The sequence below is a fragment of the Haliotis cracherodii genome, unplaced genomic scaffold (genome assembly GCF_022045235.1).
Source record: "Haliotis cracherodii isolate W230 unplaced genomic scaffold, xgHalCrac1.p SCAF_3, whole genome shotgun sequence".
Lineage (NCBI taxonomy): Eukaryota > Metazoa > Mollusca > Gastropoda > Lepetellida > Haliotidae > Haliotis > Haliotis cracherodii.
In genome coordinates, this window is record NW_027266286.1 from 4,723,190 (window position 1) to 4,795,278 (window position 72,089).

Here is a 72,089-nt window from a genome sequence, read left to right on the forward strand (position 1 = left end):
CCCCAACCCACACCTCAAACCCCAACCCACACCTCAAACCCCAACCCACACCTCAAACCCCAACCCACACCTCAAGCCCCAACCCACACCTCACACCCCAACCCACACCTCAAGCCCCAACCCACACCTCACACCCCAACCCCCAACCCACACCTCACACCCCAACCCACACCTCACACCCCAACCCACACCTCACACCCCAACCCACACCTCAAACCCCAACCCACACCTCAAACCCCAACCCACACCTCACACCCCAACCCACACCTCAAGCCCCAACCCACACCTCACACCCCAACCCACACCTCACACCCCAACCCACACCTCACACCCCAACCCACACCTCACACCCCAACCCACACCTCACACCCCAACCCACACCTCACACCCCAACCCACACCTCAAACCCCAACCCACACCTCAAACCCCAACCCACACCTCAAACCCCAACCCACACCTCAAGCCCCAACCCACACCTCACACCCCAACCCACACCTCACACCCCAACCCTCACCTCACACCCCAACCCACACCTCACACCCCAACCCTCACCTCACACCCCAACCCTCACCTCAAACCCCGACCCACATCTCACACCCCAACCCACATCTCACACCCCAACCCACACCTCACACCCCAACCCACACCTCAAGCCCCAACCCTCATGCCCCAACCCACATCTCACACCCCAACCCACAACTCAAGCCCAAACCCACACCTCACACCAAAACCCACACCTCAAACCTCGACCCACACCTCACACCCCAACCCACACCTCACACCCCAACCCACACCTCACACCCCAACCCACACCTCACACCCCAACCCACACCTCACACCTCGACCCACACCTCACACCCCAACCCACACCTCCCACCCCAACCCACACCTCACACCCCAACCCACACCTCAAACCCCAACCCACACCTCAAGCCCCAACCCACACCTCACACCCCAACCCACACCTCACACCCCAACCCACACCTCACACCCCAACCCACACCTCACACCCCAACCCACACCTCACACCCCAACCCACACCTCAAACCCCAACCCACACCTCAAACCCCAACCCACACCTCACACCCCAACCCACACCTCAAGCCCCAACCCACACCTCACACCCCAACCCACACCTCACACCCCAACCCACACCTCACACCCCAACCCACACCTCACACCCCAACCCACACCTCACACCCCAACCCACACCTCACACCCCAACCCACACCTCAAACCCCAACCCACACCTCAAACCCCAACCCACACCTCAAACCCCAACCCACACCTCAAGCCCCAACCCACACCTCACACCCCAACCCACACCTCAAGCCCCAACCCACACCTCACACCCCAACCCCCAACCCACACCTCACACCCCAACCCACACCTCACACCCCAACCCACACCTCACACCCCAACCCACACCTCAAACCCCAACCCACACCTCAAACCCCAACCCACACCTCACACCCCAACCCACACCTCAAGCCCCAACCCACACCTCACACCCCAACCCACACCTCACACCCCAACCCACACCTCACACCCCAACCCACACCTCACACCCCAACCCACACCTCACACCCCAACCCACACCTCACACCCCAACCCACACCTCAAACCCCAACCCACACCTCAAACCCCAACCCACACCTCAAACCCCAACCCACACCTCAAGCCCCAACCCACACCTCACACCCCAACCCACACCTCACACCCCAACCCTCACCTCACACCCCAACCCACACCTCACACCCCAACCCTCACCTCACACCCCAACCCTCACCTCAAACCCCGACCCACATCTCACACCCCAACCCACATCTCACACCCCAACCCACACCTCACACCCCAACCCACACCTCAAGCCCCAACCCTCATGCCCCAACCCACATCTCACACCCCAACCCACAACTCAAGCCCAAACCCACACCTCACACCAAAACCCACACCTCAAGCCCCAACCCACACCTCACACCCCAACCCACACCTCACGCCCCAACCCTCAAACCACCAACCCCTTCCCCTGCATCTTAAACCATCAACCCCACCTCCTACATCTTATACCACCAACCCCGACCCCTAAATCTCAAACTACCAACCCCAACCCCTACATAACAGACCACCAACCCCCCTTGCCCCCCTTCAAGGGTCCCTACACCCCACCAAGCCACCCTCATTGGCACATATGTTCTAAGGGTTCCTACACCCCACCCAGCCACCCTCATTGGGCACATATGTTCTAAGGGTTCCTACACCCCATCCAGCCACCCTCATTGGGCACCTGTGTTCTAAGGGTCCTTACACCCCAACCAGCCACCCTCATTGGCACATGTGTTCTAAGGGACCCTACACCCCACCCAGCCACCCTCATTGGGCACATGTGTTCTAAGGGACCTTACACCCCAACCAGCCACCCTCATTGGCACATGTGTTCTAAGGGACCCTACACCCCACCCAGCCACCCTCATTGGGCACATGTGTTCTAAGGGACCCTACACCCCATCCAGCCACCCTCATTGGGCACATGTGTTCTAAGGGTCCCTACACACCACCCAGCCACCCTCATTGGCACATGTGTTCTAAGGGTTCCTACACCCCACCCAGCCACCCTCATTGGGCACATGTGTTCTAAGGGTCCCTACACCCAACCCAGCCACCCTCATTGGCACATATGTTCTAAGGGTCCCTACACCCCACCCAGCCACCCTCATTGGCACATGTGTTCTAAGGGTTCCTACACCCCACCCAGCCACCCTCATTGGGCACATGTGTTCTAAGGGTCCCTACACCCAACCCAGCCACCCTCATTGGGCACATGTGTTCTAAGGGTCCCTACACCCCACCCAGCCACCCTCATAGGCACATGTGTTCTAAGGGTCCCTACATCCAACCCAGCCACCCTCATAGGCACATGTGTTCTAAGGGTCCCTACACCCCACCCAGCCACCCTCATTGGGCACATGTGTTCTAAGGGTCCCTACACCCAACCCAGCCACCCTCATAGGCACATATGTTCTAAGGGTCCCTACACCCCACCCAGCCACCCTCATAGGCACATGTGTTCTAAGGGTCCCTACACCCAACCCAGCCACCCTCATTGGCACATATGTTCTAAGGGTCCCTACACCCCACCCAGCCACCCTCATTGGCACATGTGTTCTAAGGTTCCCTACACCCCACCCAGCCACCCTCATTGGGCACATATGTTCTAAGGGTCCCTACACCCCACCCAGCCACCCTCATTGGGCACATGTGTTCTAAGGGACCGTAACCCCACCCAGCCACCCTCATTGGCACATGTGTTCTAAGGGTCCCCACACCCCACCCAGCCACCCTCATTGGCACATGTGTTCTAAGGTCCCTACACACCAGCCAGCCACCCTCATTGGGCACATGTGTTCTAAGGGTCCCATGTGCAAGTTTAGTGCTACAGGAGCAGTGCCAGTGCCCACACAATGGTCCTGTGTAGTTTTGTCTTTGCATCATCAGCACAAACACAGGTTCAACTTTGTATCAAAGCCACTTCCTCCACACGATACCCTTGACGTTGTCACAGCCGCTGTAATTCTCACAGGCCCTGCAATCCCATTGTTTACATTTTATTAGTAGCACCTTGACAATAGAATGGCCGAGTCACCGTGGACGTCATTGGTAATTGAGCTCTCATTGCACATGAATGCAAATTCTCACCTTGAACAAAGAACCGTTACTCTATAAATCTCATCCCAAGCCTGAGTGTGGGGTTTATCCAGCTGACTGGGGTTTGATGTAGTCACTAGATTGCACGCAGACATGTGTTCAGGGCAGTTCTATTGTTAAGAATATATTCATCATACTCTGCCTGGGAGATTGGTTGATCAACTTGCACAACATGGCCTTCAACTCTGCTTCTAGTGCTTTCATTAGTCCCAAGCAACATAAAATCCTACTAACTAGTTTCATAGGTAATTACATAGTGCAAGACGAGATGTTGATACTAATTAAATTTAAGTTGCTCAAGGCTGCTAAGTCTGTTCTTCAGGACATATGGGTGGCCCAGTCGTTTAAGGCGTTGCGATTCGCTGTGCAGATCAGAAACCTATGATTGTGGGTTCGAATCCTGACTCACCCCAAATATGTTTCTAGGTTGTAAGCACCATATCCATGCTCATTGGTTTGACAGAAGTGGTAAACGTCTGAGACTTGCATCTCTTCGGGCTTTCCTCCCACAATAAGCTGACACGCCGTGCTATAACTGGAATACTGTTAAAAGCGGCGTTTAACCCAACTCACTCACTCACTCTTCAGGACATATTTACACTATGAACATCCAAATCATCATGTCCCTCTGACCAATCTTTATGGCATAGCTCTCTGTCCAGTTCTAGAAAAACAATTTCTACACTATATATAATACTACTATAACAGCCGAACCTTTTTATTTTTTTAATTATTAACAGAATTTAGAGTAGCTCTTTCTTGATTGCATTGTAGCTCACCCAGGCAGATATGTAGGTATTTTAGGAAAAAATAGACTTTGTAGAATTTGCAAAAATGGTTGTATAGAAGATGAATATCACGATTTATGTGTATGGCCAGTGTAACAATGTAACACAGAAAGCCTAGGATTTTTAAACGTTTATCGACTTGTGTAGATGTATTTGACATCTAAACACACTTGATGAGATTTTCTATTTATCACATAATGGGTACAGACATAACAGAGACATTTTACAAGTGAAGGCAACAATCAAACATGATTTTTCAATATTTTAAAATCTGTAAACATAGTAGTTACTAGAGAAGGCCTAGTTAAAAGGAGGGCGGTCGGGTAGCCTAGAGTTTAATGTGTCGCTCGTCACGCCGAAGACTCGGGTTCGATTCCCGGCATGGGTACAATGTGTGAAGCCCCTTTCTGGTGTCCCCCGCCGTGATATTGCTGGAATATTGCTAAAAGCGGCGTAAAACAATACTCACTCACTCACTTGTTAAAAGGGCTATGCTGCACAGACTGACGCCCATTAACCAGGTGAGAAATTGAAATTAATGCGGTATATGAAACCGAGGCGTTGTCTTTGTTTAAGATTAACTTCTAGATGCTCTTTTTTATTATATTTCATAACTATAATTTAACAACTTTTTTTCTGTAAAATATGTTCATTTCAGAGACTAGATGTTAGTCTAGTAAACATCCAAGGTTTGAGTTAGTGGATAAACAAAGCAGGGTTTTAATAACTTGAATCAAACTTGCATGGCCTGGCAATATGCATCTCGAAGTAGTTGCCCCTTTAAGCAAGTAAAGACGACAGACGCTCAAGCTGCTGGTAGTCATTGCACACAGGGAGATGTCGAACATGCTTCATACATCACGGAGTATGTTTGCATGTTTGCTAAATGTTTACCTGACAAATATGTTCTGTTGTTTGCGGAGATGTCACAAGTTCAATGTTATCAGCAGGTTTTCAACATTCACACGTTTAGTTCCTGTTCTTGGGTATTTCTAAAACATTCCCATGTTATTTTTTATTTGGGTAAAACCTCCCATTTGAGCTTTAAATTTATGAAACAGCCAACCAAAGTATGCAAGAGTGAGTGAGTGAGTTGGGTTCAGTGTCACATTTAATAGCAGTATTTTAGTAACATCACAGTGCATCAGCATCAAGTGTGAGTGAGTGAGTGAGTTGGGTTTCGTTTCACATTAAATAGCAGTATTTTAGTAACATCACAGTGCATCAGCATCAAGTGTGAGTGAGTGAGTGAGTTGGGTTTCGTTTCACATTAAATAGCAGTATTTTAGTAACATCACAGTGCCTCAGCATCAGGAGTGAGTGAGTGAGTGAGTTGGGTTTCGTGTCACATTAAACAGCAGTATTTTAGTAACATCACAGTGCCTCAGCATCAAGAGTGAGTGAGTGAGTGAGTTGGGTTTCGTGTCACATTAAATAGCAGTATTTTAGTAACATCACAGTGCCTCAGCATCAAGAGTGAGTGAGTGAGTGAGTTGGGTTCAGTGTCACATTTAATAGCAGTATTTTAGTAACATCACAGTGCATCAGCATCAAGTGTGAGTGAGTGAGTGAGTTGGGTTTCGTTTCACATTAAATAGCAGTATTTTAGTAACATCACAGTGCATCAGCATCAAGTGTGAGTGAGTGAGTGAGTTGGGTTTCGTTTCACATTAAATAGCAGTATTTTAGTAACATCACAGTGCCTCAGCATCAGGAGTGAGTGAGTGAGTGAGTTGGGTTCAGTGTCACATTTAATAGCAGTATTTTAGTAACATCACAGTGCATCAGCATCAAGTGTGAGTGAGTGAGTGAGTTGGGTTTCGTTTCACATTAAATAGCAGTATTTTAGTAACATCACAGTGCATCAGCATCAAGTGTGAGTGAGTGAGTGAGTTGGGTTTCGTTTCACATTAAATAGCAGTATTTTAGTAACATCACAGTGCCTCAGCATCAGGAGTGAGTGAGTGAGTGAGTTGGGTTTCGTGTCACATTAAACAGCAGTATTTTAGTAACATCACAGTGCCTCAGCATCAAGAGTGAGTGAGTGAGTGAGTTGGGTTTCGTGTCACATTAAATAGCAGTATTTTAGTAACATCACAGTGCCTCAGCATCAAGAGTGAGTGAGTGAGTGAGTTGGGTTTCATGTCACATTAAATAGGAGTATTTTAGTAACATCTCAGTGCATCAGCACCAAGAGTGAAGAAACCTACAATGATGCAGGTTCTCTTGAAAGAAAGGTCTTAATCAATTACAAACAGAAATATGTTAATGATAGACCTTCTCAATAAAACATACATTGTTTTGTAAAAAGGAACATAATATTGTAGAATTAAGTCCAGGCTTCTCAGTAAAATATGAAAAAAAAATGGTTTGGCATAAAAAACGTTTTCCTCTTTAAAGTATCCTTACCAGAATTTTTAAGAGATCTTGAAAGTTTATGGCCTTGCCTGACTTCCAGGAATGGCAAGCTAGCCTCCCAGCAAATGGCACTTGATATCTCTCTCTATCTTGTGGAGACAAAGTTCCATGAAATGGAATACTTTGAACTTGGAGGTTGAGAGAGTTGATAAGTTTGATCATCAATTACCCCTAATATCATGATATGTTCCTGTTATTTATAGATCTGATGGATCCCCCAGTGCCATGAGGCTGTGATTCCCAGCAAGGGGGCACGGTGCCGTGACCTTTCTCTCCAGTTTTATCACTTTTACTCTATTTTCTGTTGATTAATTTTCAAGCTGGAACACAATTTGAGATGGTCAGAATCTGGAAAGAATGATTCTGATGAAATGGATATCCAATTATAATATGAAGGGTTTAAATGATTGAATATACTAAAAAAAGATACTTTTGGATTGTAGGAATGCACCACAGCAAACTGAAATAATTGTTATGAAAAATTTACTTTCTCATGTTTGTATCTCTGTAATGAAAACCTGTTTATCCTTGAGGTTTGGTGTGATCACCTCTCATTTCAGAATGGTAAAATGGCCTACTTGATGGACTCTCTGTGACACAGGGCATTGTCCACTTCAGTTCTCTGTGACACAGGTCATTGTACACTTCAGCTCTCTGTGACACAGGGCATTGTACACTTCAGCTCTCTGTGACACAGGGCATTGTACACTTCAGTTCTCTGTGACACAGGGCATTGTACACTTCAGCTCTCTGTGACACAGGTCATTGTGCCCTTCAACTCTCTGTGACACAGGTCATTGTACCCTTCAGCTCTCTGTGACACAGGGCATTGGCCACTTCAGTTCTCTGTGACACAGGGCATTGTACACTTCAGCTCTCTGTGACACAGGGCATTGTACACTTCAGCTCTCTGTGACACAGGTCATTGTACACTTCAGTTCTCTGTGACACAGGTCATTGTACCCTTCAGCTCTCTGTGACACAGGTCATTGTACACTTCAGTTCTCTGTGACACAGGGCATGTATCCTTCAGCTCTCTGTGATACAGGGCATGTATCCTTCTGCTCTCTGTGATACAGGGCATTGTTGCCTTATTAGAGAGTACCTATTTACTCAAACACCATTACCATTTGGTACCATTCTGTACTTTCTGTTTTATCAAGCGCTGTACTTTGTTTTATCAAGTTCTGTACTTTCTGTTTTATCAAGCTCTGTACTTTTGTTTTGTCAAGCTTTGTACTTTCTGTTTTATCAAGCTCTGTACTTTGTTTCATCAAACGCTGTACTTTGTTTTACCAAGCGCTGTACTTTGTTTTATCAAGTTCTGTACTTTTGTTTTGTCAAGCTTTGTACTTTCTGTTTTATCAAGCGCTGTACTTTGTTTTATCAAGCTCTGTACTTTGTTTTATCAAGTTCTGTACTTTCTGTTTTATCAAGCTCTGTACTTTTGTTTTGTCAAGCTTTGTACTTTCTGTTTTATCAAGCGCTGTACTTTGTTTCATCAAACGCTGTACTTTGTTTTACCAAGCGCTGTACTTTGTTTTATCAAGCGCTGTACTTTGTTTTACCAAGCGCTGTACTTTGTTTTATCAAGCGCTGTACTTTGTTTTATCAAGCGCTGTACTTTGTTTTACCAAGCGCTGTACTTTGTTTTATCAAGCGCTGTACTTTGTTTTATCAAGCGCTGTACTTTGTTTTATCAAGCGCTGTACTTTGTTTTATGAAGCGCTGTACTTTGTTTTATCAAGCGCTGTACTTTGTTTTATGAAGTTCTGTACTTTGTTTTATCAAGTGCTGTACTTTGTTTTACCAAGCGCTGTACTTTGTTTTATCAAGCTCTGTACTTTGTTTTACTAAGCGCTGTACTTTGTTTCATCAAACGCTGTACTTTGTTTTACCAAGCATTGTACTTTGTTTTATCAAGCGCTGTACTTTGTTTTACCAAGCTCTGTACTTTGTTTTATCAAGCTCTGTACTTTGTTTCATCAAACGCTGTACTTTGTTTTACCAAGCGCTGTACTTTGTTTTATCAAGCGCTGTACTTTGTTTTATCAAGTGCTGTACTTTGTTTTATCAAGTGCTGTACTTTGTTTTATCAAGTGCTGTACTTTGTTTTACCAAGCGCTGTACTTTGTTTTATCAAGCTCTGTACTTTGTTTTACCAAGCGCTGTACTTTGTTTCATCAAACGTTGTACGTTGTTTTACCAAGCATTGTACTTTGTTTTATCAAGCTCTGTACTTTGTTTCATCAAACGCTGTACTTTGTTTTACCAAGCGCTGTACTTTGTTTTATCAAGCGCTGTACTTTGTTTTATCAAGTGCTGTACTTTGTTTTATCAAGCGTTGTACTTTGTTTTACCAAGCGCTGTACTTTGTTTTATCAAGCGCTGTACTTTGTTTTACCAAGCATTGTACTTTGTTTTACTAAGCGCTGTACTTTGTTTCATCAAACGCTGTACTTTGTTTTACCAAACGCTGTACTTTGTTTTACCAAGCATTGTACTTTGTTTTACCAAGCGCTGTACTTTGTTTTATCAAGCGCTGTACTTTGTTTCATCAAACGCTGTACTTTGTTTTACCAAGCGCTGTACTTTGTTTTATCAAGCTCTGTACTTTGTTTTACTAAGCGCTGTACTTTGTTTCATCAAACGCTGTACTTTGTTTTACCAAGCATTGTACTTTGTTTTATCAAGCTCTGTACTTTGTTTCATCAAACGCTGTACTTTGTTTTACCAAGCGCTGTACTTTGTTTTATCACGGACCTATATAACCTGGATAGGAAACGCAACAGATAGCCTCAGGTCATCTACGCCGCGCTACCGGCGATTGTTTTTCCACCTCTGCGGGGGGTCATCGCCAAGGCTCATGGGTAGATTCACTGACCAGCTCTTCAATTTTTGTCCGCTTATCGCTTCAAAAAATCCGAATTTCCCGTGTATTTCGCTTATATACAGACTTGAAAGGTAAGTGGATATTTTGTTTATATATTGTGTAATGGTATTCGGGACGAAATAAGACTTCTGAAAGTAATTATTTTTGTTTCAACTGTCTTTAGATATGTGCACACCGGTCCATTGTTTTCGTCTTGCATCCAAGATGGCAGACAAGTGAAATCGTGATATTTGGCTGTTTTATTTCGCTATCTCCTTCGTTATCATCCAATAAAGTCCTTAGTTACAAGGGTGTGCTGAACATATGCTATCTGTACAGCAGTTATGTGTAAGAACATCTTTGATAATGTTATTTCACAACGAATTACGAGTCCATGAAAATCGATGTTTATGCAAGAAAACTCGGAAATTTTTACACACACGCACAATTTGGGCGTGCTAAAACTTTTATTCTGATAGATATTTTTTTCCCCAAAAAAACCCAACTAATACCTTATATACCAATAAGCAACTATGCGGTTTTGTAATTACGAAACATTTGTTAAATACTCTGTAATTAATGTTACAAAAATAGCTATAATTTAGCTTAAAATATAAGGAAATCTACTATAAATTCCCACTTGAAACATACATTTCATGTCAAATAATGTTTCACATGGGTAGGTGTTGGAGAAAAATAATGATTCATAGCATATTCTATTTTCAGCCCATATTTCATGTTCCTAATTTCTGAAGTGTAATTCACTAACTTGTAAAATAATTATATCCAAGACTTTTTCTGCAGTAATATGATCTGTATGTTTTTATATTATAATTATAGGTTTCAACTGTCAATAAATAATGCTACATGTCCACATGAGTACATTCTTGTTGATTTAACATGAAGAATGATAAAACAGGTGCATTATGTTCCATTTACAGATGCCACGCCGAAAGAAAATGCCAGGTATTGGCCAGAAAAAGAAGCACTATAAAAGAAAATCTTCAAAGGTGACAACTTCATTGGACAGAGACCACAGCCATGCTCAAGTGAACCATCATAGAACAGATGATCAAGTAATTGTGGAAAGGTTTGTTATTTTCTAGGTATATTACATGCCTTTTGCAAAGTATAGAAAATATATCAAGTTGATTTAAGGACATTTTATTGATTGTTGTTAAATTTAATCATTTACATTAGTTGTAAAGTATGTGAGGTGAAATGGAGTTACATGCCACATTCCAGGGTATTGCACTTGTATGGCAATGTTTTTATGTGGCTGCTTGTAATAGCCTAGAGTAAAGCCAATTGATATAATTTTTTGTCACATTTAAATAATTTGTATTAATTTTATGTGCCAATCCAATTGAGATGATATATTATTCTAAATATCTTGTTCCAGTTCACAAGATGAGTTTGGTGCTAAATGGAGTGAAGCCTGGGATGCCTTCTACCTTGGACATGGATCAGGCACTCGCAACAACACTTCCACTGAAGAACCAGAAGAAGTTGATTCAGACTGCAGTTCTGCTAATAGGTTCTATGTCATTTTACATAAAGTTTTCTGCTATAAATCACATGTGGACTTAGACAAGTTTGTCGAGAAACTATGGAGGGATAGAAGGTTTGAGTTATTTCAATTTTTGAAGAATGACATCAAGAGCCATACTGATGCATTGTCCGACTTCACAATTTCAAGGATAACTGATGATAACATCCAGCTTGTCCAACATTATCATGGAGAGTCTCCAACAGTCAAATTGTGTATGAACATAAGATCATCATTAGTTCCCTCTCTGCTTGTACACAAGATTGTGATTGACAGAGAACATGATATATGGACGGGTCTTCCCAAAATTGTGATGTCATTTGGAGACCTTCAGAAGTTCTTTGATAGACTCAAACTTTGGGATGTTTGTGTTGGAAATCATGAGGAAGAGTTCACCAGTACAATGCCAAAATGGAGTACTTCCTACACAAAGACGAACCAAGTTCTTGCATACCATGAAGCCGATTTCTGTGCGAAGCGAGATGATATTGAGTACCACTCTACCATTCGATCAACCAAGTGTTCCATGTTGACTGTTAGAAAAAGGTGTAGCCATTGCAGTTTGTATAGAAACACACTTCGAAAGAAAGTTTCACGTTCAAAACAGCAAGAATCATCATTTTCTGAGAAGAAAACCACACCCCATAAACACATGTCCAAGGACATGATGATATCTAAGATTAAGGTGATGAAAGATAAAACACAGCACCTGCAAACTGAACTTGACAAGATTCGACGCAGCATATGGAAGAGCATATCTGTGGAAGGACAGAAACTTAATGAAACTGACAATGTTGAACTTTTGGGATTGCTGAAGAAACATACAGTTGATGTTGAAAAGGCCTTCCCCGATGAGAACTCGCTACAGAGGCTTTTCTGGGATCAGCAGTTGAAATGTGTAAGTTTGACAGACAGAAGGCAAATGAAATGGCACCCAATGATCATTAAGTGGTGCCTTTATATTCGAAGCAAAAGCCAAAAAGCATACGATGCCACCAGAGATGCTGGATTTATCTCCCTACCAAGCAGTCGAACACTGTTTGACTATTCACACTGGTTACCTGCTGAATGTGGCTTTAACTATGCCTCTGTGTCACATCTCAGGAATGAAGCAGCCCAGCTGGGAATGTTTCAGGAAGAATGGATGAGTTATGTTGGAATTCTTCAAGATGAGGTGAAAGTGTCTGAGGGGTTAGTTTACGACAGAGTAACTGGTGAGCTTGTTGGGTATGTTGAACTTGAGAAAACTGGCAATGACTTGTTGCATATGGAGAATTTAATTGCGAACACTAAGAAGAAACTAGCATCTTCCATTCTTGTCATAATGGTTAGAGGGATTACTTCTTCCCTGAAGTACCCAGTTGCCTGTTTTGCCACAAGTGGGATAACTGCTGATCTTTTGTATCCTGCTATATGGAAGGCTGTCCGATTTTTGGAAATTGAATGTAGATTAAAAATTCTGTTTGTAACATGTGACGGTGCATCTCCTAATAGAAAATTCTTCAATCTGCATCACTGTGAGGAACTTCAAAACACATACTGGACCTGGAACCCCTACTCATATCCTAGACGGAAGCTTTACTTCATTTCAGATGTCCCTCACCTCCTCAAAACCACCCGAAATTGTTTTGCCAATTCTGGAAGCCACAGCAAGTCACGTGACATGTGGAAAGATGGACAGGACATCAGGTGGTCACACATTGTTAGGTTGTATGAAGAATATGTGGAACCATCAATTTATGCTCATGCTCACAAATTAACGCGGGAGCATATTGATCTCACGCCTTTTGCTAAAATGAAGGTGAATCTGGCAGCTCAGGTATTGAGCAAAACTGTTGCGGATGCACTTGAACATTTGTATGATGATTCTGTGAGTGAGACTGTGAATTTTATCAGACAGATGAACAAATTTTTTGATTGTTTAAATACAAGGAACTTGAATGAGGCAGACAGGAAAAGAAATACTAATTTACGAGAATATGTCGATCGAAATGATGAGAGACTGACATATCTGACAACTGAATTTCTTGGTTATTTCGATGCATGGGAAAGAGCTGTTTTGAACAGACAAGGGCCTCTCACGAAGAGTCAGAGATCTAGAATGATGTTGAGCAAGCAGACACTACATGGATTACGCATCACGGTTCAATCTATTGTGGAATGTGTTAGGTTCCTACTAGATGAGGGTGCAAACTTTGTACTAACTCACAGATTCAACCAGGATCCACTTGAAGAACATTTCTCTCATTATAGACAAAAGGGAGGGGCCAACAGCAATCCTACTGTGTATGATGTGAAACATACCATGTCACAACTTCGTGTCATTGGTTCAACTGCCTTAGCACCAATTACAGGCAACATTACAAACAAGAGAGGACATAATGACATTCGAGTGGTTCACACCCCACTAACTAAGAGACAGAGGAGAAACTGAACATTGACATTTGTGGTGTTTATTTAGTGATGAGGGGCGGTCGGGTAGCCTTGTGGTTCAAGCGTTCGCTCGTCACACCAAAGACCGGGTTTGATTCCCGACATAGGTACATTGAGTGTACCCCATTTCTGGTGTCCCCCACTGTGATATTGCTGGATTATTGCTAAAAGCGGCGAAAAACCATAGTCACTCACTCACTCACTATTTAGTGAAGCCTGTGAAGATCCAGACTAGAAACTAGAATTGATCTTAAGCAAACCATGCTTCTTGTTAGTGGCGACTGCAGACCAGCTGTTCAGACTTGGGAACTTTATTAATGCATGTCATAAAATTTATGCTCATGATGTCTATCACTGGATTGTCTAATGCTGACTTGATTGTTTTTTTACTACCGTCATTTAGCCAAAATATTGCTGAGCACGGCTTTAAACAACAAACGAACAAATCTTGTGTTTTGAGACTAACAAAATAAAAAGTCAAAATAAGATCATTTGTATGTATTTTCTTCAAGATTATTTCTTGCAGTTTGAAAAAAGCACCCACAAAATAATGAGATAAAATGTACAGCTAATTAAGCACTAAAATATGTACAGTTATGTTATTCACTGATATTAGAACAATTTTTATATTACATGTACGAACAAATCAGCTGGCACAAAATCCAAACATATTAAGCAGTTAATGTTCCCTCAGGCGTTTTCTAAGGGAATTTGACTTTTTCCCTTTTTTTGCACGTTTGGGTGTGCTGGCATTTCTTTTTTGTGTTTGCCTGCGAATGTGCTGGACAACAGCTCTTCCTCGCAGTTTCAGGAACAAGTCCGCAATACTTTCCAAAATGGAGAGCTTTTCTTCTTCACTACTTGTGACGAGCTTGTCCCAGTAAAACAGGACTGTTGTATCTTTAAGAATGCTGTCCTTAAGGCGGTCAACACACAGGGAATTTGCATTTAAGTTTGATGTGTCGACTTGATGCCGACAAATTATCTCCATTTTTCTCACAAGAAAGATAAAATTGTCCCCACTAACTTTAAGTCCTCCTCTGTTGACAGTCTCAGTCCAAACGCGAAATTTTGTCATAAATGCAGATGAAGTATCCTGTGATGTTATGCATAAATGCCTCAGGGTTTTGGCTACTTTTGACTCTATTCCTGAGTGCTTTGTAATGGCCCTAATTAAAAATCCACAGATATAAAATAGAGTCTCATTTTCCGCCGAGGTCAGATCTTTAGCTTCGTGTTCTGCATCACTCTGTATACTTGATATAAACTTCGTACACACAGCATCTACCAGTTCATCCAACAAGCACTGACTTAACATGTGGACATTCCAGTCACTCTCTTGTGTGTGTAATTTTATTACATCATGCAATTGATCACAGAACTTGGTGTCAGTTCTTACTCTGTGGAACTGTGCCCACATCTGCTCTCTGCTCGCCACAAAGGAGCTGCTTTTTCCCAATCCAGAAAACAATGTTACAAATGTAGGTGTCAGGTGGTCAGTTATTTGAGCTAGGCATGACTCTGAACCAGAAAGTAAACTAGCAATGTCACACATTTTCCCCTCACATGCCAGATCCGACTTGTGAATTTCATTATGAGCTATTGCGTTTAAAGAATTGCGGACAGACTCCAGCATACATCCTTGCAATTGCTCAGTGCTGAAGAAAACTTGATTTGAGGAACTTGTCAGCGTAGGAGGTGTGGTCGGTATGGTCTGCTGTGTCTCACTGGTAAGCTTGTAGTCAGGAGCTGGAATTAGTAATAATATCCCTTATGATATGAAATCAAAAGAACCTTTCACCAAGTATATTAGTTTAAGGTTGAATGTATGGTGTTAACATGTAAATGTAAACATGTATCAAGGCATTTATCCAGTATGTTTACGAAGTGCCTGTGGCAGTCAAATTGTGGAAGATAACCGTTATTCTGTTCAAAATAAGGATTTCCATATTTTTTTAATTCATAGTTATTTTACAATTGTATTTTGAGATTGAATTGAATCCAATGATATAAAACTAAGCATTAACACATCACGATGAATAAATAAAAAGTAATTGAAAAAGCATACTAACTCAGGCTTCTTAAATGATTAGATTTTTATCTGATACAAGTATTCTGTTCATATGTAATGATTGCAACATTGAAAGTGTATACACATGATACAAGAGTCCCAAAATGTTAGTTCAATTATTATTCTACGGCAGTCAAATTAATGTATCCATGGTCAATGTGTTAAGATTAGATTAAATGTATACAAATTAAGATAGATACACACATGATAAAATACAAATAGGGTTACTTATTTCTGAAATTATATTAGTCTGGAGGACAAAATTGCAATATGTAAATTGAAGAATCTATTTATTCCACACATTATAACATCTTGGAGTATCTGCTTTCCTCTTATAATTATATGCCTATATTTTACCATTATTCATATATATACCCATGGTGGTAATTAGCCAAATTGTGCCCTGGGGCTTTTATGTAAGAATATATATGTAAATAAAATATGAATATATGTTTGAACAGAAAACTTTACTGTTTTGTGATTTTCATTACCTCGTAAATCGGATCTTCCGTGTGCTTTGATCACATGGCCACGGAATCCAGAAATTGAACCGTAGTCTTTGCTGCACAAAGGACATCTGTACAAAGCTGCAAAAGTCTTGCCAGGTCTCCTGTTTTCGCCAGTCTTTTGCACCTTTGAATGGCAGTCATCGGACGTTGAATCCGAGTTTCTATCCACTTCATACTCTGTGTACTCGCCTAGAAGTACGGACAAATCCATATCGGAGTCATCCCAGTTGACGAAATCGGACATGTTGTAGTTGTTACGAGAGAATCTGAACGCTTGAATATGTATCCGTATTAGGTTAGGAATGACGATAATGTTGCAAGGCATTGTATATATATGGTCTGATATCTCGATCATCTTAATTACCGTTTCCGTGTTTAATTGATAAAAATCTGATGCACATGGGACATATGTGTTTTGACAGCTATCGATCGCCACACATGCTTGTAAGCCGGATGTTTTGGTAACCAGGGGAAGTCAAGTTAAGCCCTACTACGCATGCGCCATAAGCTGTCCACATGTGGTTGGCATCGCGTCTGCGGGATACCGATAACATGGGGCTCGGATTTCAATTCGCGGATGCGCGGCAGAGATAGTTTCAGGAATTCTGTATCGTTTCCTATCCAGGTTATACAAGTCCGTGGTTTTATCAAGCGCTGTACTTTGTTTTACCAAGCGCTGTACTTTGTTTTATCAAGCGCTGTACTTTGTTTTACCAAGCGCTGTACTTTGTTTTATCAAGCGCTGTACTTTGTTTTACCAAGCGCTGTACTTTGTTTTACCAAGCGCTGTACTTTGTTTTATCAAGCGCTGTACTTTGTTTTACCAAGCTCTGATCCAGTACATTGCCTTCAGCTTACCAACCCAGGTTCAAGCTATTAGGGACAGGTAACTCGGGTACTCAGGTCGGGTGGGTACTGAGCAGGACCTGGGTACCCACAGGACTACCCGGACCCGAGGTTAGTCACGGGATACATTGTTTAATGACAAAACGTATCTAAAACTCAATGGTCACACTGCAAGTCACTGATGTTCCCATTTCTTTCTGACTATGCATGCATTCCTTCTGACTTTTATATGTTTGAAAAAGATAAAATTTCATGCAGTCAACTTCAGTGTATGCATGACCAGTTCGTTTTACACGTGTATCTAAATACATTTTGCCAGGGCTACAGTCAAACTTTACCCAATCGGACAGTTTGTAGCTATCTCTTGATACCAGGTACCCGGGTAGGGTCGGGTAATAGAGGGGTGGGTACCTGGGTAGTAAATTTTGACTCGTCCCAGCCCTACAAGCTATTTTACAGCTATTTCCCTCGGCATTTATCATAACAGCAAATCAGCTAGAAGCACCAGCTATAGGTCTATTCCTGGCTACTGTTCTTACACTGTTCTTACACTGTAGGCAATAATAATCTGTGAATTGACTCTGATGACTTGATAACACGGGGCTATTCACAGTGGGGTGTAGCCTTTGTTGACTTTAGTTATGCAGTTGTCACATAGTACTAGTGTGCATACAATTACACTATTATCGCTATCAAACTGCTTGCCTTTAACTTTGATCTGCAGGTTTTTATAATGGCGGTATACATACAAAATCCATTACAAATCTGATGTTTTTTTCTTATTCTGCTAACAGTAAAATGGGTTTACTAGAAGAATGTGTGTATTATGAAGTCTTTTGATTGGCATTTTGAAGTTGAGGGGTCAAGAGGTAGCCCTGAACTGTTATTTACAAAGAATATAGAAGGTGTTATCCACAGATAGGGGGCATGTATTGATGTATATAACATGTTAACCTGGAAGAGTCAGTGAGTGAGTATGGTTTTACGCCGCTTTTAGCAATATTCCAGCAATATCACGACGAAGACCCGGGTTCGATTCCCCACATTGGCACAATGTCTGAAGCCCATTTTCTGGTGTCTCCTACCGTGGTATTGCTGGAATATTGCTAAAAGCGGCGTAAAACCATACTCACTCACTCACTGATAAACAATTGCACACAGGAAATATTCAGTTAACCTGTTAAAGAAAGAAAACAAAATCTGAAATAAATTTTATTTTCCGTAAACCAAAATTATATCAAATATAATAAACCATATCGATTGTATTGTGATATTTAAGCACCTTCCTTTTGTCAGTACGCTTGCATCTGGGCCGTCATGTTTTGCAATATATTCTTCAATTACTAGTACTGGTCAAAATGTATCAAAGGTCCAATAAAAGACTTCAAAACAATATCCATATATAGTTCCAAGAACAGCACATTGTCCTGAAAAGGTTGATTACTAGGTAACTGGTTTGTAATGTTTAGACCAGGTCATTTCTTCTTTAAGGATTTTCTGGGTCAGTCTGTCAAAGGGGAGGAGGCAAAAGATTACTTACTTCCATCTGATCAAGACTGACCTCATTGAGTGACCTCTGTGCATCTTTGATGACGTCTCCTTGCCTTGTAATTTACAGAAATTATTTGAGCCCTTATTGTGTCATATATGGTAATTGGCGTCCAAGATTAACTGTTGAAGTGAGGCTTGAGCAGAGAGGCAGTGTAATTTTAATTCAGATCTCTGAAAACTCACTTTGTCTGTAAAGCAATATTACCCTAATTACACAGTGACAATAAGTTCAGTCAGACATGATTATGGACAGCTCGACCTTGACTGACAATGTGCACCAGGTCGTGGAGCATAGTCTATTAAATTTGTTCTGAGAATACGAGATAATTTGCCATCTGCAGCTTCTCCATCTAACTGTCACGGCACAAATAGGCATCATGAAGACAGATAGATTTTGTGTTACAATTTCGGAATTGTTTTCATACATATCATGAAAAAATCAATGGTCAAGGTCACAAGACATGGTAGTACATTAAAACTGATTGTGGATATGGTTGTGACGTTTGATATGACTGCTACCATAATCGACGTAATAAGCGCCTAGAGCGCTCTCAAAATTAGAAACATGGGGGCTCTTAATTATTAGAATATTATTTTGGTGAAAAAAAAACAGAGTTGAAAGATAAATTTCATTGTTTATGCTGACAGCCTGAAATGTTTATATACGACAGATATATTTTTCCCGAATTTCACTGCCCATATTTAAGGTGCATATAACACACGAGTGTGTATTATACATGAATAAATCAGTCTTGTGTACATGGATCAATCAGAAGGGGGGGGGCTAATTGGGATTGTTCACTAGCCAATATATTAGCAAATATCGCTGTGGGTGCTTATTAGAGTGGGGCGCTTATTACGTCGAATGCAGTATTTGTATCATCTGAAGTTTTGGAAGCGAATATGGCCCAAGGTATTTTTTTATCGAATAGAATACCCTTGATAATCGAGGATGAGAATGTTTGAGTTAAAGGTGTTTCACTTAATATATGCCATCTTCCTGAGGCAAGGGAATTAACTGACTATAAAAGTCCAGTTTCTACCCTTGCCGAGCAAGGCTGGAATTATGATGTCCAGTCAAAATCATGTAACAAAATCGACATCCGGTTCCTAAACTGCTGTGCAGATTTCGGTCGATTACAGGATTTTCAAAACGTGTGCTGTCATCGTCGTCAACAGATATTTTCCAAATCTTTTTATGTTTTTAAACAAGGTGCTGATGTGATTTGGTGCACTTTGCTAGGTAGGACACATTGTTAAGAAACAACATAGTTCTTGATTATCGGTCAGATTATCTTGACTGGCGCCACCATTTGGTTTGAAGCAAACACAGGTGATATGAGAGGTGCAATCTCATTGGTCAATAGGAGGGACATAGAAGCAGCATCATTCGATCAAGCCCAGAAATTCCAGCCTAAATTGGCAAGGGTGGAAAGTTGGTATTAAGGCAGTTTTGAACATCATTTCAGTTGTAATAGCAGGTACAATTAGGTTCCGGCATCATGTAAGTGACGTAGATCTGAACACTTCCCACTCACCTGGAATCATAATCAAGGAGAATCGTGGTTTCAAAGCCCTATGAAAAGATTCTGTCAAAGCCAAGCTCCTTCCCAGGGTGTGACACCTTCATTACAGACTCGGTAACATCGCTGCCAACAGTCAAAACTCCCCACTGTGACAGGTGGCCCTAACCATGCTTGGATTCAAATCCACAACAAAAGATTGAAGCTAATGAAGGGACACAACTCTGCACAGCAAAGTACAGTGACAGAGATTATAGTGTCACCCTAAACTAGACTACTATTGAAAATATTGATATACTCAGATGTGGTTTATTGTTACTTGATTTACAGGTTCTTTATACCAAGTAATGTGGTCTGTAAGTGGAAAAACATGTTTGAATACATGAATGTATGACTTCTATTGATGTCTTGCAGTTTAACCTTTTGTATGCTATAGTTATGGTTGCAACCGAGAGTGACCTCCCTTTCATACATAGATTTGGATAGATGCAGAACAAGAAACATGTTTGATCATTGACCATTTTGCATATCTATATTTTATTTTGCAAATTTTGGGGTCAATCCCTCAGTTTGCATTTAGACAAATGATATAGACATACCCATCATTTAAATTGTTTTTTAGGGTCAATGCCTCAGTTTGCATTCAGACAAATAACATAGACATACCCATCATTTAAATTGTTTTTTAGGGTATTTATACAACAGATACAACCGCTCTCTCCCCCTCTACAATAATATAGACATACCCATCATTTAAATTGTTTTTTAGGGTATTTACACATAAGTATCACCTACAACATTAACTTGTGCTGCTGTGATGAAGACAATATTGTCGGATGGGAATGAATTGCTCATTATGTTCTGCCTGTCATCACCTGATATTCAAGATTCTTTATGTCAGTTCTGGAGGCCTCGTGGCCCAGAGTACAATACATATATGATATATGGTGGTGGTGGAGATTTCGTCCACCCACTGTCAGGCTGTTCTCGGGGTAGTTTACATTCATATCTTATCCAAGGTCACAGCAGCATACACAAATGACATTTTATTGATATATGATATATCACAGTTGAATGTCGATTGTCAAGCCTGGAACACAGAAACTAGTGATCAATAGTGTGAGCAATGCTCCACCCCTTAAAATGGCACAGACTGCCCTCCTCCTCTGTCTGACCCCTCTACCCATTTCCACATCGACCGCTCTCTCCCCCTCTGCCCCATTTCCCCCACCACCCCTCTCTCCCCCTCCGTCTTCTTCCCCTTTCTCCCCTCCACCCCTCTCTCCCCCTCCACCCCTCTCTCCCCCTCCACCCCTCTCTCCCCCTCCGTCTTCTCCCCCTTTCTCCCCTCCCCTCCTCTCTCCCCTCCACCCCTCTCTTCCCCTCCACCCCTCTCTCCCCCTCCGTCTTCTCCCCCTTTCTCCCCTCCCCTCCTCTCTCCCCTCCACCCCCTCTTCCCCTCCACCCCTCTCTCCCCCTCCATCTTCTTCCCCTTTCTCCCCTCCCCTCCTCTCTCCCCCTCCGCACCTCTCTCTCCATCCCCTCCACCCCTCTCTCCCCCTCCGTCTTCTCCCCCTTTCTCCCCTCCCCTCCTCTCTCCCCCTTCGCATCTCTCTCCCCATCCCCTCCACCACTCTCTCCCCCTCCATCTTCTCCCCCTTTCTCCCCTCCCCTCCTCTCTCCCCTCCACCCCCTCTTCCCCTCCACCCCTCTCTCCCCCTCCGTCTTCTCCCCCTTTCTCCCCTCCCCTCCTCTCTCCCCCTTCGCATCTCTCTCCCCATCCCCTCCACCCCTCTCTCCCCCTCCATCTTCTTCCCCTTTCTCCCCTCCCCTCCTCTCTCCCCCTTCACACCTCTCTCCCCATCCCCTCCACCCCTCTCTCCCCCTCCATCTTCTTCCCCTTTCTCCCCTCCCCTTCTCTCTCCCCTCCACCCCCTCTTCCCCTCCACCCCTCTCTCCCCCTCCGTCTTCTCCCCCTTTCTCCCCTCCCCTCCTCTCTCCCCCTTCGCATCTCTCTCCCCATCCCCTCCACCCCTCTCTCCCCCTCCATCTTCTTCCCCTTTCTCCCCTCCCCTCCTCTCTCCCCCTTCACACCTCTCTCCCCATCCCCTCCACCCCTCTCTCCCCCTCCATCTTCTCCCCCTTTCTCCCCTCCCCTCCTCTCTCCCCTCCACCCCCTCTTCCCCTCCACCCCTCTCTCCCCCTCCGTCTTCTCCCCCTTTCTCCCCTCCCCTCCTCTCTCCCCCTTCGCATCTCTCTCCCCATCCCCTCCACCCCTCTCTCCCCCTCCATCTTCTTCCCCTTTCTCCCCTCCCCTCCTCTCTCCCCCTTCACACCTCTCTCCCCATCCCCTCCACCCCTCTCTCCCCCTCCATCTTCTTCCCCTTTCTCCCCTCCCCTTCTCTCTCTCCCTTTGCACCTCTCTCTCTCCATCCTCTCCCCTCCTCTTTCTCCCTTTGCACCTCTCTCTCTCCATCCTCTCCCATCCTCTCTCTCCCTTCACACCTCTCTCTCCCCATCCCCTCCAGCCCTCTCTCCCCTCCATCTTCTTCCCCTTTCTCCCCTCCCCTCCTCTCTCCCCCTTCGCACCTCTCTCCCCATCCCCTCCAGCCCTCTCTCCCCTCCATCTTCTTCCCCTTTCTCCCCTCCCCTCCTCTCTCTCCCTTCGCACCTCTCTCCCCATCCCCTCCACCCCTCTGCCCCATTTCCCTTTACTCCTCTCTCCTCTTTCTCCCCTCCCCTCCTCTCTCTGCCTCCTCTCTCCTTCACCCCTCTCTCCCCCTGCTCACCCCACTCCCCCCTTCAATCTTCCTCACCCCCTGCATCCTTCTGTTCCTGCAAACAGAATCAATCTGCAACTGTCCAGGAGTCACAACGGTGACCCCCTGCCCCGCCCCCCTCCACCAACGCTACACATGTACTCGTCTTACAATACACCTACACAGTGTTTGTCTCCACACAGCTGTGTTCTGCACCTTACCCCCCTGAGTAACACCTGCATTGTGATATTTGTTTGCGCTCACCCCCAAAGATTACTCACCACCTTACCCTCGAGGTCTCTCACCCCTCCCTCAATCCACATGTACAGTTGGTCCATATTCTTTCCTCAGGAGTGTCTATATTCTTACAGATTTCACCTACTTTCAAATACCTACCAGATCAGAATTGACTACAGAGCCTTCTCCAACCCCCTCCCCAACCCCGTAACACTTGATCACAGAGCCATCTCCCACCCCTCTCCCCACCACCCGAACACTTGATCACAGAGTTCTCAACCCCCACCCCCCACCCCCTAAATATTGATCACAGAGCTATCAATCAACCTCCAACCCCTAAGCCCCATACAACTGATAAAATGATAAAATATGAAACACAACCACTATAGCCTTCACCAGAGATCACAGAGCTATCATTTCCTACCTGCCCGCCCCCCACCTCTTCACAAGTGATCACAGTGCTAACTAATTACTTCCCACCCCCTCACAAGCACCTGCTAGCATGCAGCCCCTCACCAGCAATATGGTGTCCATGTAGGCACAGCTTAATTCAATGTCTGATTATTGCTGTGAGGGATCCCTCGTCCCACAGCTCCAATGGTAACAGCACCTGGAGAGCTGGTGATTGATGATAATGACCAAGGTATAAAGAAACTATATTTGATTTGTAATGGAAGTGTGATTGTAATCAAGTTATCAGTCCACCCTATTGTATATTGTTCAGTATTATCAGTGTATTCATGCCAGCTCACGTGTCAGTCCGAATCATGGGAAAATAAGTACTGATTGATGAGATTATTCTCTCCATCAGCACAAGAAGGCTCCATGCAGTGGGACGTATTACGAGGCAGATGGCTATTCCAACACAGCCAAAACGTGTGATGATTCGTAGAATTGATTGATAGCCTGCCAACAGAATCAAATGACCCTGTCTTCAATCATGACAAAATTCATCTTTTATTTGAACGCGGTATTTCATGGAATTGCTATTTCTGGAATATGGATCAAACATTGTGACCACAATGACCACCACACACGATGTGGCACTAGATCAACCCATGAACATACATAGTCATGAAAATCTTCTACCATGTTAATGTCAACATTTAGCATTTCAGTGATGGTGACAGCTCCACTGGAGCAACAACAGGCAGTATGAGAACTCAGTAATGAAACATGGAGGTTGTTGGCAGTATGGACGTATCTACAAGCTCATTACACAGTCCTGTAGCTCAAGGGGGAGGCCTTCCATGTGTGCAAGAAAAAATGTAAAAACAACAACGTTTGTTTGTTGTTTGACGCATCAGTCAACAACTATTGAACTTTATCACCCGTAAGGTTAGAAATAACCAAGTTCATTAAAATTGTATGTCTGCTAGTGTAAATATCACTTCACACGCACCAGTGTATTGTTTCCGTCATGTGGATGACATTGTTGACGTCCTTTGAATCTTATTGTGCCGTAAGCTCGGAATGACGTCACACTAGAAGCTTTGTAGCTGAAGATTGTTGACATCATTTGACAATTGTTGTTTTCTAAGACGGCTGTCATGATAAGTGCATTTTTCTAAAGGGGAGCTCAAAAGAATTAAGAAATAATGGGTAGTAAAGAAATTATTATACTCGCATGTGTGTCACACTGATTTTACAAAACTCGTGTAAGAAATCATGTATTACCCTCGCTCTCGCTCGGGAAATATAAAAATTCCGACATTTGTTTCATAAAATCAGTATGACACACATGTGAGTATAATAGTCTGTATATCAAATCACCCTATAAATATGCTTGGACCAGACAAACCAGTGATTGATATCATGAGCATGTTAAAAAAAACATTGTTGACATGCAATTGATGAAGTCAGATGTGAGGATGTGGAGGAATTTCTGTTTGACATATTTTTAGAATGTTCAAAGCATCATGAATTTCATTTCAATATCATTCAAGGTAGAGGTGAGGTGAGGTGAAATTGGGTTTAACGTCGTGTCCAAGATTATTGCACTTATATAGCGATGTGCATGCACGTGTGTGTGGCTGCTTGTACTAGTCCGGTCTGATGCCGATTTATAGTGCTAGCTCACTGAGATACCATGCCCCAGTTTAACATGAATACCCCACTCAGACACAGTATACTGACTCCGAGCCGACCAGTCCTTGTTTTAGCCCCTTAATGCCGAGCGCCAGACAGGGTAACTACAAGTACCATCTTTAAGCGTCTTTTGGTATGACGCGGTCGGGGATCGAACCTCGGACCTTCCGCTCTCCGGGTGGACGCTCTACCACTAGGCCACGGATGTGGTCTCATTCAAGGAAGAGAATTAATGGATGTCAACATCATTATTATGAGGAACACAACGTTTCAGAGTATATTCTTACTCATTCGGGTAATTGAACGAGTAGGTACTGTAAATCTGGCAATTAATGCTTCTCCAAATTAAAATGACTGCTGACCCCTATCCAAATACAACTCAATATCAATGCAACTCCCCTCCCCCATCCCCAGTGGAATGATAGACTTACCTTAGTCTAACCTTACCTTTATCCAATCAAACAGCAAATAGCACCACCTATTAGCACTGAGTAGAACCCTTCGGTAAAAACAATAAACAGTGTTTTCCTAAAAACAACACACAGTATATATGTTTACTTTGTTGACTGGCCTTAAAGGAAGTTCAAAGGAAATAAAATAATCAACAACAGTTGACTGATTGGTATGCGAGTGGGTAGAACTCTTGATCCCAGCAGTAATAACTCTTCAGGTGCCTGTTGTGTAATTCCTATTGTTTGAATGACATTGTTATGTACTTGTTGCAACTGCTGTTCAATAAACCATGTTTGTGTTTATATTCAAGTTGCTATTTCCGCTGTTAAAAGTGTGCAGTGAGGCCGTCTTATTGTTGATAGTCCTTTCGGTAACATAAATGCGAAGTTAATTAATGCGAGCTAAGACCACTCACATTTTTCCCATTTAATTCACACTTGCGTTAATTTCAAGATTTACAGTATATAATCCAAAATGTTCCGATGCTCATAATTAAGAAGTTGACAACCATTTATTTTCTTCCTTATGTGCATCACTTCAAAATGCCTTTCAAAGACTTGAATATCATTTGTTTGGTATTCTGAAATCTCAGTATGTGATTAAATTTGAAAATAGGAAAACACACAAATAAGTATTAGTCACATAATTTGTCATTAGGAACGTAGTTTGTCAAAACTCAACACATTCACAAAAGAGATTGGTCTGAAGCAGCAGTGCACAGTTCTTCAGCTACATCGTGGGATGTTGGCTCCATGGTCAGGAAGATTCCGAAGTGATGGAGGTCTTAGACACCTACAACTTTGGTGCAACCCACGAGCATGGGTATGGTGCTGACAAACCAGGAATGTATCAGGCTGAATCTGGGATTTGGCCCCTTAATCAGATGATTCTGTCATGCCCAAGGGAGGCAGCTCTGCACAGCAGAGACCTGAGACCTGTAACCTGACTTCTAAAGGAAGCCATCAAGCAATACCTAAAGACTGGAAGTCCTAAAGTGACATGTGACCAAAATCGATTGCTGCTGTGAAAAGTCTTTAAAGACTTAAAGTCAAATCGTGCAAGACACAGGATAAAATATCAAACAGGAACCTTTAAGGACTGACCATTTGATAATCGGGTTGGGGGCGGCTGGGATTTTATCCCAAAAAAATATAGTCGCCTAAAATTTTGAAAAAAATGATTATGCTTCAGACTGTTGAAAAAAAAAAGAAATTACCTGTCACAAAAGATTTCATTGTTGCAATGTGTTTTTCTTTTATAAAAGATCAGACTCATAGTTTTAAATATGAAAATATCTGGTTTTGTAAAAAATAACTTATCTTAATACAAAATGCCAGCAAACAGGCCAATTTCTGCAACAGGATAGTTAATGCTTATGTGAAAAGTTAAATATTCTTAATGCGATCTTTTAGTGAAGAGATATTCATCTTAGAATATTTAAGAAGGAATGTGTTACTAGCGGAAACCATAATAAAAATAAATGTTTTTTATGTTTAATTTATTGCTTGGACTGGCGGTTTATGAGTAGGGGCGGCGGGCCGTGAAACGGGGAAAAAATGTGTGGCCTAATTCAACTACTGATAAGTGAAGCCAGAGCTGCTGCCTTGACTGGAACACCTTGATATCCATGCATCCCCGTGTATGTACAGGTGATAACCATGATTCACTGCTGGTGACATTTACCTGTACAAAGGTTTAAGGTTAGGCAAGGAGGGTGTTCTAAGCCTCTTGTGAGCGATATGAATCATGATGTAGACACTTACTGTGGGGCAGAGATAGGTGTCGTATGTGTATTGTTACAATGGGGGATTTGCCGATAAGATGGGATAGTTGAAGTTCACCTGGTACATTTTAGTGTTTCATGTGTATTTACAGTTGTAGTGCACGTGATTCATGTAAATCTAGAGATATAGCTCACCTGATTCATGAATCTTTAGAGACATCTCACCTGATTCATGTAGATTTAGAAAAGTAGCTCACCTGATTCATGAAGATTAAGAGATAAGTCTCACCTGATTCATGTAGATTTGAGATGTAGCTCACCTGATTCATGAAGATTTAGAGATATAGCTCGTCTGATTCATGTAAATTTAGAGAGAGTGAGTGAGTGAGTGATTTGGGTTTAACGCCACTTTTAACAGTATTCCAGTTATATCGCGGCGTGTCAGCTTAATGTGGGAGGAAAGCCCGAAGTGATGCAGGTCTTTGGTGAAACCCACGAGCACGGGTATAGTGCTGACAAACCTAGAAATATAATCGGGGCGAACTGGGATTCGAACCCACAATAATAGGTTTCTGGTGTGCCCAGGGGACGCAACTCTGAACAGTGAATCGTGGCGCTTTAGACGATTTAAATATGGAGCTCACCTGATTCATGTAGATTTAGAGATATACCTCACCTGATTCATGTAAATTAAGAGATATAGCTCATCTGATTCATGGCTATTTAAGGATATAGGTCACCGGATTCATGTAGATTTAGAGATATAGCTCACCTGATTCATGACTATTTAGAGATATAGGTCCCCTGATACATGTAGATTTTGAGATGTAGCTCACCTGATTCATGAAGATTTAGAGATGTAGCTCACCTTATTCATGAAGATTTAGACATATATAGTTCACCAGATTCCTGTAGATTTAGAGATGTAGCTCATCAGATTTATGTACATTTATGTATCAAACCAATTTTATTTGTAGGAATGTGAGTGGGTGTTTACACAAAACTTCACTGGAACTGGTGCAAACTCATAGGGATGGCTATAGTTGACTCACAAAAGGAACCTGTGTGTGAATCTTTGAACACCTTAACAACTAGACCACCCAACCACTCCCTCATTTCTAGAATTTTGACTGTAGCAATAGCTTACCGTGTTTAATTATATAGGTCTGAAAGAATGAACTATATCAAGAAGTTAGTTGACCTATGGATTGTTTCAGTAATGCAAGAGATTACAAGTGAAATATTTTGCTGACCATTTATATAGTAGCTTGCACCTCATCACCAGTTGTAGCTTGTACCTCTGTACCTCATCACCAGTTGTAGCTTGCATCTCTGTACCTCATCACCAGTTGTAGCTTGTACCTCATCACCAGTTGTAGCTTGTACCTCATCACCAGTTGTAGCTTGCACCTCATCACCAGTTGTAGCTTGCACCTCATCACCAGTTGTAGCTTGCACCTCATCACCAGTTGTAGCTTGTACCTCATCACCAGTTGTAGCTTGCACCTCATCACCAGTTGTAGCTTGTACCTCTGCACCTCATCACCAGTTGTAGCTTGTACCTCTGTACCTCATCACCAGTTGTAGCTTGTACCTCATCACCAGTTGTAGCTTGTACCTCATCACCAGTTGTAGCTTGCACCTCATCACCAGTTGTAGCTTGCACCTCATCACCAGTTGTAGCTTGCACCTCATCACCAGTTGTAGCTTGCACCTCATCACCAGTTGTAGCTTGTACCTCTGCACCTCATCACCAGTTGTAGCTTGCACCTCATCACCAGTTGTAGCTTGTACCTCTGTACCTCATCACCAGTTGTAGCTTGCACCTCATCACCAGTTGTAGCTTGCACCTCATCACCAGTTGTAGCTTGCACCTCATCACCAGTTGTAGCTTGCACCTCATCACCAGTTGTAGCTTGCACCTCATCACCAGTTGTAGCTTGCACCTCATCACCAGTTGTAGCTTGTACCTCTGTACCTCATCACCAGTTGTAGCTTGTACCTCTGTACCTCATCACCAGTTGTAGCTTGTACCTCTGTACCTCATCACCAGTTGTAGCTTGTACCTCTGTACCTCATCACCAGTTGTAGCTTGTACCTCTGTACCTCATCACCAGTTGTAGCTTGTACCTCTGTACCTCATCACCAGTTGTAGCTTGTACCTCTGTACCTCATCACCAGTTGTAGCTTGTACCTCTGTACCTCATCACCAGTTGTAGCTTGTACCTCTGTACCTCATCACCAGTTGTAGCTTGTACCTCTGTACCTCATCACCAGTTGTAGCTTGTACCTCTGTACCTCATCACCAGTTGTAGCTTGCACCTCTGCACCTCATCACCAGTTGTAGGTTGCACCTCTGTACCTCATCACCAGTTGTAGCTTGTACCTCTGTACCTCATCACCAGTTGTAGCTTGCACCTCTGTACCTCATCACCAGTTGTAGCTTGCACCTCTGTACCTCATCATCAATTGTAGCTTGTACCTCTGTACCTCATCACCAGTTGTAGCTTGTACCTCATCACCAGTTGTAGCTTGTACCTCTGTACCTCATCACCAGTTGTAGCTTGTACCTCTGTACCTCATCACCAGTTGTAGCTTGTACCTCTGTACCTCATCACCAGTTATAGCTTACACCTCTGTACCTCATCACCAGTTGTAGCTTGCACCTCTGTACCTCATCACCAGTTGTAGCTTGTACCTCTGTACCTTATCACCAGTTGTAGCTTACACCTCTGTACCTCATCACCAGTTGTAGCTTGTACCTCTGTACCTCATCACCAGTTGTAGCTTGTACCTCTGTACCTCATCACCAGTTGTAGCTTGTACCTCTGTACCTCATCACCAGTTGTAGCTTGTACCTCTGTACCTCATCACCAGTTGTAGCTTGTACCTCTGTACCTCATCACCAGTTGTAGCTTGTACCTCTGTACCTCATCACCAGTTGTAGCTTGCACCTCTGTACCTCATCACCAGTTGTAGCTTGCACCTCTGTACCTCATCACCAGTTGTAGCTTGTACCTCTGTACCTCATCACCAGTTGTAGCTGCACTCAAGTTCTGAAGTCCTTACTGATTGAAATCATCTGCCCGTCATCAAGAATCTACTTACAACCAGTTTGAATGTCAATAATCTTTTCAGCAAATGATTTGTGGCAAACATGTATAAATGAAATCAAAATCTGCAACAAACACAATTTTGACAGGTTTGTTAGCTTTTAATTTAAAAGCTTTTACATGCTGAGATGAACAGTCCATCTTCAGCTTCCACTAGAACCAGTTCTTTCTCTGGGCGGAAAATGCACACAAGGGAATATTTACCTACTTTGGACCACATTCATTGATTCATATATAAATATATCTTAATTGGCCTGATAAATATTTAGCCAGGGCTGCTTATATAAAACAGCCCTGATGACATTATCATATGTTCATTTGTCTTCTGTCTATAGGTATTTACTTACGTCCATAGTTCTACATCAGCATGAGAGTAAAGCATGCTTGTTTCTCTGGAGCAGCTCATCACTGCATCAGTAGAGATGAAGACAAAGTATTTGTCTGATTTCATCTTTTGTTGCTGTGTTATTACGGACAAATGTTGGCATTATGTGGCTCCATGCTCATTGGTAGACACATGAACATTCTTGAATGTTATTTTAGTTTGAGCAATCTCTTCTTCTGGAGGAGGTGTCAAATATCAGATCAAATCGTGAGAGTGTTGGTGAGTGAGTGAGTGAGTGTTTTTTACACTGCTTTTAGCAAAATTCCAGCAATATCACTGCAGGGGACACCAGAAATGGGCTTCACACATTGTACCCATGTCGGGAATCGAACCTGGGTCTTCGGTGTGACAAGTGAACGCTTTTACCACTAGGCTACCCGACCACCCCATGTGTTGATGAGTGTCACCATGTTTGACATGATGTATGAAAACATAAAACGTCAACGACAGAGAACAACCATTGTCGATTATCTGCCAAACCTTATATCATTGGGTGCAAAAAGAAAAATGGTGTTGAAAAATACATGAACGGATCACTGAAAATCAGTGGCAACTCCAGGTCTTCACTCAAAGGGTAAACAAAGAATTTCCATTGATCTCATCAAATGATGGACTTTCTGTAATGTTATGTTGTTTACAGCCACACTCTAGGGCTGTGACGAGTACATATTTACTACCGGGGTACCCACCTCGCTATTACCAAAACCTACGTTGTAGGTCTCAAGAGATGGGTACAAAATGTCCGGTCGGGAAACGTTTGACCGTATTTCTGGCAGAAAATTTATAGGTACAAGTATAAAATGATCTGGTCGTGCATACACTGAAGTTGACTAAACTTGACTGAAGTTTTTTCTTCATGCAAACCTATAAAGTCAGAAGGAATGTGTGCCTAGTCAGAAAGAAATGTGAATATTTGTCACAATGTAACCATGGAGTTTTAGATAATTTTTGCCATTTGACAATATAATCATGTGACTAACCGGGTCCGGGTAGTCCTGTGGTCACTTGGGTTCTACTTAGTACCCTCGACATGAGTACCTGAGGTACTTTCCCAACCCTACATTCATTCAACAATATTCCACATGTATGAAAGGGGTCTTTAAATAGTCAAGTCTGGACAATCATTGACATCATGAATATTGATCTATGCAATTGAGATACAACAACATGCAAGCAGTCAGCAAGTCTGACCACCCGATCCAATTAGTCGCCTCTAACGACAAGCATCGGTTGCTGAAGACCAATTGTAACCCATATCTATTGGAAACTCATTTTATGTCAATGGGTAGCTGTAGTGTCCCACTTGTGAGGTGTACAGTATTTTACAAGTTGAATGGTCTTAACTGATGGTCAAGGAGTGCACATGTGAAGTGTACAGTATTTGATAAGTTGAATGGACAAAAAGGAAGTTCAAGGAGTGCACATGTGAAGCGTACAGTATTTGAGAAGTTGAATGGTCTTACCGATGGTCAAGGAGTGCACTTGTGAAGCGTACAGTATTTGACAAGTTGAATGGTCTTACCGATGGTCGAGGAGTGCACATGTGAGTTGTACAGTATTTGTCAAGTTGAATGGTCTTACCGAAGGTCAAGGAGTGCACATGTGAAGCGTACAGTATTTGACAAATTGAATGGTCTTACCGATGGTCAAGGAGTGCACATGTGAAGCGTACAGTATTTGTCAAGTTGAATGGTCTTACCGAAGGTCAAGGAGTGCACATGTGAAGCGTACAGTATTTGACAAGTTGAATGGTCTTACCCAAAGGTCAAGGAGTGCACAGGTGAAACGTACAGTATTTGACAAGTTGAATGGTCTTACCGATGGTCAAGGAGTGCACATGTGACGCGTGCAGTATTTGACAAATTGAATGGTCTTACCCATGGTCGAGGAGTGCACATGTGAAGCGTACAGTATTTGACAAATTGAATGGTCTTACCGAACGTCAAGGAGTGCACATGTGAGTTGTACAGTATTTGTCAAATTGAATGGTCTTACCCATGGTCAAGGAGTGCACATGTGAGGCATACAGTATTTGACAAATTGAATGGTCTTACCCATGGTCGAGGAGTGCACATGTGAAGCGTACAGTATTTGACAAATTGAATGGTCTTACCCATGGTCGAGGAGTGCACATGTGAGGCATCAGTATTTGAGAAATTGAATGGTCTTACCCATGGTCGAGGAGTGCACATGTGAAGCGTACAGTATTTGACAAATTGAATGGTCTTACCAAAGGTCAAGGAGTGCCCATGTGAAGCGTACAGTATTTGTCAAGTTGAATGGTCTTACCGAAGGTCAAGGAGTGCACATGTGAAGTGTACAGTATTTGTCAAGTTGAATGGTCTTACCCAAAGGTCAAGGAGTGCACAGGTGAAACGTACAGTATTTGACAAGTTGAATGGTCTTACCGATGGTCAAGGAGTGCACATGTGGAGTGTACAGTATTTGATAAGTTGAATGGTCTTACCGATGGTCAAGGAGTGCACATATGAAGCATACAGTATTTGACAAATTGAATGGTCTTACCCATGGTCAAGGAGTGCACATGTGACGCGTGCAGTATTTGACAAATTGAATGGTCTTACCCATGGTCGAGGAGTGCACATGTGAAGCGTACAGTATTTGACAAATTGAATGGTCTTACCCATGGTCAAGGAGTGCACATGTGAAGCATACAGTATTTGACAAATTGAATGGTCTTACCCATGATCAAGGAGTGCACATGTGACGCGTGCAGTATTTGACAAATTGAATGGTCTTACCCATGGTCGAGGAGTGCACATGTGAAGCATACAGTATTTGACAAATTGAATGGTCTTACCCATGGTCAAGGAGTGCACATGTGACGCGTGCAGTATTTGACAAATTGAATGGTCTTACCCATGGTCGAGGAGTGCACATGTGAAGCGTACAGTATTTGACAAATTGAATGGTCTTACCGAAGGTCAAGGAGTGCACATGATAAGCATACAGTATTTGTCAAGTTGAATGGTCTTACCGATGGTCAAGGAGTGCACATGTGAGTTGTACAGTATTTGTCAAGTTGAATGGTCTTACCCATGGTCAAGGAGTGCACATGTGAGGCATACAGTATTTGACAAATTGAATGGTCTTACCCATGGTCAAGGAGTGCACATTTGAGGCATACAGTATTTGACAAATTGAATGGTCTTACCCATGGTCGAGGAGTGCACATATGACGCGTGCAGTATTTGACAAATTGAATGGTCTTACCCATGGTCGAGGAGTGCACATGTGAAGCGTACAGTATTTGACAAATTGAATGGTCTTACCCATGGTCGAGGAGTGCACATGTGAAGTGTACAGTATTTGACAAATTGAATGGTCTTACCGGAGGTCAAGGAGTGCACATGTGAGGCATACAGTATTTGACAAATTGAATGGTCTTACCGAACGTCAAGGAGTGCACATGATAAGCATACAGTATTTGACAAATTGAATGGTCTTACCCATGGTCAAGGAGTGCACATGTGAAGCGTACAGTGTTTGTCAAGTTGAATGGTCTTACCGAACGTCAAGGAGTGCACATGTGAGGCATACAGTATTTGACAAATTGAATGGTCTTACCCATGGTCAAGGAAAGCACATGTGAGGCATACAGTATTTGACAAATTGAATGGTCTTACCCGTGGTCGAGGAGTGCACATGTGAGGCATACAGTATTTGACAAATTGAATGGTCTTACCGATGGTCAAGGAGTGCACATGTGAGTTGTACAGTATTTGTCAAGTTGAATGGTCTTACCCATGGTCAAGGAGTGCACATGTGAGGCATACAGTATTTGACAAATTGAATGGTCTTACCCATGGTCAAGGAGTGCACATTTGAGGCATACAGTATTTGACAAATTGAATGGTCTTACCCATGGTCGAGGAGTGCACATATGACGCGTGCAGTATTTGACAAATTGAATGGTCTTACCCATGGTCGAGGAGTGCACATGTGAGGCATACAGTATTTGACAAATTGAATGGTCTTACCCATGGTCGAGGAGTGCACATGTGAAGTGTACAGTATTTGACAAATTGAATGGTCTTACCGGAGGTCAAGGAGTGCACATGTGAGGCATACAGTATTTGACAAATTGAATGGTCTTACCGAACGTCAAGGAGTGCACATGATAAGCATACAGTATTTGACAAATTGAATGGTCTTACCCATGGTCAAGGAGTGCACATGTGAAGCGTACAGTGTTTGTCAAGTTGAATGGTCTTACCGAACGTCAAGGAGTGCACATGTGAGGCATACAGTATTTGACAAATTGAATGGTCTTACCCATGGTCAAGGAAAGCACATGTGAGGCATACAGTATTTGACAAATTGAATGGTCTTACCCGTGGTCGAGGAGTGCACATGTGAGGCATACAGTATTTGACAAATTGAATGGTCTTACCCATGGTCGAGGAGTGCACATGTGAGGCATACAGTATTTGACAAATTGAATGGTCTTACCCATGGTGAAGGAGTGCACATGTGAAGCGTTCAGCCCCACACATGCACCCGTTCACACCTGCAACAAATTTATCATTACATTTTGACAAGTCGTGAATATTATATTTTCAGTGAAATTGTTTTGTGTGACAGTTTTATGCATCCAGTGTATTCCACGGGACTCTGAATAGTAATGTGAAGTGTAAAAAACTAGTTACAGTTAATGCCTCCTGTCTAATAAGCAACGGATGTTCATGAACATTGAATTTATTCATGGGTAAAACAATCTAATTGACTAATTGAAATGTAAGAAATTATGTACAATAGCTACTCGCTAACATCAGGCATATTGTATCATTTCCAGCTTAAAGAGACAATCATTCCTCTATTTGATTATGAAGAGAATTGTCATGAAATATGTATCTTTATAAAGGCATAGCGCATGACACCACATATTGTTCTGACTTATGTGTGAAGTATAGGGCAGTGGATTAATGATGACACAAATTTGCATGGAAATAACGCAGGTAGTGGGCTGATGTGAACACATGATATACGTGTTGTATCTTGAAGCCTAAGAGATTCTCATGGATATTGTGATATACTGAGTAATAGTTGCCTATCATTTACAGTGCAGTTGTACATTACTATGGGCAGCCATTCGGTCAAAAAATACAAAGTAGAAATAAAGGGACAAAAGTAGGCAATAATAGTCAAATGTTACGAATAAAGTATTAAATGTTACTAATAAAGGTCAAATTACAAAACAAACACTAAAAAGATACAAAGTTGAAATAAAGGGACAAAAGTAGGCAAGAATAGTCAAATGTTACGAATAAAGTATTAAATGTTACTAATAAAGGTCAAATTACCAAACATACAGTAAAAAGATACAAAGTTGAAACAAAGGGACAAAAGTAGGCAATAATAGTCAAATGTTACGAATAAAGTATTAAATGTTACTAATAAAGGTCAAATTACAAAACAAACACTAAAAAGATACAAAGTTGAAATAAAGGGACAAAAGTAGGCAAGAATAGTCAAATGTTACGAATAAAGTATTAAATGTTACTAATAAAGGTCAAATTACCAAACATACAGTAAAAAGATACTAAGTTGAAACAAAGGGACAAAAGTAGGCAATAATAGTCAAATGTTACGAATAAAGTATTAAATGTTACTAATAAAGGTCAAATTACCAAACAATCACTAAAAAGATACAAAGTTGAAATAAAGGGACAAAAGTAGGCAATAATAGTCAAATGTTACGAATAAAGTATTAAATGTTACTAATAAAGGTCAAATTACAAAACAAACACTAAAAAGATACAAAGTTGAAATAAAGGGACAAAAGTAGGCAATAATAGTCAAATGTTACGAATAAAGTATTAAATGTTACTAATAAAGGTCAAATTACCAAACATACAGTAAAAAGATACAAAGTTGAAACAAAGGGACAAAAGTAGGCAATAATAGTCAAATGTTACGAATAAAGTATTAAATGTTACTAATAAAGGTCAAATTACCAAACATACAGTAAAAAGATACAAAGTTGAAACAAAGGGACAAAAGTAGGCAAGAATAGTCAAATGTTACGAATAAAGTATTAAATGTTACTAATAAAGGTCAAATTACCAAACATACAGTAAAAAGATACAAAGTTGAAACAAAGGGACAAAAGTAGGCAATAATAGTCAAATGTTATGAATAAAGTATTAAATGTTACTAATAAAGGTCAAATTACAAAACAAACACTAAAAAGATACAAAGTTGAAATAAAGGGACAAAAGTAGGCAATAATAGTCAAATGTTACGAATACAGTATTATATGTTACTAATAAAGGTCAAATTACCAAACATACAGTAAAAAGATACAAAGTTGAAACAAAGGGACAAAAGTAGGCAAGAATAGTCAAATGTTACGAATAAAGTATTAAATGTTACTAATAAAGGTCAAATTACCAAACATACAGTAAAAAGATACAAAGTTGAAACAAAGGGACAAAAGTAGGCAATAATAGTCAAATGTTATGAATAAAGTATTAAATGTTACTAATAAAGGTCAAATTACCAAACATACAGTAAAAAGATACAAAGTTGAAACAAAGGGACAAAAGTAGGCAATAATAGTCAAATGTTACGAATAAAGTATTAAATGTTACTAATAAAGGTCAAATTACCAAACATACAGTAAAAAGATACAAAGTTGAAACAAAGGGACAAAAGTAGGCAATAATAGTCAAATGTTACGAATAAAGTATTAAATGTTACTAATAAAGGTCAAATTACAAAACAAACACTAAAAAGATACAAAGTTGAAATAAAGGGACAAAAGTAGGCAAGAATAGTCAAATGTTACGAATAAAGTATTAAATGTTACTAATAAAGGTCAAATTACCAAACATACAGTAAAAAGATATAAAGTTGAAACAAAGGGACAAAAGTAGGCAATAATAGTCAAATGTTACGAATAAAGTATTAAATGTTACTAATAAAGGTCAAATTACAAAACAATCACTAAAAAGATACAAAGTTGAAATAAAGGGACAAAAGTAGGCAATAATAGTCAAATGTTACGAATAAAGTATTAAATGTTACTAATAAAGGTCAAATTACAAAACAAACAGACACCTGTAAAAAAATACAAAGATGAAATAAAGGTCAAAAGTACGCAATACCGGGTATAATAGTCAAATTTTACGAAATGACGTCATATGAAAAGAAAGGACAATGTGTACTTAAGAATGTCTGCGCGCGGAAGGACACTAAACTGCTTAAGAATGTCCTTTAGCAGTTTAGTGTCCTTTCGCTCAAACTGACATTCTTTATTACACATTGTCCTTTGTTTGCACACTGATCTATTAACCAGATAATAATGGTGGTAGTGCTTTTGGGATGCTTCAACAGATGGACAAGTATCCATTTAATATAATTATGATTATGGATGTGCTTCAGTTAAATGAGTCAAGTTTGTGTTTATGCAAGTGAGTGAGTGAGTGAGTTGGGTTTAACGCCGCTTTTAACAGTATTCCAGTTATATCACGGTATGTGAGCTTAATGTGGGAAGAAAGCCCAAGGGTGATGCAGGTCTTAGACGTTTACCACTTCGGTGAAACCCACAAGCATGGGTATGGTGCTGACAAACCTAGAAACATAATCAGGGCGAACCTGGGATTCAAACCCACAATAATAGGTTTTCTGATGTGCCCAAGGGACCCATGCCCCCGTTTATGCATGTGAGTTGCATCTAGCACTTTGCTCAGGGGATAACCGAAACTGATGCATGTTTTAGACATTTACCACATCAGTGAGACAAATAAGTGGTATGGTACTGACAAACCAAGGGTCCTAATCGGGTCAATTCCGGGTTCAAACCCATGCCCATTATCTGGGGTCCTGGCATGGTGAAAGAAAGTGCACAGTGAAGCCCCTTGGAAAACTGGGTCACACGTTAATTTCATTTCCTTGAAAATGTGAATGTGTTATTTATGACATATGAAATTAAATTAAAGACACATCTTTTTAAAATCATTTTCAATAATTTCATCTGGTATTCATACAACTAATAATTTAGCACAAGTATACAGAATGTACATAAGGTACAGTAGGAGGTGTGCTTCAATAAATAAACTGTGCCCATTTTTTATTATCTAAGTAATATTCATATTCATATTTGTAGAATATTTCTGATTCTGATATTAACAGTTGAATGGTAAATAGCATCCTTATCCAGTCTGGTTGTGTATTGACAAGACCGCCTCCGTGGTCTAGTGGTAGAGCGTCTGCCCGGAGAGCCGAAGGTCCAGTGTTTGAGCCCCTGTCGCGTCATACCAAAAGATGTTAAAATATGTCAATAAAAGATGGTACTTGTTGTTACCTTGCTGCCGCTTGGTCAGCTCTGACTCAGTATACTATGTCTGAGTGGGGTAGTCATGTTAAACTCCGGTATGGTATAAGCACGCATGCACACAAGCACGCATGCACGCACGCACGCATGCACGCACGCACGCACGCATGCACGCATGTCGCTTCATAAGTACAATAATCTTGAACGCGAGGTTAAACTCCATTTCACCTCACCATTGTATTGACAAGCTTATCATGTAGAACAAATAATTGCAGTTCCCTACCCCCATCAAGTGGTACGTGAAACTCCGAAAGTGAAATCGTAACTATATTCTAGAAAGCCTCATGGAAGTAATCATATTATGGATGTATTACGAAACTACGGCTGACTTGATGAACTTGTTGACAACGGATGACCTATAATATCATCATCTGATAACCCGTAACATCATCGCGTGATAACCTGGTTAGTGGCATGTTATTCAATGTGGCGGTGAAGAGTTCATATTCAGGAGAGGATGAAGAATGACGACTTTAATGAGAACAACAGGAAACAACCAAAACAACAAAAAACCTGCACATCATAGCCATACATTCTGGACACTCGGTCTATCACTTGCTCATTTCAGTAGTACAGGTGTCCTTATGCAAGACAACATCCTTATACTAATATTGTCTATAACAGGGAATGCTCGACTTACCAAAAGAAATCCACACTGTCGTGTATTGCTTCGGGAAATCCAATCCATTAATGACAGCATCCATATACTAATGAAAACATCCATATACTAATGACAACACCCATATACTAATGACAACACCCATATACTAATGACAACACCCATATACTAATGACAACATCCATATACTAATGACAACATCCATATATTAATGACAACACCCATATACTAATGACACCATTCATGTACTAATGACAACACCCATATACTAATGACACCATTCATGTACTAATGACAACACCTATATACTAATGACAACATCCATATACTAATGACAACACCCATATATTAATGACACCATTCATGTACTAATGACAACATCCATTTACTAATGACAACACCCATATACTAATGACAACATCCATATACTGACAACATCCATATACTAATGACAGCACCCATATACTAATGACAACATCCATATACTAATGACAGCATCCATATACTAATGACAACACCCATATACTAATGACAACACCCATATACTAATGACAACATCCATATACTAATGACAACAACCATATACTAATGACAACACCCATATACTAATGACAACACCCATATACTAATGACAACATCCATATACTAATGACAACACCCATATACTAATGACACCATTCATGTACTAATGACAACATCCATATACTAATGACAACACCCATATACTAATGACAACATCCATATACTAATGACAACACCCATATACTAATGACAACACCCATATACTAATGACAACATCCATATACTAATGACAACACCCATATACTAATGACAACACCCATATACTAATGACAACATCCATATACTAATGACAACATCCATATACTAATGACAACACCCATATACTAATGACAACATCCATATACTAATGACAACATCCATATACTAATGACAACATCCATATACTAATGACAGCATCCATATACTAATGACAACACCCATATACTAATGACAGCATCCATATACTAATGCCAGCACCCATATACTAATGGCAACATCCATATACTAATGACAGCATCCATATACTAATGACAACACCCATATACTAATGACAACACCCATATACTAATGACAACATCCATATACTAATGACAACACCCATATACTAATGACAACACCCATATACTAATGACAACACCCATATACTAATGACAACACCCATATACTAATGACAACATCCATATACTAATGACAACATCCATATACTAATGACAACACCCATATACTAATGACAACACCCATATACTAATGACAACATCCATATACTAATGACAACACCCATATACTAATGACAACATCCATATATTAATGACAACACCCATATACTAATGACACCATTCATGTACTAATGACAACATCCATATACTAATGACAACATCCATATACTAATGACAACATCCATATACTAATGACAACACCCATATACTAATGACAACATCCATATACTAATGACAACACCCATATACTAATGACAACACCCATATACTAATGACAACATCCATATACTAATGACAACACCCATATACTAATGACAACACCCATATACTAATGACAACATCCATATACTAATGACAACACCCATATACTAATGACAACACCCATATACTAATGACAACATCCATATACTAATGACAACATCCATATACTAATGACAACATCCATATACTAATGACAACACCCATATACTAATGACAACATCCATATACTAATGACAACACCCATATACTAATGACAACATCCATATACTAATGACAACATCCATATACTAATGACAACACCCATATACTAATGACAACACCCATATACTAATGACAACATCCATATACTAATGACAACACCCATATACTAATGGCAACATCCATGCATTAATGACAACATCCATGCATTAATGACAACATCCATGTATTAATGACAACATCCATATACTAATGACAACACCCATATACTAATGACAACACCCATATACTAATGACAACTCCCATACACTAATGACAACACCAATGTACCAATGACAAAACCTATACATTTCTGACAACATCCTTATACTAATGACAATGCCCATATATTAATGACAACACCCATATACTAATGACAACATCCACATACTAATAATTTTTCAAGTTGAAGTTTACACGATATACAGCTTTTCCATTGGACGAGAGGTCGGTCACATGACCGCGAAATTGACGTTCATAAGTGTATGAACGACACAATTTGACGTTCATACGTTTTTCACGAGGTCGTGTTCTTGAAATGACGTAAACACTGACGGACTACTTCCATATTCCTGGGGAAACCCCTGGAAATTCCCTAGCTCGAAAACATGCCTAAGCGTTCTAACTGATTATTTATAACCTTTATTCTTGGTCTCAGCATTTAAGTATACTTTGAGAAATGCCAGGAAGCGTGACTGCATGATTGTTCATGAATATCCTTGCTACGGCCCATCCTAATGAATAAACGAAGAAATGCACATCTAAACTATCGTAGTATCGACTCGATCCGTGCCGAGGCTGACATTGACCGTCTCCAGCAATCTATGAATTTACCTTAGTGTCTGTTTGACGCATCTTTATTCACCTTTCAATGATCGGCCAGTTGATCAGTGATGACTAACACATGTAACCGCCACAGGTTCATTAACAACTTCGGAAATCTCTCCCATCACGTTTATCGTGTCGGCCATTTTGACGTCTTGTACTTGATGTAAATGTATTACGACGCGCTGTCATTGTGACTGTCTTACTCAGGTAGTTCTTTACAGACCTTTCTCATCTAATGAGGATATGATTTGAACACATGTGCTGCTTAAGATGTTTCTGAAGAGCAAGTTGTGCATCCGTATGCCCATGTCACCTCTCTTTTTGAGGAACTATTTTACTCCGTGATATAGCTGGTTGTTGTGTGGCTGTCAGTGTAAACATGAAGTCACACATACTAAATAAAATTGTGTTTTGATCTTGACCTACATCCTTTGAGGTAAGAAATTGTGATAAAAAATTATAAGAATTGACTTTCACTTTGTGTGAGTTCATTGGAGTGTGAACCTTCATAGAGTGAGGGCCAAACATTGTATGAACTTTGTCGCAAGCTCCGACGTTCATACAGTTTGGCCCTCACTCTATGAAGGTTCATACTCCAATGAACTCACGCAAAGTGAAGGTCAATTCTTAAATGACACCATTCATGTACTAATGACAGCATCCATATACTAATGGCACCATTCATGTACTAATGACAACACCTATACATTTATGACAGCATCCTTATACTAATGATAACACCCATATACTAATGACATCCATACATTAATGACAACATCCATATACTAATGACAAAACCCATATTCTAATGACAGCATCCATATACTAATGACAACACCCATATACTAATGACAACACCCATATACTTTTGACAACATCCATACATATTTAATATTAAGAAAGGAATTCAAATCCACAGCGCTACATAATTATTCCCCCTGTCTGTATATGGGCAGTATACAACCCATGCTGTCTGACAAGTCGCGAGAAGGTTTACTGTCACGTTACCATCTCATCCTTCCCGGTACCCATTCATTGCTGGACGAACAAAGTCACTTGCTTCAGGAGACACCACAGTGTAACATGTTTCAGTGTGGGGCATGACCGAACCGCTAGAAACTCTCAGGAGTCAAACTTGCCAATCTCAGTCACCCATCCACCTACTCTACGTACACGTCTCACACATCATCACTACAAATAGCTAAACCAAGGCAAACACACTGTTAAGAAACATACATGCGAGCTGAATTGACCTGAGAACGTGTAGTTTTGCTGTGAATGCATGTTTGACAGAACAACCTTTTGATGATTTCCATCTTTAATATGAATTTAGTTTTACATGGAATTTGACTGCATTTTCTTTTCAGTTTCGACAGATATGCTTTTTCACTAAAATCATCCAAAGATGTGAAACATTCATTACCGCAAACACTGTGTCATACCCAACCAAGACATACCTTATCAAGGTTTTGTATCATGATAACTGACACTAATTGTATTTCCCTACAACTGTTTCTCATCCTCAATGCTTGGAAGACTTCCACCAGCTGAGTGACTCATTGGTGCTACTATCTCGCCAACTAACCCCATTGGCCATCAGTTTAGATAGGCTATCAGATTGTTTTAGATAAATTGCAGTTATCACACCAGAGATAAAAAAAAGGAACAAATTCCGCCCTGTTTATCATAATTTGCGTTTGTTTATGTCAAATTAAAGATATGATATCTATGCTCGGCTATCAGGTGTCCATAACAGCTGGACTCAACAGAGAGATGCTGCTTACTAAGAGTGTTGGTGGTTGTCCCAGGGATACAAACAGTTCCAAATTGACGCTGCACATGAGAATAACACTTAGTCTATGAAAACATTTCTTTAAAATAATTGTAATTTGTTTCTTGAAATTAAATTTTCCTCTTCTGCTGTTAGGAAACTAGACTTGATTTAATTTGATATAGACTTGCTTAGGCTTTTAGTAAAAAAAATTCTTTGCGGGCTAGCACTATGAATTGGTATCAGCCCGGACTAGTTCAAGCAGACACGCACGCACGCACACACGCACGAACGCACTATTCATGAGTTCAGTGCTACAGGGCCTGTCACCTTGGGTTTATGATTGCTGCAAAATGTGTTTTAATGGTCATATCTTTATTCAGTCTTGAAGTATTATGGATTATCATGGATATTATGGATGACACCAACCTACGATCACAACTCATAAAAATATTTAGCGCAAAATGATTTGTGAGTCCCTGTCAAGTAAAAAACAATACAAGTCGGTCCTGATGTCCAAGTGCTTGATGTCACATCACTTACTTGTCACCTGCTGGTCACCTGCTAGTCACCTGTCACTTGCTGGTCACTTGCTGCACACTTGCTTGTCACTTGCTGGTCAATTGCTCGTCACTTGCTGGTCACTCGCTGATCACTTACTGGACACTTGCTGGACACTTGCTGGTCACTTGCTGGACACTTACTGGACACTTGCTGATCACTTGCTGATCACTTGCTGGACACTTGCTTATCACTTACTGGACACTTGCTGGACACTTGCTGATCACTTGCTGATCACTTACTGGACACTTGCTGATCACTTGCTGATCACTTGCTGGACACTTGCTGGTCACTTACTGGACACTTGCTGATCACTTGCTGATCACTTGCTGGACACTTGCTGATCACTTGCTGGACACTTGCTGGTCACTTACTGGACACTTGCTGATCACTTGCTGATCACTTGCTGGACACTTGCTGATCACTTGCTGGACACTTGCTGATCACTTGCTGATCACTTGCTGATCACTTACTGGACACTTACTGGACACTTGCTGATCACTTGCTGATCACTTGCTGGACACTTGCTGATCACTTGCTGGTCACTTGCTGGACACTTGCTGATCACTTGCTGATCACTTGCTGATCACTTACTGGACACTTACTGGACACTTGCTGATCACTTGCTGATCACTTGCTGGACACTTGCTGGTCACTTACTGGACACTTGCTGATCACTTGCTGATCACTTGCTGGACACTTGCTGATCACTTGCTGGACACTTGCTGGTCACTTGCTGGACACTTGCTGATCACTTACTGGACACTTGCTGATCACTTGCTGATCACTTGCTGGACACTTGCTGATCACTTGCTGATCACTTGCTGGACACTTGCTGATCACTTGCTGATCACTTGCTGGACACTTGCTGGACACTTGCTGATCACTTGCTGGACACTTGCTGGACACTTGCTGATCACTTACTGGACACTTGCTGGACACTTGCTGATCACTTGCTGGACACTTGCTGATCACTTGCTGATCACTTACTGGACACTTGCTGGACACTTGCTGATCACTTGCTGATCACTTGCTGGACACTTGCTGATCGCTTGCTGATCACTTGCTGGACACTTGCTGATCACTTGCTGGACACTTGCTGATCACTTGCTGATCACTTACTGGACACTTGCTGGACACTTGCTGATCACTTGCTGATCACTTGCTGGACACTTGCTGATCGCTTGCTGATCACTTACTGGACACTTACTGGACACTTACTGGACACTTGCTGGACACTTGCTGATCACTTGCTGGACACTTGCTGATCACTTGCTGATCACTTGCTGGACACTTGCTGGACACTTGCTGATCACTTACTGGACACTTACTGGACACTTGCTGATCACTTGCTGATCACTTGCTGATCACTTGCTGGACACTTGCTGGACACTTGCTGATCACTTGCTGGACACTTGCTGATCACTTGCTGGACACTTGCTGGACACTTGCTGATCACTTACTGGACACTTGCTGATCACTTGCTGATCACTTGCTGGACACTTGCTGATCACTTGCTGGACACTTGCTGATCACTTGCTGGACACTTGCTGATCACTTGCTGATCACTTGCTGGACACTTGCTGGACACTTGCTGATCACTTGCTGATCACTTACTGGACACTTGCTGATCACTTGCTGGACACTTGCTGGACACTTGCTTGTCAATTACTGATCACTGATCACGTGCAACATATCTAAAATGGAGGGAAACAGATATCACGTTTTGTACATAACACATTTTAAGTATAAAGTTTGATTATTGGGATCAAACCCAGATATCCTCATAAAACATAGATGCAAGAGAATAACCCCTCTAGATTTTCCACCGAAACAGGTTCCATATGGCGTAAAGGAAGAAAATAGCTGTAAAACATATGAAAATGAGTTGTGACACCAGGTGTTCGCGTAAGGGGAAAAGGAAATGTAACAAGCAAACAACAATATCGAACCATCTTGTCAACAATTTTGACAATTTTGACACTGGTAGGCGGGCGGAAAATTAACAAAAGACCATGTACCTATAACAAATGACCGACAGAAGAACACACGAAAGTACATTTTTTTTTTAAATCTATGAAAATCTAATAATTCTTTTGCAAAGGTCATCAAAACAGGGATTCTGATACAGCTGCAGCTAGGTTATGGAGCAACAGATGGCAGCAACCTCATCCAGTTATCGGGACGTTAGTGATTGTCTCACTTGAGCTTGTACTTTTGTGTTTGTTGATGGCCACTGCTGTCTGCTCCTAGAGACTTGTTTCTGGGAAACTATCAACACCGCATCTTCAGACTGTCTGCACTGCTCTCGGAAATAGAGTTTTTTTCAGTCAAAAAGATGAAGATAACAGACTTGGTTTATGAAATCAGCTTTTATTTGGATGATGTGATTATTGAAATAGGATTGCAGTAAATCACTTTGTACCCAGAGAACCATTATTTTTGTTATTAGAAACATCTTTTATGGCTTAACTAAATGGCTTAATAATATTTTTACATGATCATGTGTTTTGTTAATTTGGGCACACAGAAGCATGACATTGATTAGGAAGAGGAAGTGATCAACTGCTGGGTAATTCCACATGACATGAAACATTCATGGATAAGCTCACCCATTTTTTTTGTAACTACATAATAGATGGTAAGTTACATGTGAGATGGTGAGTTGCATGTGATTAGAGTGAGTGAGTGAGTGAATTGGGTTGCATGTGAATTGGGTTGCATGTGGGTTGGGTTGCATGTGATTAGATGGTGAGTTGCATGTGATTAGATGGAGAGTTGCATGTGATAAGATGGAGAGTTGCATGTGATTAGATGGTGAGTTACATAGGATTAGATGGTGACTTACATATGATTAGATGGTGAGTTGCAAGTGATTAGATGGAGAGTTGCATGTGATTAGTTGGTGAGTTACATAGGATTAGATGGTGAGTTACATATGATTAGATGGTGAGTTGCAAGTGATTAGATGGAGAGTTGCATGTGATTAGATGGTGAGTTGCATGTGATTAGATGGTGAGTTACATGTGATTAGATGGTGAGTTGCATGTGATTAGATGGTGAGTTGCATGTGATAAGATGGAGAGTTGCATGTGATTAGATGGTGAGTTGCATATGATTAGATGGCGAGTTGCATGTGATTAGTTGGTGAGTTACATAGGATTAGATGGTGAGTTACATATGATTAGATGGTGAGTTGCAAGTGATTAGATGGAGAGTTGCATGTGATTAGATGGTGAGTTGCATGTGATTAGATGGTGAGTTACATGTGATTAGATGGTGAGTTGCATGTGATTAGTTGGTGAGTTACATAGGATTAGATGGTGAGTTACATGTGATTAGATGGTGAGGTGCATGTGATTAGATGGTAAGTTGCATGTGATTAGATGTGAGTTGCATGTGATTAGATGTGAGTTGAATGTGAGATGGAGAGTTCCATGTGATTAGATGGAGAGTTGCATGTGATTAGTTGGTGAGTTGCATGTGATTAGATGGTGAGTTGCATATGATTAGATGGAGAGTTGCATGTGATTATATGGAGAGTTGCATATGATTAGATGGCGAGTTGCATGTGATTAGTTGGTGAGTTACATAGGATTAGATAGTGAGTTACATGTGATTAGATGGTGAGGTGCATGTGATTAGATGGTGAGTTGCATGTGATTAGATGGTGAGTTGCATGTGATAAGATGTGAGTTGAATGTGAGATGGAGAGTTCCATGTGATTAGATGGAGAGTTGCATGTGATTAGTTGGTGAGTTGTATGTGATTAGATGGTGAGTTGCATGTGATTAGATGGTGAGTTGCATGTGATTATATGGAGAGTTGCATGTGATAAGATGGAGAGTTGCATGTGATTAGATGGTGAGTTGCAAGTGATTAGATGATGAGTTGCATGTGATTAGATGTGAGTTGCATGTGATAAGATGTGAGTTGCACCTGATTAGATGAAGAGTAGCATGTGATTAGATGTGAGTTGCATGTGATTAAATGTGAGTTGCATGTGATTAAGCAACATTATCTTACTATACAACTTAAAACAATTAAACCTCAGTGATGTTTTTTCATTGTAGATGGGGACAGTTTTGTCTTTGAATGCACTTTTTATCACTTGTTACACTGAGTCAGTTCAGTATATAGACCATAACTTGCTTCATTTACTCTCAACCTAATCAGGTACTTAGACCCTTGATTAGATTACCATTTTGGCCAATTTCCACCCAGGATTCTTGCAGCTGCAGGTTCAGATAGCTAGAAGACTTAAGCTTAAATTTACAAGAATCATCTTCAATTTTAACCGATCCTCCCTGTATCAGTTTTATAGCAGGCCTGGCTCAACCAACTTCCCAAACTAGACTGATCGTATTGCCCTGTTAACGCTTTAAATAGTATGTTCAAATTAATCTTAGTACTACTGGAGAATAAGCTCTCAAATCTGAGTCAAAAAGTTGTTTTTTTCAAATTGTTACAAAGACTGGTAGTAATGAATATAACTTTTTGCAGTTTTCTTTTATTGGACCATTGTGAACCAAATAAGATGCTGTGTGGTGCAGGCATTAGCTTGGCCATCTGTTAAACTCCTTACAGGGTTGTAGGAGAGTGTGGGAGTCTGGGCAGTGTCTCCATTGGCAACAGCTGGCAATGGAGCCTTTGTTTTCCCCAGTCAAAACATTCCCAGTCATATTTACCAGGCCACTGCATCTAATTTCCTTCATTTTCAAAGGATGTTTTTAATAAAAAAAAGGTTCTATTGATTGAGTGATTGTAAAGCAGGCCAATATGTTACAATTAGGCGTTGTATCAGGTGCACCATGGAGGTGATACACAATCCTGTACACAACTTGGTGTGGGGACTCTGTGTCTGGGGCAGGATGATCTCACCCAATCAAGTCGAGGAATTTTAATTCTTTAACAACAGTTTGTCAAGCCTAAATTTGAGACTAGATTTTTGAAGCCTAACTTGATTGTTATGGAATACTTTTAAAGTCTGTTACATAGTATGATAGATGGACCCGTGAAGATCCGGGGTAGAAGAGGTCTTCAACTTCAGCAACCCATGCTTGCTGTAACAGGAGACTATGCTTGTGGTTAGAAGCGACTAATAGGATCAGGTGGTCAGACTCACTGACTTGGTTGATGCATGTCATTGTATCCAAATTGTGTAGATCAATGCTCATGATATCAATAAATGGATTGTCTGGTCCAGACTTGATTATTTACCGACCGCCGTCATAAAGTTGAAATATTGTTGAGTGCGGCGTTAAACAACAAACAAACATAAAGGTGAGATGGTGGTGTGATGAGGTGGTGGAGATGGTGGTGTGATGAGTTGGTGGAGGTGGAGATGGTGGTGTGATGAGTTGGTGGAGGTGGAGATGGTGGTGTGATGAGTTGGTGGAGGTGGAGATGGTGGTGAGATGAGGTGGTGGTGGTGGAGATGGTGGTGTGATGAGGTGGTGGAGGTGGAGATGGTGGTGTGATGAGGTGGTGGAGGTGGAGATGGTGGTGAGATGAGGTGGTGGAGGTGGAGATGGTGGTGTGATGAGGTGGTGGAGGTGGAGATGGTGGTGTGATGAGTTGGTGGAGGTGGAGGTGGTGGTGTGATGAGGTGGTGGAGGTGGAGATGGTGGTGTGATGAGGTGGTGGAGGTGGAGATGGTGGTGTGATGAGGTGGTGGAGGTGGAGATGGTGGTGTGATGAGGTGGTGGAGGTGGAGATGGTGGTGTGATGAGGTGGTGGAGGTGGTGGTGTGATGAGGTGGTGGAGGTGGTGGTGTGATGAGGTGGTGGAGGTGGAGATGGTGGTGTGATGAGGTGGTGGAGGTGGAGATGGTGGTGTGATGAGTTGGTGGAGGTGGAGGTGGTGGTGTGATGAGGTGGTGGAGATGGTGGTGTGATGAGGTGGTGGAGGTGGAGATGGTGGTGTGATGAGTTGGTGGTGGTGGAGATGGTGGTGTGATGAGGTGGTGGAGGTGGAGATGGTGGTGTGATGAGGTGGTGGAGGTGGAGATGGTGGTGTGATGAGGTGGTGGAGGTGGAGATGGTGGTGTGATGAGTTGGTGGAGGTGGAGATGGTGGTGTGATGAGTTGGTGGAGGTGGAGGTGGTGGTGTGATGAGTTGGTGGAGGTGGAGGTGGTGGTGAGATGAGGTGGTGGAGGTGGAGATGGTGGTGTGATGAGTTGGTGGAGGTGGAGGTGGTGGTGTGATGAGTTGGTGGAGGTGGAGATGGTGGTGAGATGAGGTGGTGGAGGTGGAGATGGTGGTGTGATGAGTTGGTGGAGGTGGAGATGGTGGTGTGATGAGTTGGTGGAGGTGGAGGTGGTGGTGTGATGAGGTGGTGGAGGTGGAGATGGTGGTGTGATGAGGTGGTGGAGGTGGTGGTGTGATGAGGTGGTGGAGATGGTGGTGAGATGAGGTGGTGGAGATGGAGATGGTGGTGTGATGAGTTGGTGGAGGTGGAGATGGTGGTGTGATGAGGTGGTGGAGGTGGAGATGGTGGTGTGATGAGGTGGTGGAGGTGGAGATGGTGGTGTGATGAGTTGGTGGAGGTGGAGATGGTGGTGAGATGAGGTGGTGGAGGTGGAGATGGTGGTGAGATGAGGTGGTGGAGGTGGAGATGGTGGTGTGATGAGGTGGTGGTGGTGGAGATGGTGGTGAGATGAGGTGGTGGAGGTGGAGATGGTGGTGAGATGAGGTGGTGGAGGTGGAGATGGTGGTGTGATGAGGTGGTGGTGGTGGAGATGGTGGTGTGATGAGGTGGTGGAGGTGGAGATGGTGGTGTGATGAGGTGGTGGAGGTGGAGATGGTGGTGTGATGAGTTGGTGGAGGTGGAGATGGTGGTGTGATGAGGTGGTGGTGTGATGAGGTGGTGGAGATGGTGGTGTGATGAGGTGGTGGAGGTGGTGGTGTGATGAGGTGGTGGAGGTGGAGATGGTGGTGTGATGAGGAGGTGGAGGTGGAGATGGTGGTGTGATGAGGTGGTGGAGGTGGAGATGGTGGTGTGATGAGGTGGTGGAGGTGGAGATGGTGGTGTGATGAGGTGGTGGAGGTGGTGGTGTGATGAGGTGGTGGAGATGGTGGTGAGATGAGGTGGTGGAGATGGAGATGGTGGTGTGATGAGGTGGTGGAGATGGAGGTGGTGGTGTGATGAGGTGGTGGAGGTGGAGATGGTGGTGTGATGAGGTGGTGGAGGTGGAGATGGTGGTGTGATGAGGTGGTGGAGGTGGTGGAGATGGTGGTGTGATGAGGTGGTGGAGATGGTGGTGTGATGAGGTGGTGGAGGTGGAGATGGTGGTGTGATGAGGTGGTGGAGGTGGTGGTGTGATGAGGTGGTGGAGATGGTGGTGTGATGAGGTGGTGGAGGTGGAGATGGTGGTGTGATGAGGTGGTGGAGATGGAGATGGTGGTGTGATGAGGTGGTGGAGGTGGAGATGGTGGTGTGATGAGGTGGTGGAGGTGGAGATGGTGGTGTGATGAGGTGGTGGAGGTGGAGATGGTGGTGTGATGAGGTGGTGGTGGTGGAGATGGTGGTGTGATGAGGTGGTGGAGGTGGAGATGGTGGTGTGATGAGGTGGTGGAGGTGGAGATGGTGGTGTGATGAGGTGGTGGAGATGGAGATGGTGGTGTGATGAGGTGGTGGAGGTGGAGATGGTGGTGTGATGAGGTGGTGGTGGCGGAGATGGTGGTGTGATGAGGTGGTGGAGGTGGAGATGGTGGTGTGATGAGGTGGTGGAGGTGGAGATGGTGGTGTGATGAGGTGGTGGAGGTGGTGGTGTGATGAGGTGGTGGAGATGGTGGTGAGATGAGGTGGTGGAGATGGAGGTGGTGGTGTGATGAGGTGGTGGAGATGGTGGTGTGATGAGGTGGTGGAGATGGTGGTGTGATGAGGTGGTGGAGGTGGTGGTGTGATGAGGTGGTGGAGATGGTGGTGTGATGAGGTGGTGGAGGTGGTGGTGTGATGAGGTGGTGGAGATGGTGGTGTGATGAGGTGGTGGAGGTGGAGATGGTGGTGAGATGAGGTGGTGGAGGTGGAGATGGTGGTGTGATGAGGTGGAGATGGTGGTGAGATGAGGTGGTGGAGGTGGTGGTGTGATGAGGTGGTGGAGGTGGTGGTGTGATGAGGTGGTGGAGATGGTGGTGTGATGAGGTGGTGGAGATGGTGGTGAGATGAGGTGGTGGAGATGGTGGTGTGATGAGGTGGTGGAGGTGGAGATGGTGGTGAGATGAGGTGGTGGAGATGGTGGTGTGATGAGGGGGTGGAGGTGGAGATGGTGGTGTGATGAGGTGGTGGAGATGGTGGTGAGATGAGTTGGTGGAGGTGGTGGTGTGATGAGGTGGTGGAGGTGGTGGTGTGATGAGGTGGTGGAGATGGTGGTGTGATGAGGTGGTGGAGGTAGAGATGGTGGTGTGATGAGGTGGTGGAGATGGTGGTGAGATGAGGTGGTGGAGGTGGAGATGGTGGTGTGATGAGGTGGTGGAGGTGGTGGTGTGATGAGGTGGTGGAGATGGTGGTGAGATGAGGTGGTGGAGATGGTGGTGAGATGAGGTGGTGGAGGTGGAGATGGTGGTGAGATGAGGTGGTGGAGATGGTGGTGTGATGAGGGGGTGGAGGTGGAGATGGTGGTGTGATGAGGTGGTGGAGATGGTGGTGAGATGAGTTGGTGGAGGTGGTGGTGTGATGAGGTGGTGGAGGTGGTGGTGTGATGAGGTGGTGGAGATGGTGGTGTGATGAGGTGGTGGAGGTAGAGATGGTGGTGTGATGAGGTGGTGGAGATGGTGGTGAGATGAGGTGGTGGAGGTGGAGATGGTGGTGTGATGAGGTGGTGGAGGTGGTGGTGTGATGAGGTGGTGGAGATGGTGGTGTGATGAGGTGGTGGAGATGGTGGTGTGATGAGGTGGTGGAGATGGTGGTGTGATGAGGTGGTGGAGATGGTGGTGTGATGAGGTGGTGGAGATGGTGGTGTGATGAGGTGGTGGAGATGGTGGTGAGATGAGGTGGTGGAGATGGTGATGTGATGAGGTGGTGGAGGTGGTGGTGTGATGAGGTGGTGGAGATGGTGGTGTGATGAGGTGGTGGAGGTGGTGGTGTGATGAGGTGGTGGAGATGGTGGTGTGATGAGGTGGTGGAGATGGTGGTGAGATGAGGTGGTGGAGATGGTGGTGTGATGAGGTGGTGGAGGTGGTGGTGTGATGAGGTGGTGGAGATGGTGGTGAGATGAGGTGGTGGAGGTGGAGATGGTGGTGTGATGAGTTGGTGGAGGTGGAGATGGTGGTGTGATGAGTTGGTGGAGGTGGAGGTGGTGGTGAGATGAGGTGGTGGAGGTGGTGGTGTGATGAGGTGGTGGAGATGGTGGTGTGATGAGGTGGTGGAGGTGGTGGTGTGATGAGGTGGTGGAGATGGTGGTGTGATGAGGTGGTGGAGATGGTGGTGAGATGAGGTGGTGGAGATGGTGGTGTGATGAGGTGGTGGAGGTGGTGGTGTGATGAGGTGGTGGAGATGGTGGTGTGATGAGGTGGTGGAGATGGTGGTGTGATGAGGTGGTGGAGATGGTGGTGTGATGAGGTGGTGGAGATGGTGGTGTGATGAGGTGATGGAGATGGTGGTGTGATGAGGTGGTGGAGGTGGTGGTGTGATGAGGTGGTGGAGGTGGTGGTGTGATGAGGTGGTGGAGGTGGTGATGTGATGAGGTGGTGGAGATGGTGGTGTGATGAGGTGGTGGAGGTGGAGATGGTGGTGTGATGAGGTGGTGTGATGAGGTGGTGGTGTGATGAGGTGGTGGAGGTGGTGGTGTGATGAGGTGGTGGAGATGGTGGTGTGATGAGGTGGTGGAGATGGTGGTGTGATGAGGTGGTGGAGATTGTGGTGTGATGAGGTGGTGGAGGTGGAGATGGTGGTGTGATGAGGTGGTGTGATGAGGTGGTGGAGGTGGTGGTGTGATGAGGTGGTGTGATGAGGTGGAGATGGTGGTGTGATGAGGTGGTGTGATGAGGTGCAGGGTTATTGCATATTGCTAGGTGTTTATGAATGTGCGAGGCCAGCTTTACAAGGGAGATGGGATGAACTGGAGGATGGTTTGAAGAAGTTGACCTCAGTCCAAGGGAGATGAGATCACTCAGATAAGATTAAGATCACATTGTTTTAGGATGGACATAATAAGTTCATATCAGATCAGTTGTCAATAATCACAAAGCTAATTCTTAACAAAACTAGAATCTAAACATATAATAAACACTACGAAATACAGAAACACTTCTCCCACCCCTGCAGATATCAGATAACAGCCCTGTACAGCTGGATTCCCTGGGGAAATGTCCCATGCTTTCTCTCAGGCCACAGAAGCTTCGCTGTTCTCTCGCCAGACAGTCTGCAAGCTATTTAACACAGACGTAAGAAAAAGTAGAAGTAATTGACCGAAAATGGATTTAATAAGGAATAAGTGAAATGGCGTTCATGTTGTCTGACGATTAGTATGATAGCCATATATACGCCTTCTCCACCAATGCATACCATTGTCTGTAGACAATCACATACAGACACCCCTTGTAGCCTTGCTCCTAGGCTGTACTGAAAGAAATGTCCAAGGATGTGTAGTAATTATATCCTCCTAATAGGCAAGTCTAGATATGTGAACACTGCTCCAGCTTATGCTCATGATAGGACAACTTATTTTTTACAAAATCTAGAAATTATGATTTAAACTAATAATTATTGCCTAATAGACTTGTGCAAGTCTACCCTTATTGTTTCCTTATTGTTAAACACATACACAGCATCTGGCCAAGTTGGTAAACAGGTCTCCAGCATTTCTTACAGTTACTACCACATGGGGATTAGCTCAGATACACACGCAGTTGGACAGCAGCTCCTTGTGACAATCAGCCTACACGCTGGGAGTCAACATTTCTAGTTTTCATATTAAATAAAATGCTTATTTTCTTATATTTTATTATATATCTGAGCTTATGATAAAAAGTGTTAAATGTAAATGTCTTGAACTATCATTGATAGTTATTTCATATGTATTTTGGCATTTATTTCAAATCACTTGTACATTCAAAAGTTATTTTATGAAATGCAAATATGGCTGTTTAATATTTATTGCAGAAAGCATTCCATTACGTAACAGATGCAATCTTTTAAATGACAAAATATTATCATTCATACATATACTGACATACATGCATACATACCTGTAAACACACACACACACAAAAATAATTTTGTTTATAAATATTACATATTTGAAGATATTATACATAATATGTCACTGGTTGATTAAGATCAAGGGGTACGTATTGTTTGAAATTATAGATATGGAAACAAATGCAACTGATGTTGATGGCTTCAATATTTGAGAGAATGTAGTGAAATATTTTGTTTTCGTGATTGTGGTTATTTACATTGTGTGTGGATAATTTTCCAAAGAGTATATTTCTTTCTTGAGTGTGTTTGGTACAGTGAAGTAGGTAGTGCTTTTCATCATCACTATTTGAACATGTGGAGCATAGCCTCTGATGTAGTGGGGTTGGAGGCTTTGTACGTTTACCAGGTTCTATATTTAATTATAGAAAAGTGCACTTGATATTTTCTTATTTTACAGTGACTGAGATAAGGTTCTAATTGTATTTCACTATTACCTATCCTTTATGTCCTAAGTTTGTTTCCTGTGCCTTTAGTTGCATCTTGAAGAGATTTTTTGAAGAGGGACTTTGTCTCATTGAATGATGGTGATTGGTATTTCGAAGTACTCATTTTGTGTTTTTCTAAGAATGGATTGAGCTGGTATTCCTGAATACCTGAAAACTGAATCTATTTACAAGCAGGGAGCACCCTCATTGCTCTGTATGTCTGTATTGTATATCCCCCACAATGCTTATATTTGTTTGTAGCATAAAAAGAGGAAAATTGTGTTCTACATGACCCGACCCTTGTCCACGACCTCCACTAAATTGTGTTCTACCTGACCCTCCCCTTGTCCATGACCTTCCCCTAATTTGTCTTCTACACGACCCTCCCCTTTTCCAAGACCTCCCTTAAATTGTGTTCTACACAACCCTCCCCTTGTCCAAGACCTCCCCTAAATTGTGTTCTGCACGACCCTCCCCTTGTCAATGACCTCCCCTAAATTGTGTTCTACACAACCCTCCCCTTGTCCAAGACCTCCCCTAAATTGTGTTCTTCACAACCCTCCCCTTGTCAATGACCTCCCCTAAATTGTGTTCTGCACGACCCTCCCCTTGTCAATGACCTCCCCTAAATTGTGTTCTACACAACCCTCCCCTTGTCAATGACCTCCCCTTAATTGTGATCTGCACAACCCTCCCCTTAACAAATTGTGTTCTGCACAGCCCTCCTCTAAACAAATTGTGATCTGCACAACCCTCTCCTTGTCAATGACCTCCCCTTAATTGTGATCTGCACATCCCTCCCCTTGTCAATGACCTCCCCTAAATTGTGTTCTACACAACCCTCCCCTTGTCAATGACCTCCCCTTAATTGTGATCTGCACAACCCTCCCCTTGTCAATGACCTCCCCTTAATTGTGATCTGCACAACCCTCCCCTTAACAAATTGTGTTCTGCACAGCCCTCCTCTAAACAAATTGTGATCTGCACAACCCTCTCCTTGTCAATGACCTCCCCTTAATTGTGATCTGCACAACCCTCCCCTTGTCAATGACCTCCCCTAAATTGTGTTCTGCACAACCCTCTCCTAAATAAAAATTCTGTTTTGCACAACCCTCCCCTAAATAAAAATTGTGTTCAACGCGACCCTTCCCCTGTCCTCAACTCTCCCCTAAATTGTATTCTACATGAACCTCCCTTAATTTGTGTAATTGCATTTATGACTGACCCTTTGAACCTGACCCTCCCCAATCTGTCAAACACAGGTCCCTGATTTCTGTTGATGAAGCTTCAAAACAGCCAGACAGCGGGAGACATTGTCACGATGCTATTGTTGTGTTATTGATGTGGAACCTTTCATCATTTCATATATGCTAGCGCAGGTTTGTTACAGTTTATACCTGTGTGTTTCGTATCTACTGGCGTGTTATCACCATGTTTCTTCACTGCTGTGGAGACAGACAGCGTCAATGGAATCCCTTTATCACATTGCACAACAGCCTGTAATATGTCTCTCCTTATAAGGAGCTGATTCTCTGAAATTCAGAATCTTGTTTTTCCCGTGAACTAACTTTCAGTTTCGTTTCTGTTTCGTGATAAGCAGTATCAAGTTTCACTGTGACCAGTCATTGTGAACAACAAGCTGTGAATGTTGTGCGTTACATGTCAATTGTTTCAGTATTCCTGCAGATTGTCCTGAGATAAGAAACTTGCTGAAATGGCAGAAAATTGTTCATCCAGTATGTTCTATTGTCAAATAAGCAGACTCCGCCATATTTAGTTCCTCTTTGTGGGGTTTTATTATCTGAATCTGTACATATAATAGCCTTGCTTCAAGGCTGTGCTGTAAGAAAAGTCCATGGATGTGTGGTAATTCTATCCTCCTAATAGGCAAGTCAAGATATGTGGACTCCAGTCTCTTATAGGGACAACTTGTTCTTATTATTTACATAATCTAGAAATAATGATTTAAACTAATAATTATTGCCTAAGAGACTTGTGCAAGTTTATACATTGAAATGTGAGGTGTGTTATTCACAAGGTGTTAAACCCAAGTCACTCACTCACTCCATACAACTCCACAGTATATTGCAGCATTATACCTGTGTCACTCACACTAACTTTTCAAAACTCACTCATTAAAACCTACCTTAAACCTCCATGGTTCAAAGCAGCATTTAAACCCACTCACTCACCATCCCAAAACCCACTCACTCACTCACTCACTCACCCACCCACCCTCTCACTCACTCACTCACTCACTCACTCACTCACTCCCTCACTCACCCCCTCACTCACTCTCACCAATTCCTAATTATTATTATTATAATTTGGGAATGTGACTTTGTGTAATTTTTACCCTGGGATAGGGATGTGATCCTCCATTGAGTTTCCCAAGTCAGCCGCTGTCCTGTTCCCTGTATTTACCTGTCATTCTACTCGATAACAATCCCATAATGCAGTGCATACAGACACACAGAATAAGCGCAAGACACTGATGTATTTTGCCTTCAATAGAGTTTTACTATTTGTAAGGGGAAGAAATAACTTGTTTGCCTCCTCTGACCTGTCCTTGTAGACTGTCGTTATCTCACGTAGATTGTGTTAAATTAACTTGTTTGAAGGTAAACATGCGACAAGTAAGAACTGTTGATTAAGGTGCAGTGTTGATTCAGCAAGGGTCATTTCTGCTTGGTCTTAGTGCATAAGGGCTGGGACGAGTCCAAATTTACTACCCGGTTACCTAACCCCCTATTACCCTGCCCAACCTGGGTACCTAACCCCCTATTACCCTGCCCAACCTGGGTACCTAACCCCCAATTACCCTGCCCAACCTGGGTACCTAACCCCCAATTACCCTGCCCAACCTGGGTACCTAACCCCCTATTACCCTGCCCAACTTGGATACCTAACCCCCTATATTACCCTGCCCAACCTGGGTACCTAACCCCTCATTACCCTGCCCAACCTGGGTACCTAACCCCCTATATTACCCTGCCCAACCTGGGTACCTAACCCCTATTACCCTGCCCAACCTGGGTACCTAACCCCTCATTACCCTGCCCAACGTGGGTACCTAACCCCCTATATTACCCTGCCCAACCTGGGTACCTAACCCCTCATTACCCTGCCCAACCTGGGTACCTAACCCCCTATATTACCCTGCCCAACCTGGGTACCTAACCCCTCATTACCCTGCCCAACCTGGGTACCTAACTGCCTATTACCCTGCCCAACCTGGGTACCTAACTGCCTATTACCCTGCCCAACCTGGGTACCTAACCCCTCATTACCCTGCCCAACCTGGGTACCTAACTGCCTATTACCCTGCCCAACCTGGGTACCTAACCCCCTATTACCCTGCCCAACCTGGGTACCTAACCCCCTATTACCCTGCCCAACCTGGGTACCTAACCCCTCATTACCCTGCCCAACCTGGGTACCTAACCCCTCATTACCCTGCCCAACCTGGGTACCTAACCCCCTATATTACCCTGCCCAACCTGGGTACCTAACCCCTTATTACCCTGCCCAACCTGGGTACCTAACCCCCTATATTACCCTGCCCAACCTGGGTACCTAACCCCCTATTACCCTGCCCATCCTGGGTACCTAACCCCTCATTACCCTGCCCAACCTGGGTACCTAACCCCCTATTACCCTGCCCAACCTGGGTACCTAACCCCCTATTACCCTGCCCAACCTGGGTACCTAACCCCTCATTACCCTGCCCAACCTGGGTACCTAACTGCCTATTACCCTGCCCAACCTGGGTACCTAACCCCTCATTACCCTGCCCAACCTGGGTACCTAACCCCCTATATTACCCTGCCCAACCTGGGTACCTAACCCCCTATATTACCCTGCCCAACCTGGTTACCTAACCCCCAATTACCCTGCCCAACCTGGGTACTTAACCCCCTATTACCCTGCCCAACCTGGTTACCTAACCCCTTATTACCCTGCCCAACCTGGGTACCTAACCTCCTATTACCCTGCCCAACCTGGGTACCTAACCCCCTATATTACCCTGCCCAACCTGGGTACCTAACCCCCTATATTACCCTGCCCAACCTGGGTACCTAACCCCTTATTACCCTGCCCAACCTGGGTACCTAACCTCCTATTACCCTGCCCAACCTGGGTACCTAACCCCCTATATTACCCTGCCCAACCTGGGTACCTAACCCCCTATATTACCCTGCCCAACCTGGGTACCTAACCCCTTATTACCCTGCCCAACCTGGGTACCTAACCCCTTATTACCCTGCCCAACCTGGGTACCTAACCCCCTATATTACCCTGCCCAACCTGGGTACCTAACCCCTCATTACCCTGCCCAACCTGGGTACCTAACCCCCTATTACCCTGCCCAACCTGGGTACCTAACTGCCTATTACCCTGCCCAACCTGGGTACCTAACCCCTCATTACCCTGCCCAACCTGGGTACCTAACCCCCTATATTACCCTGCCCAACCTGGGTACCTAACCCCCTATATTACCCTGCCCAACCTGGTTACCTAACCCCCTATTACCCTGCCCAACCTGGGTACTTAACCCCCTATTACCCTGCCCAACCTGGTTACCTAACCCCTTATTACCCTGCCCAACCTGGGTACCTAACCTCCTATTACCCTGCCCAACCTGGGTACCTAACCCCCTATATTACCCTGCCCAACCTGGGTACCTAACCCCCTATATTACCCTGCCCAACCTGGGTACCTAACCCCTTATTACCCTGCCCAACCTGGGTACCTAACCTCCTATTACCCTGCCCAACCTGGGTACCTAACCCCCTATATTACCCTGCCCAACCTGGGTACCTAACCCCCTATATTACCCTGCCCAACCTGGGTACCTAACCCCTTATTACCCTGCCCAACCTGGGTACCTAACCCCTTATTACCCTGCCCAACCTGGGTACCTAACCCCCTATATTACCCTGCCCAACCTGGGTACCTAACCCCTCATTACCCTGCCCAACCTGGGTACCTAACCCCCTATTACCCTGCCCAACCTGGGTACCTAACTGCCTATTACCCTGCCCAACCTGGGTACCTAACCCCTCATTACCCTGCCCAACCTGGGTACCTAACCCCCTATATTACCCTGCCCAACCTGGGTACCTAACCCCTCATTACCCTGCCCAACCTGGGTACCTAACCCCCCTATATTACCCTGGGTACCCGCTGTAGGTATCAAGAGATAGGTACAAATGTCCGATTGGGAATAATTTGACCGTAGCACTGGCAAAATGTATTGAGATACACATATAAAATGATCTGGTCATGCATACACTGAAGTTTACAGAAGCTTTATCTATATTCAAGCATATGAAAGGAATGCGTTCATAGTCAGAAAGGAACTATCCGTTACCCGTCCCAGCCCTGTAGTGCATGTTATAAAGTAGAGCAAACGTATGTATATAAACACACACACACACACACACACGTACATGGTTGCTGCACTCTGTGACCCCATGGCTCCCCATCCAGCATGGGTACATGGCGTGGAGAAGATATTGATGTCAGCATCAGTTATATTTTCCTTCACTGTTTATGTTATGCTGTGAGTGATTCTTAAGGACTGACATACACTGTTTGAAGATTTATGTTATGTTAGTGTTCAAACCATGATCGATGTCTGACATTAAGTTTTAAAAGCACTGCTAAACAAAACACACCTACCCAATTCAAACCTGCACAATTCAAAGCAGCATTGAGACCAACTTGTGTTAGTGTTCGAACCTGCTCAATTCAAAGCAGCATTGAGACCAACTTGTGTTAGTGTTCGAACCTGCACAATTCAAAGCAGCATTGAAACCAACTTGTGTTCGTGTTTGAACCATGATCGATGTATGGCCAACATGAAAATGCTGATCATTTCCATCAAATAATATGGACCTGTGGGTACTTATAGGAAGCTGTGCTGGTTTTAGATGACTGAATGGTCCACAGGAAGCTGTGCTGGTTGTAGATGACTGAATGGTCCCCTTGACCATGTGCTGGTCGTAGATGACTGAATGGTCCTCTTGAACGTGTGCTGGTTGTAGATGACTGAATGGTCCCCTTGAATGTGTGCTGGTTGTAGATGACTGAATGGTCCCCAGGAAGCTGTGCTGGTTGTAGATGACTGAATGGTCCCCAGGAAGCTGTGCTGGTTGTAGATGACTGAATGGTCCCCAGGAAGCTGTGCTGGTTATCGATGACTGAATGGTCCCCAGGAAGCTGTGCTGGTTGTAGATGACTGAATGGTCCCCAGGAATCTGTGCTGGTTGTAGATGACTAAATGATCATCTTTACCATGTGCTGGTTGTAGATGACTGTGTCGTCCCCAGGAAGCTGTGCTGGTCGTAGATGACTGAATGGTCCCCTTGAACGTGTGCTGGTTGTAGATGACTGAATGAATGGTCACCAGGAAGCTGTGCTGGTCGTAGATGACTGAATGGTCCACAGGAAGCTGTGCTGGTTGTAGATGACTGAATGGTCCCCAGGAAGCTGTGCTGGTCGTAGATGAATGAATGGTCCACAGGAAGCTGTGCTGGCCGTAGATGACTGAATGGTCCCCAGGAAGCTGTGCTGGTTGTTGATGACTGAATTGTCACCTTGAACGTGTGCTGGTTGTAGATGACTGAATTGTCACCTTGAATGTGTGCTGGTTGTAGATGACTAAATGTTCTCCAGGAAGCTGTGCTGGTTGTAGATGAAAGAATGGTCCGCAGGAAGCCCGTGCTGGTTATCGATGACTGAATGGTTTCCAGGAAACTGTTCTGGTTGTGATGACTAAATGGTCCCCTTGAACGTGTGCTGGTTGTAGATGACTGAATGGTCCCCTTGAATGTGTGCTGGTTGTAGATGACTGAATGGTCCCCTTGAATGTGTGCTGGTTGTAGATGACTGAATGGTCCCCTTGAATGTGTGCTGGTTGTAGATGACTGAATGGTCCCCTGGAAGCTGTGCTGGTTGTTGATGACTGAATGGTCTCCAGGAAGCTGTGCTGGTTGTAGATGACTGAATGGTCCCCAGGAAGCTGAGCTGGTTGTAGATGACTGAATGGTCCCCAGGAAGCTGTGCTGGTTGTAGATGACTGAATGGTCCCCAGGAAGCTGTGCTGGTTGTAGATGACTGAATGGTCATCTTTACCATGTGCTGGTTGTAGATGACTGTGTCGTCCCCAGGAAGCTGTGCTGGTCGTAGAAGACTGAATGGTCCACAGGAAGGTATGGTTGTCGTAGATGACTAAATGGTCGTCAGCAACATGTTATTATAAGCAACTGTCCACTGTCTCTGACTCGATTATATTCAATGTTGACTTTAGCTGACTATATGCTATAATCCACCTCATATTGATAATATATCGTGAAATATAATATATCTTGCACAAATTAGGTGTAAGATAGCTCAGGTGTTGTTGATACAGATGATGTTGACATATTAATGTACATACACCCGATGACATGGCGTGTACCACTGACTGTGTCGTCAACAACATGTAAACATGTCAGCATTACCTGTCTCCACTGTGCATGGCAGATGTCTTGTGAGGACAGAGTTCTTGTACTTGCTGTATGTAAAAACCTTCTGTGCATGCTTGCATAGCGTACTGGATTAGGCAGAAAAATATTTGTCCTCATGAGCATGTTGATCTGAAGAAGTATTGAATCAGACAACCCTGTACGTTGAACAGTATATAATGGTATGTCAACCACCTGTATACCAGTGACATAACACCAGTCATCTGGCATGATAAATATCTTATCAGACTGATCAGTGAGATTCTAGTCCAATAAATAAATAACTGCTGGAGGAACAGCAGTATTGACTGGTTCCGTACTGTTTGTTCACTGGCTATTCTGTAATTTGTGTTCTTCAGGATTTTACACATTGGTAACGTGGCCTTTGTATTGTCACATATTTATACAGCCTCGATTATCCGTTGTACTTTGTCAAATTGCTGTGTTATGATAAATACCATGGACCCAATCACAACCACAGCTTCGTATTGAGTCCAGTTCCAGTGATACGCTGCCAGAAGTAGCCACCCAGTCAGATAATGCTGCAGTTTTAGGACTGAAATCTGACTAGCGATATCACATGACTGAAACCAGCAGCGATATCACATGACTGAAACCAGCAGTGATATCACATGACTGAAACCAGCAGCTATATCACATGACTGAAACCAGCAGCGATATCACATGACTGAAATCTGACTAGTGATATCACATGACTGAAACCAGTAGTGATATCACATGACTGAAATCTGACTAGCAATATCACATGACTGAAACCAGCAGCGATATCACATGACTGAAACCAGCAGTGATATCACGTGACTGAAACCAGCAGCGATATCACATGATTGAAACCAGCAGCGATATCACATGACTGACACCAGCAGCGATATCACATGACTGAAACCAGCAGTGATATCACATGACTGAAACCAGCAGCGATATCACATTACTGAAACCAGCAGTGATATCACATGACTGAAACCAGTAGCGATATCACATGACTGAAACCAGTAGCAATATCACATGACTGAAACCAGCAGTGATATCACATGACTGAAACCAGAAGCGATATCACATGACTGACACCAGTAGTGATATCACATGACTGAAACCAGCAGTGATATCACATGACTGAAACCAGTGGCGATATCACATGACTGAAACCTTAGCAGTGATACAAAAGTGGCTCCCTACCCCACCAGCACTACAAAAGTGGCTCCCTACTCCACCAGCACTACAAAAAGTGGCTCCCTACTCAACCAGTACTACAAAATGTGTCTCCCTGCTCCATCAGCAATACAAAAGTGGCTCCCTACTCCACCAGCACTACAAAAGTGGCTCCCTACCCCACCAGCACAACAAAAAGTGGCTCCCTACCCCACCAGCACTACAAAAGTGGCTCCCTACCGCACTAGCACAACAAAAGTGGCTCCCTACTCCACCAGCACAACAAAGAGTGGCTCCCTACCCCACCAGCACTACAAAAAGTGGCTCCCTACTCCACCAGCACAACAAAGAGTGGCTCCCTACCCCACCAGCACAACAAAAAGTGGATCCCTACCCCACCAGCACTACACAAGTGGCTTCCTACTCCACCAGCACTACAAACATGGCTTTCTCCGTCCTTGTTATAACACAAAGTGTCTTGAAACATTTGAGGATAAACATTTAAAAAGAATAAATCCATTGCCATTTAATATGTCCCGAATCACTTTAAATATATATTCTTTCCCATGTACAAATATATTTAAGACGCCAGTGTGTTTCCTGGCTTGAAATTTGGAACAATGTGGAATAATGTTACAAATAGCTTCAGTATGATTGCAGGGACCTGGAGACCATGTTTTACTTTCAAGGGCGAAGTTGGTAGCAGTTCAGATTGGTTTCACTGACTCAAGCCTTCACAAAGGTAATATACACTACAAGATTTGTGAAGTTCTATCAATTATTGCATTTCTGCAAACACCTTCAGTATAATTGTTGTTCAAGATGTCCATTCGCTCTTGCGCAATTAGGTAACCCTGACCATGACCTTCAGATCAAGTCAACAATGGACTAGGGTGTCTTGATCTGTATTCGCTCATAGGCTTTTTTCCTCTTTCCTATTGAGCTCAAAGAGATCAGAGGTGTTGACTCGACCAGACTTCATAGCGTAACAAAATACTGTCTAAACTTGGGGTAAGTTGTCATTTTACTCAATAATCTCTGTGTCAACAATGGCCCCACGTCGGAGCAGGATTGTAAACACCCCAAGGTGGGGCGGGATCAGAGGGACGTTCTCGTTAACTCCGCGCAGAGCCATTGCGGAACTGCTTTGTTTGGTGCAAGTACCTGTTGTCGTCCTCGGGGTCAGGAGATGTGAGGAGCTTGATGTAATCCCGTAGAGCTGGCAGGGGACACTGGGAAATGGGAGAAACATGATTTTCAATTTTTTTGTATTTTTCTATTAGATAATAATAAGGTAATGTTCATCCCCATTGCCCCCACAGCCAAACACCCTGCCTCATTTGATTGGCCCTAGGGGAGGTGGGGTAGCCCAGTGGTAAAAGTGTTTGCTCATCATACTGAAGGCCAAGGTTTGATTGCCAAAATTGGTACAATGTGTGAAGCTTATTTCTTGTCCACAGTTCGATGTTGCTAGAATACTGTTCAAAGTGGCGTAACTCACTCACTCACTCACTCCCTCACTCACTCACTCACTCACTCACTCTTCTGTCCCCACCTTGATACTGTAGGAATCCATACTTGCTGTAAAAGACTCGCTGACTTGATGCATGTCATCGTATACCCAATTGTGAAAATAGATGATCATGATGTCAATCCCTGGATTGTCTGGTCCAGACTCATTTTTATACAGACTGCTTTCATATAGCATGAATATTGCTGAGTGCGGCTTTAAACTGGAAAAAAAACAACAACTTATCGTCCCCGAGTTCTGACAGAGGAAGAAACTGCTCAGTGTTCCCTTCATTCGTAGTACTCAGATCTAAGTTCTCTCTGCCGCTAAAAAAGATCTTAGGACATCCCGTTAAGGGTCACGTCAGAACGACCTTTCGCGAACTTTGACCGAACACTGAAATGTCTAACAAGTCGACATCAGCCAATTAGAAAGCAGCTTTCTATGCTTTACGGCATTCGTTTCAACCTGGCTACTTCCATTATAGACTACGTTTGAAAAATATGTTGACACAGATCTCGATTAAAATTTTGGAAACTTTACAAACGAACATTCCGGAATGTCTAGTGTATGGTTGTGATTGTATGGCAGTGCATCCCACGTACTGTGCAACGCCTTTTCCATTCAAATGTTTATCCCACAGAAGCGAGAGATATACGATAATTTTGACGGAATTAGTCGTAACTGTCGTTCAGTATACCCTGTGTTAACCTTTTCGAGGTTGCATGGTTAGAAAACACAATCCGACTGTCACTTTCATGATCTGGTAAGCGACACTTTGATTGGTCGGATGAAAGGTCGTTCTGACATGACCCATAATGGAATGTCCTCAGATCTTTGTTTAGCGATAGCGAGAACTAAGATCTGATTTTAATGAGGTTGAGTTTAGTACTACACTACATACATATGTAATACACTACTTACGTAGTCCTACCAAACATTAATGCTACATGCAAGGTGAGACTACTCACAGATGCTTTCATTCAAGAGTTAATTAATTAAGTAAGTTAATAAAAAACAAAAAATACCAGCGGACTCACACTTTTGGATGAAAACCTACTAATTAAATCAGGTGGCAGTTTAAATACACACCAGTTGTGCACAGTTGGGTCTTTTTCCAATCTCCTGGTGGGAACATGCCTAGCGCCGAGATCTCATAGTAGCCAGTGTTTGTTCAAAGTCCAATAGGAACTCTCAAGAAATGTTATTGAGTGCAGTTGTATTGTCATGCATAGAGTTGGAGTATGTTTGTTGGAACTGCATGTTTGTTCTCATTGTGTGATAAAGGTATGTTCTCTAAAGAATTTCCCTGTTTAATGTACATCTTACGACAAGTGTACTTTTACTGTTAGTGTCTGTACAGAGAGCATCCTTGGTGTTGATACAGGATGAGGGGTCCCCACTTTGCGAATGTATTTACACATGAACATTTTTATTCAAGAATTCAAGAATCACAGTCAATTGTGATTTATTTCAGCAATCTCACTATTCAATAAAAACGTCAACGTGAATTCCTTTTGATAAATACCGTATTCGACGTAATAAGTGCCCAGGGCGCTCTCAAAATTACAAATAGGGGGCTCTTATTGGAATATTATTTTAGTGAAAAAAACAGTTGAAAGATCGTAAATTTCGTGGTTTATGCTGACAGCCTGAAATGTTTATATACGGCAGATATATTTTTCCAGAATTTGATTGCCCATAATTAAGGTGCATATAACACACGAGTGTGTATTATACGTGAATAAATAAGTCTTATGTACGTGATCAATCGGAAGTGGTGCTAATTAGGATTGTTCACTAGCCAATATATTTACAAATATCACCGTGGGCGGTTATTACACAGAAGGGCGCTAATTACGTCGAATAGGGTAGGCGTAAATCGACATCTACTTCTGTTGATGCTACAGCGTCACCATCTTTTTATGTAGTCGGGATGGTGACTGTCACTATACTATCAGCTCAGAGTGGGGATTCCTGGGCAAAACGTCACTTGTTTGTGGAATCTAATGAGGATTGGATGGTTACAGTTTGTGGCCTGGAGATTGTTGTTTACAATGTACTACTCAATTGAAGTTCAAAAACACCCTATTTATTCATGTGACAGCTATTCCATTATGTCATGACAGATTAATAACTATAGTCATATGAAAATGTCGAGTGTTCTTAAGCTTCTTTTGAGTAGTATTCTTGTCTTGCCGTGCGATAATTCACTGAATCAATCACTTACTTAACCCAGCCTCCCACCCAGCATGAAGCAAAAATAACAATACTCAGTGAGCGTTACTAAAAAATAATATCACTGAACTTGTTGCTGCTAAGGGTAATAATAATATCATCCTTATTATTCATGTTATTGAATCCAACCCTGCTGCAGTCTCCAGGAAAGCAGTATATTCTTAAAGAGCCACAGATCAATGTATTACACGTATAAAAATATTTGAAAATATTTCAGATTGAACATATAGGCAGAAGGCAAACATCAGTCAAAGATTTTGTCAAGCCACGTATATTTGTGGCGGTGGGGTAGCCTAGTGGTTAAAGTGTTTGCTCTGCACACTGAAAACCCAGTTTTGATTCCTCACATGGGTACAATGTGTGAAGCCCATTTCTGGTGTCCCCTGCCGTGATATTGCTGGAATATTGCTAAAAGCAGCGTAAAACCATACTCACTCACTCACTCACTCACTCACTCACTCCCCTACTCATTCAACATGTTCAAGCCAAATTAATATTCATAATTGTACAGTGTGTATATACAGTAAACTATGTTTATATCAAACACACTATAACCAATTAACAGATGGAACAAGCTGTTATTTTGTCCCAGACATTGCTGTATATATGCTTATAGCAATCTATGGTTATGATGAACTAAAACAGCTGTCACTTTGAGTTTGTTATAACCTTAGTTTACTGTTTATAACTTGGATAAATCATGCTTGAATTGATACATGTAGTTTGAACTGAAAGTGGTTTAGTTCTTATAACATTCCTATATTAATTCAATCAGGTCCCTCTTTCAAACAACCTGGTTATAAAGCCAACTCGGTTATAAAGCCAACCTGGTTATAAAGCCATCCTGGTTATAATGACAACCTGGTTATAAAGCCAACCTGGTTATAATGCCAACTTGGTTATAAAGCCATCCTGGTTATAATGACATCCTGGTTATAAAGCCATCCTGGTTATAATGACATCCTGGTTATAAAGCCATCCTGGTTATAATGACAACCTGGTTATAAAGCCATCCTGGTTATAATGACAACCTGGTTAATATGCCATATTATCCAAAGTACACAAGGTGGCATTACAGTGAGTGAGTGAGTATGGTTTAATGCCGCTTATTCCAGCAATATTATGGCAGGAGACACCAGAAATGGGCTTCACACATTGTACCCATGTGAACGCTTTAACCCTAGGCTACCCCAATTGCCCTCGGTAGCAGTAGAACCTGGTTGTACTATACTACAACACCAAATAACATCCCTGTTGATGAAACACATCTTTGTTAACTACACATGTATGCCTACATACACCGACTTCCTCTCTACGAAAGCTAAAGGTTAAAAAGAAGATTATTGACGGTCATCTGAGTGTGGTTCATCAGTTTTCATAATGTCCTTGATGTTTGCAGTGGGTGTTGGAACCGCCAGGATACAGAAATCAGGAACATGAAATTAAACTGGCAACCCCCTCCCCTCCCTCCTCCCTCCCCCGTCCCTCCCCCCTCCCCCCTCCCCCAATGCAAATGTTGATGTAGCCTTGCTCCAAGGCAGTACTGAAAGAAAAGTCCATGGATGTGTAGTTTGTGTAGTAATTCTATCAACCTAATAGGCAAGTCTAGATATATGACTCAAATCTTATAGGGACAACTTGTTCTTATTATTTACATAATCTAGATATTATGATTTAATGTAATAGTTATAGTATTAGAGACTTGCTATGACTGTCAGTCAGCTTCCAGGAGAATCCTGCCACACAAACAATTCTGCACTTGATGTAACCAAAACCTTGGTCAAAATAGACAAGGCTAGCCAGCTCATGAAATCAGTACCAGAATGTTTATAAAACTGATAAAACTGGAGAAATGTATTGTGTGACCAAAGATGTTATATGCTGAGAGGTGGTCCGGCCTTGGTGCCATGTGACAGGCTGCTGTGTTGGGGGACGTGGACAGTGTGGAGAAAATAGTTACATGGTGTTTAAAGCATTGATGTGACATGGATATGTATATAGCGTACAAACACAACACCATGGAATACCTTTAGCACAACACCATGGAATACCTTTAGCACAACACCATGGAATACCTTTAGCACAACACCATGGAATACCTTTAGCACAACACCATGGGGTGCCTTTAGCACAACACCATGGGGTGCCTTAAACACAACACCATGGAATACCTTTAGCACAACACCATGGGGTGCCTTTAGCACAACACCATGGGGTTCCTTAAACACAACACCATGGGGTGCCTTAAACACAACACCATGGAATACCTTTAGCACAACACCATGGAATACCTTTAGCACAACACCATGGGGTGCCTTTAGCACAACACCATGGGATGCCTTAAACACAACACCATTGGGTGCCTCTAACACAACACCATGGAATACCTTTAGCACAACACCATGGGGTTCCTTAATCACAACACCATGGAATACCTTTAGCACAACACCATGGGGTTTCTTAAACACAACACCATGGAATACCTTTAGCACAACACCATGGGGTGCCTTAAACACTACACCATGAAATACCTTTAGCACAACACCATGGGGTTCCTTAAACACTACACCATGAAATACCTTTAGCACAACACCATGGGATGCCTTTAGCACAACACCATGGGATGCCTTAAACACAACACCATGGGGCGCCTTAAACACAACACCATGGTATACCTTTAGCACAACACCATGGGGTTCCTTAAACACAACACCATGGAATACCTTTAGCACAACACCATGGGGTTTCTTAAACACAACACCATGGAATACCTTTAGCACAACACCATGGGGTGCCTTAAACACTACACCGTGAAATACCTTTAGCACAACACCATGGGGTGCCTTTAGCACAACACCATGGAATACCTTTAGCACAACACCATGGGGTGCCTTAAACACTACACCTTGAAATACCTTTAGCACAACACCATGGGATGCCTTTAGCACAACACCATGGGATGCCTTTAACACAACACCATTGGATGCCTTTAGCACAACACCATGGGATGCCTTTAGCACAACACCATGGGATGCCTTTAGCACAACACCATGGAATACCTTTAGCACAACACCATGGGATGCCTTTAGCACAACA

The 72,089-nt window shown here is 42.8% G+C and overlaps 4 protein-coding genes across 4 annotated transcripts; 1 reads left to right on the forward strand and 3 right to left on the reverse strand.

The window, feature by feature from the left end:
• The first annotated feature begins 9,726 nt into the window (after positions 1-9,726).
• On the forward strand, positions 9,727-14,255 carry LOC139474552 (uncharacterized). Its single transcript, XM_071257613.1, has 3 exons — positions 9,727-9,875; positions 10,725-10,873; positions 11,186-14,255. Exons 2-3 carry the CDS (start codon positions 10,725-10,727, stop codon positions 13,764-13,766), a joined length of 2,730 nt encoding a protein of 909 aa, XP_071113714.1. The 5' UTR covers positions 9,727-9,875; the 3' UTR covers positions 13,767-14,255.
• Positions 14,256-14,427: 172 nt separating this feature from the next.
• On the reverse strand, positions 14,428-16,971 carry LOC139474919 (uncharacterized). The gene is made up of 2 exons (XM_071258112.1): positions 16,328-16,971; positions 14,428-15,514 (listed from the first exon to the last, which is right to left on the reverse strand). Exons 1-2 carry the CDS (start codon positions 16,698-16,700, stop codon positions 14,445-14,447), a joined length of 1,443 nt encoding a protein of 480 aa, XP_071114213.1. The 5' UTR covers positions 16,701-16,971; the 3' UTR covers positions 14,428-14,444.
• Positions 16,972-21,329: 4,358 nt separating this feature from the next.
• Positions 21,330-22,073, reverse strand: LOC139474189 (octapeptide-repeat protein T2-like). The gene has a single exon (XM_071257085.1). The coding sequence runs from the start codon at positions 22,071-22,073 to the stop codon at positions 21,330-21,332; it is 744 nt and encodes a 247-aa protein (XP_071113186.1).
• A 38-nt stretch (positions 22,074-22,111) lies between these two features.
• On the reverse strand, positions 22,112-22,948 carry LOC139474190 (octapeptide-repeat protein T2-like). Its single transcript, XM_071257086.1, has one exon. The coding sequence runs from the start codon at positions 22,946-22,948 to the stop codon at positions 22,112-22,114; it is 837 nt and encodes a 278-aa protein (XP_071113187.1).
• Positions 22,949-72,089: the final 49,141 nt, after the last annotated feature.

Excerpts from the sequence above, each read along its gene's own strand:
- LOC139474552 (XM_071257613.1), top strand. The coding sequence starts at position 10,725 with ATGCCACGCCGAAAGAAAATGCCAGGTATTGGCCAGAAAAAGAAGCAC. Across the intron at positions 10,874-11,185 it reads GATCAAGTAATTGTGGAAAG|TTCACAAGATGAGTTTGGTG; the intron begins GTTTGTTATTTT and ends ATCTTGTTCCAG.
- LOC139474919 (XM_071258112.1), bottom strand. The coding sequence starts at position 16,700 with ATGATCGAGATATCAGACCATATATATACAATGCCTTGCAACATTATC. Across the intron at positions 15,515-16,327 it reads CGGAAGATCCGATTTACGAG|CTCCTGACTACAAGCTTACC; the intron begins GTAATGAAAATC and ends TACTAATTCCAG.
- LOC139474189 (XM_071257085.1), bottom strand. The coding sequence starts at position 22,073 with ATGGAGGGGGAGAGAGGGGTGGAGGGGATGGGGAGAGAGATGCGAAGG.
- LOC139474190 (XM_071257086.1), bottom strand. The coding sequence starts at position 22,948 with ATGGGGAGAGAGGTGCGAAGGGAGAGAGAGGAGGGGAGGGGAGAAAGG.